We start from the raw sequence: 72,089 nt of genomic DNA, 5'->3' as shown, positions 1-72,089 counted from the left end.
CCACAATGCTTTATGCATATTGAGCCCCTAGTGGAGAGCGTCTCCGATCCATTCTTTCAATCATCCATTGCCTTTTGATTGTAAGTACCTAGCTGCAATTGTGTTTGATCCATAGTCTGTTTTTTATTTATTTGAGATCTTGATATAGATTATATATCACTTTCTTATTCAGAGTATTGGCTTTAATGTGAAATTGGGTTTATTCAGGTGGTAGTGAGGGGTTCTGTGTTCTTTGTGCTTTTCGTGAACAGATTGATATTTTAATAGCATCTTCAGGAGGGGCTCTTTCACCATTGAAGCTTGTCCCGAGATTTCTATGCATTAGATTTTGACTTTGTTCTTTTTAATTTTTATTTTTGAACTTATTAAAGGTGATTGATTTTGTTTGGTCTTTGTTAGACCAATTCATCTGATGCTATATGCTATTTCTTAACGAGTTTATTAATTAACACAATTGCAAGAAGTTATTTTATGCATGGTTGGTGTGCAGCCATGGAAGCAAAGGAAAATAGAAAAGGAAGCACAAGGAAGGAACTTGATGAAGAGGAGAAACGTTGACGAGAAATCCCCAAAATGGGGATTTTTTTTTTTTTTTGAGTTAACAGTAGAGTTAACTGGGGTTTAGATGAAAAACTAAAAATTGATGAAAGAATGATGTGTCAATTATAATAATCCTTAGATTAGACAAAGAGTCCAGATTTAATGAAATTGACGTAAATTCACAACCTCCTCACTTTAAGGAGCCGGATCCGCAACAATATACTATACGCAATCAGAATTAACACTGCCTGCAAGTAAATATAAGCTACAATATTATACAAAATCACTTCCTAAATTATAACATATGGATATATAACATATATCTGTGGGATTAGGTTGGATGTTAATTTCAAGAATATCTACACGAAAGACCTCCTCATAATATAGTTGTAATTCTATATTACAGACAATTATTAGACTCAAAAGCTCAAAATTATTTTTTGACACAATCTATCCACGCTTTCATCCTCAAAATTTAGCAACTAAAGCTCAAAGACATGATGCAAATTAACACCCCCTAAAGTCCTAAACCCCATAATATCGTCTTAGTACGTTCTGGGTCTCTGACTGCTGCATGAGGCACTTCTGTTTTTCTGTACATTAATTATATCCATTTGTACCAGCCGTTTTAATATGTGATGGAAAACAAAAGCTAAGTTAGTGTATATCTTTTAGCTACATGATCTGCAGCAGCCCTAGAGTGCATATTCGAAAGCAACAAGTTAGTACAGCAACTGTGCAGACGTGCCTGGTCTATAAGGATAATCATTTAGCTCAATCCCAAGCTAACTTTCTAGGCTCAGTAAGAACATGCACTTGTTGGACTTATCTTGATTTATCCACACTCAGAGCCGTACAGCAATGGCCTTGATTTTTATTTGGTAATCTCTCAAAAATCTAATGAAAGATTCATTCTTACCTATGTGGATGTTCTTCTCGCCTCCTAGCTTACTAGCTATAAGTCCAAATGTGACTAAATGTAGATATTATCGCCATCATTGCTATAGGGGCATGGCGCACAAAGCAAAAGGGTGCTTGACATTCTTGAATAGTATTCTAATATTCTCCACGTACTAATTTTGATTCCACTTGTATATCTTCTTCCGCAACGACCTTTTTCTCTGCATGATGATCACGACTTTACCGTTATGGTGATTCAATCATGATAGGTAGAAGTAGTAGAACTATAAACTTGAGGTTGTTAACTTTGCTTTCAAGTTTCAATTGAAGGGCTTGTCTTCAGCTATATGAGTTAGGTTTAAAGATCAGCCTCTAGTACATGAGATATTTGCGGCATTTTCTTAACGCAAGATCTCATTTTGAAATTAACAAAAGGATTTAGACCTTATTAAAGGCCCCTAATCATTTTTCCTAACAAGATATACTTGTAATCTTACTAGACTTTGTCATCTATAGAAGTGAGTCTCGATCATCTTTGTAAAGATGCTCAATAAATCCTGTAAATCCTGTAAGTAATTAATGATCTTACTCAAAACTCCTAAGGACATGATTAGTGATGGCACATGATATTCAGTCCAAACTTTTCAGTCTGGGCTAAATCCAATTGTTGTTTTAGAGCGGACAGTGTCAAGTGTACGTTTTGATCTAATTATGTTGTTAACTTTAATTAAGGGAACATAGTTACTTAGGCTTGTATGACCCCAGGCCAATTTATCTCTCAAGGAGATCAACATTGAATATCAGCAACCGCATATATTTGACATGAACCAACCTATTTAGGTCCTAGATATTTTATTTAATACATTCCATGGTGCATGTGTGGTTTTTGTTGTTGTAAGGAAAAGACTGACCTAAACGAGCAAAGCAAATTAATAAGAAGAAGAACTCTACCCAAAAAAAAAAAAAAAATTAAGAAGAAGAAGATGACTGATACCTAAATGGATCGTGTACGTGTGGAGAACAGAGGATGAGATCGATGGCTTCTACTCATACATCTTTCCGCGTTTTGATGTACCTACCTAGCTAGTTAAGTGCATACTGCCATGCTTAGTGGTGTTAACTCAGTGGTTAGAGCGCCCAATACTTAGAATCCAGGTTCTAAGTTCGAGTCACCATGGGGGTAGGAGTGAAATCTTTTGATCCTCTTTAAAAAAAAAAAAAAAAATTCATGCTGCCATGCTTATATATGCTAATACTAGATTTGCATCATTGTGACGATTTTGCCATTTCAAGATTGATAATAACTAACATGTTGAAGAATGTTGACATTTAGTGTGCCTTATCAAACTAACTAGAATTAGTTCTATGATTGTAATAGGAGAGAAGGTTCTAAAATTCCTAGTCCTATTCGGAATAGTTTTCCTTGTATTATAAGAATATGTACTTTGTAATTCCTATACATAGGGCTCCTATTATCAATAGTGGAACACACAATTCTCTCATCAATCTCTCGCAATTCTCATATTCTAAAAAACGTTATCAGCACGAGCCTTAGCCCTAGTCCTAAAAACCAAAAACCAAAAAACTCTCCACCACCGTCGAAGTCCTCCATGCTGCACGCCTCCTCCGCCTCACCTACCGTGCGCCTGCTGCCCCTGCAACCCCTAGTCGGAGCTCGCTACCCCTGCAACACCTCTTGGCCAAACCTGCAGCACATCTCAACCAAACCTGCAAGCCAACTCGGCCAACATCCAGACCGCACCGGCCACATCTCAGTCCTATCCCAGCACCTCTCGGCTAAGCTACCTAGCAGCCCCGAAACAAGTCTAGCACGCACCAAGCTTTCAAGCTTTCAAGCATTCAAGGTTTCAAACTCCAAATTTAACCAAGTAAGTATTTAAGATTAAAGTTCCTGCTTTCTGTCCTTAAATTCTTTTCTTTTTCTTGATTACTTGCAACCTCCCTTCTTCTACATCCCACATTTCTTATAACATGGGTTCGATTGTTCGAAAAGGAATCGTGGGGATTCACGCTAACCGAACTAAGAGCATTTGTAAGACTTCGGACTAAGAGCGTCCGTAAGCATCGAATTTGACCATATAAACATCATTGTTTCGGTCTAATCTAAAAATTCTTGGAAATCAATTTCTTGGTAGCATAGCTCGGAAATCTTATTTATATTAATTTTCATGGAAGTTTTAACTCTGAAACTAATCTATTTTCTCCTTCTCCTTTTTCAAGATGTCGAATGAGCCAAAACTTGACTTCCCCATATTGGACAACAGGATCCGAGTACCACAGCTGGGTAACCGATGTTGAAAACCATCTCATTTCAAAGGGAATTCTACCCATAATCCGAGAACCAAATCCGGAGCTCGTATTTGAGCGCACGACTATGAGACATGCTCAAGTTCTCAACTTGATGTGATGACACATGGATAAATCACTCTGTTTGGAGTATATGTCAATTAGAGATGCAAGAGAATTATGGGTAGCGCTAAAAGAGCGTTTTGGAAATATCCAAGATTCCCTCCTCCCTGACTTGAAAGTATAATGGAGCAATTTGCTTTTTGCCAACTTCAAGGCCGTTGCTGAATATAATTCAGAACCTCTTTGCCTCACATCCATGTTGAGATTTTTTGGACAACCTGTCACCAAGCAAGAGCTAATTGAGAAAACTCTCTCCACCTTCCCCGTCTCAGCGCTTTTGGTATCAAAGCAATATAGAGGTGAGTATAATGTTGGACGGATCACGAGGTTCAATCAGCTAATCAATGTGATGTCTGTAGCTGAAAAATATGACAACATCCTCGTAAAAAACTATAATTCAAGGCCCGTTGGAACTAAGAGCGTTGCCGAGGCGAATTATAATGCACCCAAAGGAGGGCGCAAAGAGCGGAACCCTAAAGTTAAGGGACAAAACAGACGTGTAGGTCCATACAACCGCCCTACAAAGGAAGGTAACTGTCAGAATGATGGACGGACACGTGGGAGAGGGGGCCGTGGCGCACCAGGACGTGTTGGTGCCGCCCAAGGCCGTGGTCATGGCCAAATCCCTCTAGGGGACTCCAACCAAGTGCAAACAGTGCACCTCAATTAAAGGGAGGCAATCACAATGACATGTGTCATCGATGTGGATCAAGTGAGCGTTGGTTCAAGCAATGGAATGCAAGCAATCAGTTAGCTGCACGATACAAGGCATATAGGGACCTGAGAGAGCAAGAAGTCTATCTTGTCGCAGAAGGAGATGATGGTGATGACAATGACGTCAATCTCATCATAGCGGACTTCAAATCTGACAAAGAAATGCATAAGGATGCCGCAGATTTTGATTAGTGTAGTCTTTTTTATTTCCAAGAATTATGTAATGGCAATTATGCCTTAATCAATAAAATGACATTTTGTGTTAACTCTTTCTCACTAGGCTCATCCAAAATTAATTGTGATGTCTAGGAAAGGTTTGAACTGAGAGAACGGTTTTAAAAGTGATCACAGCTCCACTAAAATCTCGCTTTACCTTACCTGGTCACAACAAAATTGGAGTTACTGAACGGATTGAGTGACTACAATTTATCTACCTTTGATTTTTATTTTGGATTAGATTTGGTCAATAAACTTTGATGTAATCATTGGCTATTTTATTAATAAAGTATCAATTTATTTTTGCATCTCTTGGACATATTTTAATTTTAAACTTTATTATTTTTCAGTATGTTTGCCGGAGAGCTAGAATACCTCGTGGATAGTGCAACTACACATACTATAATTTGAAATAGGCAACTCTTCTTATGGATGACGCCTACTCGTTTTTCTGTGACTATAATGGCTGGGTCATCAAAATTGATTCATGGTAGAGGACCAGCCCAGTTTATATTGCCAAATGGCACAATTATTAATGTCACCGAAGCTTTTTATGCTCCTAGGGCTGGAAGAAGCCTACTGAGTTTCAAAGATATAAAAGCCAATGGTTTTCAAGTGGAAATACATTATGAGAATGGACAATAGTTCCTTTGCATCACCTCTAATGACTACGGATAAAAACGAGTCTTAAAGAAGCTTATGTGTCATTCTAGTGGGTTGTATGCAATCACTATTCGAATTATTGAATCCAACCATGTCATCATAGATAACATATGAGATTCTGATACATATAGGCTTTGGCATGACCGTTTGGGACACCAAGGTCGTGATATGATAATCCGTATATTAAAGACTTCACACGGACATCCATTCTTCATAACGAAAGAAGTAAAACTTGAATTTTGGACCAAGGAGTAGCACCTGCGCCGCGCCTCACGGCTCCGTCCTCTTGCCAGTCAGGTCATCTAAGGCAGGCGCCGCGTACCCCTTGCGGCCCAAAAGTGGCTTTGACGCCACTAGTGCCTCCTTGACTCTTATTTCTACTTCTAAAGTCAATTGTGACTTCATGGCTCAACCAAAATCCTCATTGGTTGCTTATAATGCCCATCATTCGTTCTGCAAAGCCTGCTTTTTGGCAAAGTTAGGATCGAGACCATCCTATACAAATGACACTGAAGAAAACATACCATTCTTGCAAAAAATCCAAGGTGATATTTGTGAAACTATTCAACCACCTTGCGGACCATTTAAATATTTTATGGTGTTGGTTGATGCATCAACACGCTGGTCACATGTCATGCTATTATGCACAAGGAACGCTGCATTTGCTAAACCACTAGCACAAATTATTAAGTTACAGGTTCACCACCCTGATCATCCTATTAAGTCTATAAGACTTGACAATGCTGAGGAGTTTACATAAAAAACTTTTGATGATTATTGCATGTCCATTGGGATTGAAGTTGAATATCCAGTTCCTCATGTTCATATCTAAAATGGTCTCGCAGAAGCTGCCATTAAATGACTACAAATGGTTGCTAGAGCATTGGTTATCCACACAATCTCCCTATTTTTGCTTGAGGCTATGCAATATTGTATGCAGTTGTGCTTATTCGTCTGAGACCCACTATCACTCAACCCTTTTCTACGTCCCAGATGGTTACTGGGTATGAGCCTGATGTCTCACACTTACGCATATTTAGGTGTGCAGTGTATGTGTCAATTGCACCGCCACAGCGCACCAAAATGGGTCCTCAACGACGTCTAGGTATTTATGTTGGATATGACTCTCCAACTATTATCTGCTAATTAGAACCCTTGACAGGCAATATCTTTACCGTTAGATTTGTGGAGTGTCACTTTGATGAGACAGTCTTTCTGTCATTAAGGGGAGATAAAAACATGAATGTTCAACAGGAACAACATGAATTGTCGTGATCTGTCCCCACTTTGTCTCATCTTGATCCCCGAACCGCACAGTCTGAAATTGAATGCAGAGAATTCTTGATTTTTAGAACGTAGCAAAATCAATGTCTGATGAGTTTTCTGATATCGCTAAAGTGACGAGATCACACATACCTGCTGCAAACGTGCCTACAAGGATTGATATCCCCAAAAGTGGAGGATATGACGCCGTACCTAGGGGAGTGAGGCACGGCGCCGCCGTCCCTAGTGGAGATGGCGTTGTGGCTAAGGCCGACCTCCTTACAAGGAAACGAGGGAGGCCCAAAGAAAGAAAGCGAGTTTGGCACAAAATAATCCATTAATCATCGATGTAAATAATCCGTCTCATGAAGATATTCCGGATTATGGTTATGTCCAAGAGACATCATTGCGGGACGCTCCACTGTCAGAACCAATTCCAGAGAATAGAGAGATCTCCATGAATTACACTAGTGTATATGAGACGATGAATAGAAACTTTATTGCTATTGATGATACCTTTGCATATTCTGTTGCAAAAGGAATTATAGAGTATGATTATATCGAACCTCTCTCAGTTGAAGAATGTCAATGAAGAGCAGATTGGCCTAAATGGGAAGATGTGATTCAGGCTGAATTAGATTCACTAGCAAAGAGACTTGTATTTGGGCCTATAACGCAGACACCCCCAAATGTAAAGCCTGGCCATAAATGGGTCTTTGTTAAAATGAGAAAAATGAGGTTGTCAGATACAAAGCCTGCTGTTAATGTCTAAGATTCAGCGATAGCTAAATCTTGGTCAACGCTGGTCCGATGGGCGGACCGCTACTTGTGATGCTCTAGTGACTCCCGCTATCTGTCAAATGAAATACAACGGGCGTCAGATGGAGACCGCGGTTGGCAATCTTCTCTTCTCCGATGCCTAAGTTAGTCAATGTATTTGTGTTGACAACATAACGGTAGGTAAGTAGTAAATGCGTAATTAATGAGCAGAGAGGAGTGGACCTTTTATAGGTGGGGAAGAGACTTATCTCTTCCTTGTTTTCGATGTGGGACTGATATGGTTCAGTTCCCAGCTTCTGATGCTTCAGCGAGGCGATCATGCCGCGGCGCGTCAGAGGTGACCTGGGGGTGAGCCGGGGCTTAGGTGATAGCCTGCTTGGCTATGTTTTCGTAGGTCACACCGTTAGTGGTTGTTGGTACCGCTGGCGGTAGCATGAGCGTGGCTCATTATAGCTAATTATGCTTGGCAAATGCTCATGTAAGTACACCCGCCTTGTGGTGCAAGGTTTCTCACAATGCCCTGGAATCGACTACGAGGAGATTTATTCTCCTGTAATATACGTCATAACGTTCCTCTACCTTGTCAGTTTGGTAGTTTCCGAAAAACTTGACATACCACTTATGGATATGGTTACATCATATCTCTATGAGGATCTAGATTTAGAGATATACATGAAGATTCCAGATGGACTTCAATTACCAAATCAAGTGGCTCTAAACCACAGAGCGCATTTTCAATAAGATTAAAAGATTCATTATATGGATTGAAACAATTCGGACGGTTGTGATATAACCGTCTAAGTGACTATTTGATTGGGAAGGGATATATTAACAATAAAATATGCTCATGCGTGTTTATTAAAAGAACAAGTTCCAGATTTGCAATTGTAGCAGTTTATGTAGATGACATGAACCTAATTGGAACTCTGAATGAGTTAAAGAAAACTGCTAAGTATTTGAAATCCGAATTTGACATGAAAGAACTTGGGAAAACACGGTTTTGCCTTGGATTAGAACTCAAGCACCATGCTGATGGTATTTTGATCCATCAGTCTGCATATACTCAGAAAATTCTAAGGCGCTTTAATGAAGATAAAGCAAAGCTTGTAAGTACTCCCATGATTGGCCGTACTCTTGAGCCTGAAAAAGATCCAGTCCATCCAAAGGATGAGGATGAAGAGTTATTAGAGGCCGAAGTGCCTATTTAAGTGCAATAGGCGCATTATTGTACATAGTTCAATGCACAAGACCGGACATCTCATTCGCAGTGAGCTTGTTAGCTAAACATAGCTCTGCGCCAACATGCCGCCATTGGATTGGTAAAGACAATTTTTCATTATTTAAAAGGTACGATCGATATGGGCTTGTTTTATCCCTACAGAGAGAAAAGGAATGACAGAAGAATGAGATCGGACCTCATTAGCCAAAATGGTCCATCAAAATGACGGTGATGTTTTGATGGGTTTTGCTGATGCAGGGTACCTCTCTGACACCCACAAAGGTCGCTCCCAAACAAGTTATGTCTTTACCATGGAAAGCACTGCAATATCTTAGAGATCTACAAAACAGACCATTGTCGCTATGTCCTCGAATCATGCAGAGATTATTGCTCTACATGAAGCTGTGCGTGAATGCATATGGCTAAGGACTGTAATTAGACATATTCGAGGAACTTGTGGTTTGAAGTCTACCACAGATGAACCTACATGCATTTATGAGGATAATGCAGCTTGTATTGAACAACTGAAGTTAGATTTCATCAAGGGCGACAACACCAAGCATATATCGCCTAAATTCTTTTATAATTAGCAACAACAATCATTTCTAAAGATTGAAGTGAATCAAATTTGATCAGAGGATAATGTAGTGGACTTATTCACTAAGTTGTTACCTAAATCCACCTTCGAGAAACATGTGAAGAGCATCGGATTGAGAAAGTTATCCGAACTCTCATGATTGTAGCAATCAGGGGGAGATGTCGACATCAGGGGGAGGTATGATGTCTACATGTTAGATCTCGAAGAGAGAAGGACCCAATCTTTTTCTCCTCCTCGAGGTTGTTTTGTTCCACAGAGTTTTTATTACTCGAGCAAGGTTTTTAACGATGCAACGATTGAAGTGTCACTACCAAGTTTGAGCGGCACAACGAGGAGTGTTGAAGAATGTTGACATTTAGTGTGCCTTATCAAACTAAGATTAGTTCTATGATTGTAATAGCAGAGAAGGTTCTAGAATTTCTAGTCCTATTCGGAATAGTTTTCCTTGTATCATAAGAATATGTACTTTGTAATCCCTATGTATAGGGCTCCTATTATCAATAGTGGAACACACAATTCTCTCATCAATCTCTCTCAATTCTCATATTCTAAAACATAACATGCTTAATTTGTCTATATTATATCAAAATTATTTCCATTATGAATAATGGAAGCTTAGATAAACTCCAACAGCTTCTCTATATTTTAACTTTTCTCTATTTTAGGAAAAATAAGCCTCTTTTGCTCCAACAGATTCCCTATAACTATTCCCATTTTAGGGAAAGTGAGGAAAGAGAAAACCGAATTCCCTAAATTTACAACAATCTCTAAAATTTGAAAGAAGAATTATGGAGATTTTAGAAATTGTTGTAAAATAGGAAATTATAAAAGAAAAATATACTAAAACTTTGACTTTGACTTCCTTATATAGAAGCTGTTGAAGTTACTCTTAGGTAGCATCTTTAATTTGTTTGTTGGCCTACTAATACAATACCGACCGGAACTCGACTTGCAACCTCAATTAACCTCTACCGTCATGAGATGCTTTGAAATAGCATCGCATTTTGTTAGAAACATTTAATATAAGCCTTAGAAAGAATATACAGAAGACCAAATAGATGGTTGAATGACAAAAGGCATGGCGCAAAGTACACAGTGCAGAAAGCTTAATTAAGAGCTCGGAACAGCCTCCAGACTACAGCACAACTTATTTAAGGAATTCATCTCATTTTTTCGCAAGCACAATGTTTTAGATAGGTTAAGCACAATGCCTTACATAGGTTATCTTTCGACAAGATATTTATTTTTGCATCCGCAATTAAACTAATTCGAAAGGAATGAGTAAAATGGTAACGGAAGCATAGAGTTTAAACCACAGCTTAACTTCATTGAAGCCCTAGATCCATCTTGAACCATGTAACTCTATATTCTCTCCGTGATTTAATCTAATTAAGCATGCATGCAGTATTGAAGTTCCTTTCAAATCACCCAGATCGAATGGACCCCAGCTGAAGCACATCGTCTACCCTAAATCTTCGTTGTTTAATTGGGAGACTGAAGAAGTCTCATCAGAGGTCCAAACAAACCATAACTGTAGGTTGCCTGTGTTCTAGGTTACCCTACATATCGACGACTAGTTACTTCTCATCTCCTCACGAACTCTCTCGACTTGGACCACAGAGATTTCTACACGTGTCCCGACGGAAAGGGAACCAAGAACTCGAGAAGCTTCCACGTCGCAAATCGGAGGTGGACCGTACAGACTCCCACCGACGTGCCTGGGTCCACTGACAGGCTGGCCTCCGGGGTGATCCGAAGTATGCATGAACTGTAATGCACCGCCATCTCAGTGGGTCTATGTGTTCCACCTGAAAGGCGCCGGCAAATGTACAGTCGCCATCATTGAAGGGTTTTAGTTTAACGACTTAATTTGCTGAATAATTTGCTCCCTTTTTCACTTGAATTTCTATGACCGTCTGCAAGAGTCCAAATCGAAGGGCAAAGAAAAACTCCAAAACGTTGAAGATAATAATGAAAAGATAAATTTAAATTTACTCACTTGGTTTTATTTATTTATTTTTTTAAACTCTAGACGTTATATGGTCCCTATATAAACTGAAAATTTTTGGAAAAATTCTAAAAGAAAAATGATGCAACAAATTGGTAGTAAGTTACCAAATTATGTCATAGTCAGTAAAATTCTAAGAAAAACAAAACTGCAACAATTAACCATGTCATCACTTTTGGTCGACTCATGAAAAATTGAGCAATAGGTGACGTGACCACTAGAACATTTTGGTACTTTTACCTTGGTAAAAGTACATGAATATATAGATGTCCATCAATTTTTTTTATCTCTATTATTATAAAGGGAAGAACTAGGTTTATGGCTAGTTTGGGATTGCTGTGACTTTTAAAAAAAAACTGCTGCTGCTGTGTTGTGAGAATAATCAGCTGTGAATTAAAATAGTTTTGTGTTTGGTAAATAATATTTTTAAAAGTGCTGCCAGTACATAAAACAACTGCAGAATGTGTTTTGATCCACAGCAGCTTCTAAAAGCAACCTCCAGGCTGCTTCTAAAATCTGTTGCCAGTGACCTATAACTTTCAATTAAAGCTATTTTTTATTTATTTAGCAAACACAATAAAATCTAAAATTTTGAACAAAAACTGATTTTTTTTTTTAAAACGAAGCAATCCCAAACGGAGCCTTAGTGTCATAAAATTCATCAATAATGGAACTGCCTAAAATACCCATGATATAGACAAAAATTTAGCATATATGAAAGATATGTAAAAGAGTCACTATTGTCAAATACAAAATGAGATAAGGAATATAAAAAAATTAAAATGATAATGTATAACAAATAAAGAGAAGTATACGATGTGGCTTCTACCCACATTCTCACATAAACAGTTTAATTCAATTTCAGCTCCTCTCTATTGCAGTTTGTATAGAAAGAAAATAGTGGAGAAGAGAACTCAGATACTTTCCAATTGATTTCAATCTCTAACCACCGAATGAATTGATCCCAACCGTTTTAGAGTTGGAGATTTGGGATTCCAATTTTCTATGAAAACAAGATTAATACATGAAAGGTGACTATTTGTCAGCTAAGTGTTACCTTTTTCTTCTTGTTGAATGGTTTTATTTATGGTTTTATCTCTTTTCTTTTTTGGATGATAATGGTCGTTCTCTATTAGTAATTGGACAATGCAAATGCAAAATAAGTATCTAAATTTCCACGTAGTTCTTAATTTTTGTTGGCGATTTTCTCTATAACTGTTTGTAATATTGTTCTTGAGATGAAAATAATGTTGTTGTTCAAGTAAATCTCTATTTTGTGTCTGGCCTAAACTCTAGGTTACTTGACCTAGTAGTAATAGGGTTTAATAAGATAATCTCGGAGAATCTTAGAGATATCCATTCAATGTATAATTACCTTTCCTTGTACGATTTAAATTCTATGCATTGTAAATTTGTAATCCTCTATATAAAGAGGCCCATATTATCAATGAGAATACACAGTGATTTTCTCTCAAATTCCCATTTCTCTAAAACATGTTATCAGCATGAAGCCCTAACCTTGAAACCCTAATTTCGTAGCCTTTAAATCCCAACATCCACCACCCCACATATCGAAGCTCCAGCCTCAAGGAGCCTAGAATCGGCGGCGGAACCACTGGAACAGGCCAGAATCCACCTGAACCGGTCGTCGAAAAATCTGAACCGTCCCCTGCCCTGTGCCTACCCTCAGCATACCTGCCAACAGCTCTGCCGAGATTTGCCGACAGCCCCGCACAGGCCCCTGCTGACACCTGCCAAGCCCCTGCGCGCCTGCTGCCGATACCTGCCGAGCCCCTGTGCGCCCGCTGCCAACATCTGCCGAGACCCCTGCAGACACCTCTGCAGCACCTGCCGACAGCCCTTTCACGAGTCCTGCATAGCCTCCGCACAGCTCCTGCACAGCCCCTGCAGCAGCCTCGCACAGCCCAACCTAGCTCCGGCCACCTATTTCCGGCCAATTTTCCAGCGACTTTTTTCCGGCCATCCTCAAACAACTTTTCTTGTCAAGACTTCCGGCAACTTTTTAAGGTAAATTTTTCTAAAAGTTCCCTTTTTTGAAGTTTTTCATTCTTTTCTCTTCTTTTTCTCGGGGATTTGCAACCTCCCTTCTTTTACCCCTCTTTCTTCTTCATAGAGGAGATCAAAAGCCGAACTGTGGGGGTTCGTGCTCACTCCAAACTTAGAGCTTGTAAAGTCCTCCAAACTGAGAGTTTGTTGAGAAGAAAACAATCGACCACATACATCGTTGTTTCGATCTAATCCAAACCCCTCTTGGAATCGGATTTTTTGGAAGCGACTGCGCTCAGAAATCTCTAACTTCTTGGAAGCGACTACGCTCAGATATCCTTAATTTATTGGAAGCGACTACGCTCAGAAATTTTATAGTTTTTCGTGGTAGCCTTTTTCGCTCAGAAACTAACCCTAATCTTGTGTTGTTTTTCAGGATGAGCAACCTGAACAAGTTGAACTTTGTTCAACTGGAGACAACAGGTGCAGGATACCACAGATGGGTCTGGGATGTGGGCCAGCATCTTAAGGCTGATGGAATTCTGGAAACCATCCAAGAGCCAAGTCAGAACGTGCTCATTGTTGAGCAAGCTATTACTTTTGAAACGAATCAAGCTAAAGCCATAATCCTCATGAGAAGGCATATGAATGACGCGCTCCAAAGTGAATACCTCAATGAAGAAGACCCCAAAAAACTATGGGTGGAACTTGAGCAACGATTTGGCAATGTTCGTGACTCTCTGCTTCCTGACTTAGAAGTGAGATGGCATAGCCTCCGCTTTTCTGATTTTAAGTCCGTACTTGATTATAACTCAGAAGCTCTTCGTTTCAAATCTCTGATAGAGTTCTGTGGAAAGACCATTACTGATACGATGTTGATTGAGAAGACTCTCTCTACCTTCCCCTTCTCTGCACTGATCATTTCTAAGAATTATCAGATTGATGTGAATGCAGGATGTATCACAAGGTTTCATGAGCTTATTGGTGCGATGAACGTAGCTGAGAAGCACGACTATATCCTTGTGAAGAACTATAATGCTAGACCCGTGGAACCAAGTCTATTCTGGAGTCTAACAATAGTTGCGCCCCCAAGGGAGGATGCAAGGAGTGAAACCCTAAAAGTAGGGAGAATTCTGGACGTCTTGGTCCATATACTCGCCCTAAAGAGGAAGGAAACCGTCAAGAAAGGCGTGCATGGAACCGTGGTGGTCAACGTGTGAAGAGAGAGAGAGAGGTGGAGCCTTCGGCCATGGTGGTGATGCCACCAAGAGTAATGGTCGTCCAAACCGCGCCCCAAAGGCGCCTCGATCAAGGAAGCCTGACCATAATGATGTTTGTCTTCGATGTGGATCAACCAGACATTGGGCCAAAGCATGTAGAGTATCCCAGAATGTTGTAGACGCATACAAGGCGAATCGTGAAACAAGGGAGGCGTACTACATGGAGCAGGAGGATCAAGAAGACGATCAGGCTCTTAGGGTGGACGACTTCAAGGGCCAAGAAACTAGCGATTTTGATTAAGTCCTTTTTATTTTCCAAGAGATGTTGGCAATTGCCATATTATTTTGTTAGTAGATGCCAATGGTTTAGTCTTTCTTCAAAGTAGGCGTACTCAACGTGAATGTGATCTCTAGGAAGGTTTTAATATTAGTGGTACTTAAGTGAGCCTTACTCCACCGACATCTCTCTACTCACCTGGTCACATTTGCTTTGGAATTACCGAAAGAAGTTAGACGACTGCCATTGTTTTGCATTAGCTAGTTTATTGGATTAGATTTTCTTTGGTGTACCTACATGTGCCAGAACAAGCATAATTAGCTATAATGAGCCACGCTCATTGTACCGCCAGAGGTACCAACTCTCACCAAAGGATTGACCTGCGAAGGCACGACCAGGCGGGCTACAGCTCAAGCCCTGGATCGCCCCCAAATCACCGCTGACGTTCCGCCACGTGCCGCGTCAAGATAGCATCAGAAGCTCCAGACACTGGGAATCGAAGCACATCAGTCCCACATTGAAAACAAGAAGAAGATCAACCTTCTCCCCACCTATAAAGGTTCTTTCCTCTCTCCTCATTAATTACGCATTTTGCTACTCATTTATTTTTATGCTGTCTATCTGCATTGACTGACTTAGGCATCGGAGAAGTAAAGACCGCCCAACGCGGTCTCCCTCTGACGCCCTGTCTCTCGTGTTGCAGCAAGCGGAGGCCATCAAATCCTCGGAGTAGCGATCCGCCCACCAGACTCGGGTTAAACGAAGATCCGGCTACCGCCGGACTTGAGCATCAACATTGGCGCCGTCTGTGGGAATCCTTGAACAAAAGGTCATCCCGCCACAATCACCATGACTAACGGTAGCAGGGGAAACGCTAAAGAGCAGGCAGACCAGTCAGTCATTCCCCAACCCACCCGCCCGGCGGTAAACGTCAACCGCGCACTATTCAGCACCCCAGTAAACCCTGGCGGTGAGATAAACCCAAGTAGCAGCCGCCCACCAGGCCAAGACCTCACCTCTCTCTATGAGTTGGCACTGGCGGATCTTCATACGGCAAACAGAGAACGTGAACAAGAGCACAAAGAAAAGGCCGAGGCCCAAAAGCAGGTGGCCACGTTGGTATCACGTTTTGATGAACTAAGAAGAACGCTGGAGGCAACCGCCAACCTGGCACGAAGCAAACAGTCACGAAGCACCAGGCATAGCCGACCTAGTACCGGCGCATTGATACCAACACCAGTCGTGCATATGTAGGTCCCGCTGAACCCACCAGAACTATTGGGAAATGGGCCACCCCCCGTGCCCCAGTTAATGTTGAACAACAGGCAGAATCATCACTGCAGCCCCACCGCTTGAGACCAAGGGCAAGAACCGAGGGAAACCCTCCCACTCCCAGACGGGGATCAGTCCAGCGGAATGCCGACCAGGCCCAGCTGGCGATGCAACCGCTCAAATACTGGAAAGGATGCAGCAGTTGGAGCAAAGGTTAATCCGAGCGGAGTCTGGAACCCCAGCGCCAGTTTCAAATCCACTTTTTGCGTCCAGACCAAGACCATTCACTGCTGCAATTTTGCAGGCTGTCAGACCGGCGTACTCAAAGACTCCAAAAATGTCACATTACAGCGGTAAGACTGACCCCTTCGTTCATATGGACACCTTCAAGAAGGTCACCAACAACAAAGGACTCGATGACGCCACCTTGTGCCACTTGTTCAGCGAAACGCTAGACAATGAGGCAATGAATTGGTTCTTCGAGTGCCTGCCAGGATCCATTGACTCATTCCAGGCGTTATCACATGCTTTCCTCTCTCGATTGATCTTACTGTTCGCCGGGCACCACAACACGAGCCAACTGTTCAACGTTAAGCAGGGTATGGAGGAAACACTGAAGGCATTCGTCACAAGGTGGCGGGCGGCTGCATCTCAGTGCCTTGACCTTGATAAAACAATGGCGTCGGCTGCTTTTAAGCAGGGACTCCTCAAGGGGCCGTTCCTCTATCACCTCAACTACAATCATCCAAATGCGGTGTATGACCACCTCATGAGTAAGGCGGTCATTCATGCCCAAGCGGAATTCATCACATATGGAGAAACCCCACCGCCACCGGCAACGCTAGCAAAATCAGCGTAACCCTCCTCTAGTCAGCAGGGGACCGCTAACAAAACCAACACACCGCCAACTGACAAAAAGAGGGAGTGGCAGCAGGGCCAGTACCAGAACAAGCGGCAGAAGGACCAACACTACAAGGGAAACCGCCCATCCCATGGGGATAACCGCAACAAACCGACGGAGTCCTCTCAGCGGTACGCAGTATTTACTGTCCTCACAGCCTCCTATGAGGAAATATACAACCAATGCAAGGATCAGATCCCACCGCCGCCCCCGGGGAGATACCAGAAGACGGGAAAGCCAAGAAACACCAGCAGATAGTGCAAATACCATGAGGACAGCGGTCACAATACCAACAGCTGCAATGCACTCAAAATGGCCATTGAGACCTTGTACCGTGACGGCAAGATGGAGCAATTCAGGGTGCTCCAACCGCCACCCGTGATCGCCGACATTGAGCCCTTGGGCCGCATCAACACCATCGACGGGGGTGCCCCAATCACCAATATGTCTCACAGGGCAAGAAAGCGTTATGCGCGAGCTAATCACCCAAAGGAAGTCTGCAACATCCGCTACGAAAGATCCGCAAAACTCCCAAGGTCTGGTTGGGAACCTATTACCTTCTCAGAGGAGGAGGAACGCGGAGTGCATCTGCCACATGACGACCCATTCTTGATCGACGCCATTCTTGGCAAAATGTCAGTCGGAAGAATTCTGGTTGATAGCGGATCCGCTGTCAACGTCATATTCAGCAGTTGTTACAACGACCTCAAGCAAAATAGAAAACTGCTCCAAGATCATGAACCACTACTCAGCTTCTCCGGTGACGTCACGCAACCACTGGGTTCTGACTATATGCGACTAGTTATTGGCACTAGCCCATGTATGGCGGAGGTACATACGGAGTTCATAATTGTCGATTGTTTCAGCTCATATAACGCCATCATAGGTCGGCCAGCACTCAACAAACTCAAATGCATCATCGCCGGATATATGCTGCTCATGAAGTTCCGACACCCAACGGCACAGGCTGTGTCAGGGGAAGTCAACAGTTGGCACGCGAGTGTTATTCAACTACTATAGCACGATCAACCCGCCGCCATGAGATCCTAGCGGTAGGCAGTCAGGCACCGCCACCAAATATCTTTGAGGACCCCAGGGATGACGAAAAGAAGTACGTAAAGAAGGAGCCGGTCAACCCAGAAACATCATTAAAGGTTGTCAGCATCTCCGACGAGCACCCTGAGCGATAGTCCGCATAGGCGCTCAATTAGACCCAGAGCTGGCGGCGGAGCTCACTTAGTTCCTACGTGACAACGCTACGGTCTTTGCCTGGTCATATGCAGACATGCCAGGTATCTCCCCTGAAATCATCACACACAAGTTGAGCATCAAACCATCCTTCTACCCTATTAAGCAGAAGCGCAGAGCCTTCGACGAAGAGAAATACCGTGCTATAGGAGAAGAGGTTGCCAAGCTACAGGGCATTGGGTTCATCCGCCAGGTCATCTATCTCCAGTGGATTTCCAACCTGGTTATGGTCAAAAATGCTAGCGGCAGGTGGAGGATGTGCGTCGACTTTAAAAATCTTAACAAGGCATGCCCGAAAGACAGTTTCCCACCACCCCGCATTGATCAACTGGTCGATGCAACCGCTAGACACGAGCTCCTTAGCATGATGGATGCCTTTTCCGGTTATAATTAGATCAGGGTGCATCCCGACGACCAGGAGTGCACCACCTTCACCACCGACAAGGGCTTGTATTGCTACAATGTTATGCCTTTCGGTCTGAAGAACACAGGGGCAACTTATCAGTGACTGATGAACGCCATGTTCACGGAGCATCTGGGCAAGATAATCGAGGTCTACGTAGACGACATGTTGGTCAAGAGCGTAAAGGCCAGCGGACATGTGGCAAACCTCAAAATCATAATAACCATCCTCTTGGCCTATGGTATGCGCCTCAACCCAGAAAAATGCTTCTTTGGCGTCACCACCAGTAAATTTCTGGGTTATATTGTCAGTGAACGGGGCATCGAGGCTAACCCTGACAAGGTGCAGGCCATCCTCGACTTGAAAGACCCAGAGTGGAAGGTGCACGTCCAAAGCCTCCAGGGAAAACTAATCGCCCTGTCTCGATTCATCTCCGGGCTTACCGACAGGTGCGCCCCATTTTTCAAAGTCCTTAAAACAACCCACAAGAAAGTCATAGATTGGAACCCAGAGTGCCAGGCGGCGTTCCAAGGCCTGAAGGAATACCTGGCGGCAGTTCCACTCCTTTCCATTCTTGTGAAAGGAGAAACATTATACATTTACCTAGCGGTATCACAATCAGCGTTGAGTTGCACCATCGTCCGGCGGGAAGGCGAGGACGAGCTCCCGGTGCTCTATGCCGGCAGGGGCATGAACGGAGCAGAAACACGGTATCCTCCCTTGGAGCAGCTTGCTCTCGCACTCATCATAGCTGCCAGACGCCTCCGCCAGTACTTCTAAGCCCACACAATCCATGTGCTAACCAATCAACCACTGAGACAAGTAATGCAGAACCCTGAACATTCGGGGCGCCTCAGCAAGTGGACCATTGAGCTCAGCGAGTTTGACATCGATTACAAACCAAGAACCGCCATGAAGGGCCAGGCGGTGGCAAACTTCATTGCTGAGCTCACCAAGCGTCAGCCCGAATCCAAGATCGATGTACCGCCCGGAACGGAAATAGTGACCGCCGAGGAGCCGGCTCCCCAACAATCGGACTGGAACCTACACGTGGACGGCTCCGCTAGAGCCAAGGCCAGCGGCGCCGGAATCATCCTTACAGGACCAGGGGGACTTAGCGTCGAGTACGCATTGAAATTCAACTTCAAAGCCTCAAACAATATGGCGGAGTATGAAGCACTCATTGCCGGCCTACTCCTCGCCATCGATTCAGGGGCGGACAGTGTCAACATCTTCAGCGACTCTCAGTTGGTCGTTAACCAGGTCAACGACAGTTTTCCAGCGAAGGACCAGCAGTTAGCGGCATACTTGGGATACGTCAAGACAGTGCTCAATAAATTCAAGTTCCATACCATCACACAAATCCTCAGGGAAAAGAACGCCAAGGCTGATTCACTGGCGAGACTGGCAACTGCCCAGCCACATCAAAGTCCAACGGACACAAGAGTGGAGTGTCTCGACAGCCCAAGCATCACAAAAACCCTGGTAGAGATCTTCAACATTAAGACCAACCCCAGCTGGATGGACGAAATTATTAAGTACAAGCGCAACGGGACATTGCCAGAGGACAAGGTCAAAGCGCGACAGCTCCAGCGAAGAGCAACCCGCTACAACATCCAGAACGGAAAGCTTTACCGCCAGGGATTCACTCACCCCAACTTCCGCTGCCTAACCCCAGAGGAGGGAAAGGTCGTGCTGGCAACAATACATGGCGGAGAATGTGGAAACCATTCGGGCGCCAGATCCTTGGCTAATCGCACAATGCGAAAGGCTACTTTTGGCCTACGCTCGGTGATGACGCCCGGCGGATATCAAAATCTTGTCACAAATGCCAACAATATGCTGATCTTCCACATGCCCCGGCGGAACCACTGTCGGTTATCATCGGTCCCTGGATTCACTCAACGTGGGGTCTAGACCTGATGGGAAAATTCCAAACCGCCAAAGGTCAGTTCAAATACATCATTGTCACCATCGACTAAAACAGCAAGTGGATAGAGGCGGAGCCCCTGACGGCAATAACTACCGCCAAGGTAATTCACTTCCTCTGGAAGAACATCTACTGCCGCTATGGTGTCCCGCATACAATCATCACAGACAACGGCACACAGTTCAACAATAACGAACTCATCTCTTTCACCGCCAACCTAGGCACCAAGATGCGTTTCGCATCCGTCGCTCACCCCCAAACCAACGGCCAGGTCAAAGCGGCAAACAAGATAATCAAGAAGCTGTTACAGAAGAAGCTCGACAAGGACAAGGGTTTGTGGGCGGAAAAACTCCCAAAAGTTCTATGGGCCATCAGGACAACCCCAACTTCCGCCAATGGTGAAACCCCCTTTTGTATCATGTTCGGAACTGAGGCCGTCCTACCTATCGAGGTAACCCAACTAACCGCTAGGGTCGAAGGCTACTGCCTTGAGACCAACAGCGACGGCGTCAACCTTGACAGGGATCTCATAGAGGAAAAATGAGATGCAGCCCATTTGCGCAACCTTCAGAACAAGTAACGGGTCTCGCGTTTCTACAACGCCAGGGTCAGAGCCCGCAACCTTCAACTGGGGGACTGGGTAATGAAGGAAGTCATACCACCACCAACGAAACTCCGCCCAACTTGGGAAGGTCCATACAAAATTGTAGAGGGTCGTTAGCCCAGGCACCTTCTACTTAATGGACAAGGATGGAGTCACTACGACCCACCCTTGGAACACCGAGCACCTTCAGTATTACTACAAATAGTCATGCCGCTACCCAAGAGCATCTTGACTTAGCTAAATTTTTGTTTAATATTTAGCTAAGGGAAGCTACCCAACGGGTACTACCTCACTTTTGTAAACGCTGATCAGTCAGCTATCAATGAAACGAGGAATTATTCAAACCATTGTTACCAAGTTTAGCACTGCGGGCAACTGGCAACGCCAGCAATAGTCAGCAGACCATGTCCACTACATTGTGCACTTGGACCAATTTTAATTCCTTTAATGTTTCATAGGTTGGCAAAAGCAAAACTCTTGGTCAAAACTCTAGCGGTACATACATCATCACAAAAAAAAAAAAAAACAAGAGCCTAAATTCTGAAACTTCATATATCCAGGGGTGGGCTCCCCCACCCAAAAGTCAATTACATCAGATAAATACGCCTTAGCGGCTACAAAAATAGGTACTTTCATCTTCAGGGGTTAGCGGGGTTGGCTCCGCTACCTTCAGCATCTCCACCTGCGGCCTGCGGCGGATGTGAACGGCTTGTTTGGTCGGACCCTTGGGCTGTGGGACTGGGTGTCTCTATTGTGCCATCCGCCTGGGTGTGGGCCGCTAGGAACCCAGCACGGGATGCCTCAGACTGGGTAGGAGTCCGCTGAGAGTCGCCCTCAGGGAGTCCGCCACTCTCCCCACTACTCGAGTCGGCACCTTCAACCTGACCAGGGGCGGTAGCAGGGGCAGTACTTGTGGTCGGCGGAGCTTCCTTCGATGGCGGCATGACCGGCATCTACTCCTTCGCCCAATCAATGGCGCCTTTTTGCTGCAGCATTTCCACATTGGATAAGGCACCAGCCTTCGCCGCTTCGGTCAGCGCTTTCTTATACTCCGCCGACTGCTTGTATGACTCCACAGCGGCGGCCGCAGGGCGGATCCCCTCAACCTCCAGGCGAGCGACTTCACCCTCTAGCCGTTTAACCTCGGCCTGTCTAGCGGCAGACTCCCGCTGAAGGATTTCAATCTTCTTATCCTTAGCGGCCACCCGATCTTGCAGCAGGGACATATCTTGCTCCAATTTGGAGAATTGATCGTTCCGCTCCAGGTCCGGCTCAATAGCAACGGCCAACTTGCCGCGGGCATCCGATGCATCACAGTCGGCCTTGGTGAGGCGTCGCTCCACGTCCGCCAACCTGTCCCGGGCCTCCCCCAACTCCCTTTGAAGGCCTGCCACCTCCTCCCTTAGCTCCAGCTCAACCCGAGGCTGTTTCGACGCCGCCAGAAACATCTCGTGCAGCCCGACGGAGATGTGCCCAAATGCCGTGCTGAAGGGAGATTAGTTAACAGCGGTTGACCGAACAATTCCCTCCCGGCCGCCGAATCCCAGCCACTCGCAGAGGTGATAGAGAAACTCCCGCTCACCATCATTGAGGAACTCGGCGTAAGCGGCAAATGAGTCTAGCTCGCTCGGGACCGCCTCTCTTGCCACGTCCGCAGGAACCTCGGTCGGACCCTGCCTTGCCTTCTTCTGCGGGCGGGCCCCAGTAATCTCCACGGCATCCTCCTCTTCCCCACCGGAGTCAGGTTGGCGGCGTTTTCGCTGGAGCGCCCGCGTGCTTCCAAAGAGGGCAGGCCTCGAACCCCTCGTCGGCGGCTCCAACCCTGTGATAGTGACACCTTCCGCTGGGCGCGCTGTTTTCTTCTGCACCCCACGCCGTGTGGCCGGCGCTCTCTCTTTCTGCGGCACGGCCTCCCTTACCGCACCAGTCGCCGCCTGAACAGCAGGCAGCCCGTCACCGCCAAGATGGGAGTGGTGCGGCATGGATAGCACCACTGGAACCTCAGACGGGCTTAGCGCCAGCGTCTCCGGGTTCACCACCATCTTCTGAGCCGCCAGCCCAGAAGCGTACATGGATTCCAGGAAGTTGTCGATTTCAGCGCGGTCCATGGCTTTCGCAAAGGCGTCACAACTCGCCCTGTTTCCCGGTGGAGTCTCTACAAAAAAACAACAAACCGATCAGCATGAGACAATCTCACCAAGGGTGTGGTATAGCGGAGAATACTTACCAACGGCACGAGTCAGTTGTTGATCGACCAACAACTCCCAGCCTGTAAGAAGACGAAAGTCCAGCAAGTTGCGATTCCGCCAGCAACCTCTGATGCGTGCCACATGGCACTCTTCTTCACAAGTCAGGTTATACCGCAACCCCGCTGCACAAAAAGGTCATTGTCAGTACAGAGTACAAGGCTGTGTAAAAAAAAAAAAATTAAAAAAAAAAACCCCGCCAGTCATGTTCAACGAAGATGACAAACAACCTCGGATGGGCTGAAACTCCGACTTAATCCTAAACGTCGGCTCCCCCTCGTTCGACCCCGCTTGATACTCCCACCCAGTCGTGGCAACGCAGAAGGTACCCCGCCAGTAGGACATGGAATTTCTCAAGTTCTCGATCAACTTTGGCGCTCCCTGGCGGCGACTCAAGTTTACCTGCCCTCTGCAACCTTGGCGTTTCACGTACACCAGTTCATAGAAGTGCAACACCTCCGCCACAGTCGGTCCCTCGCAACCTGACAACTGCCATAGCGAGTTCAGCGCCAGCATCAACCGCCACATGTTGGGGCAGATTTTGCCCAAAAGCAACGCCAAACTTGTACACCAAAATTTGAAGGTTTGGCACCAGCGGGAAGGTCACTCCCTGGCGGAATATCGCCTCGTGCATGGCGGCATGGCCCGCTGGCAGGATCGAGGCCTTCTCCTCCACCTTCGGCCGACGCAGCTTCACCACGCCGGGCAACAGGAACATCCGCTTCAGCCGGTTGACGGCAACAGCAGTCATCCTACCTCCCGCCTCATCAATGAGGGTGCTGTCCTCGAACACCCACGCCGACTCAGTATCCTCTCCCGCTACATCTCCCCCCCCAGCGGAACCGTTGGCTGCACTATTGCTTTCTAAAAGCTCTTCATGCATATTGTGGGCAGCGGCAGCCTCCCCTGCCCTAGAACTCTCTGGACGCGGTGCACGACCCATAACTACGTCCCACGGTATGGTCTGTAGCTGCTCAACCTCTAGCGGTTCTGGCAGTGAGGATCCTGTAGGGGCAGACGGACGCAACGAGTCAATAAAATTTCTATCCGCCGCGCTGAACGACACTTCAGATCCGGAATCCTCACTGCTCGAAATCTCTATGACGTCGGCCATCCCAAAACCCTAAAACCCAAATCAGTTAGCTCACACAAGATCTAACCTATCCCTATATCAGTTAGTACCCAAGAACATCAAGAACAGTTACCCAGAAAATGCCAAAACAAGAACACACACACTCAACCCAGATTTGGCCACCTACCAAATCACTAAGCCTCAACTCTCTCACAAACATCATAACCTATACCCAAAATCCACTGTACACCCTCAGAACACATCGGGGAAAAACATATCACACAGAAAGACCCAAAACCCAAAAACTCGCCATGGCAGACATCCAATGAAACAGGGATAAGGGTTTGGGTACCAACCTTAAGGAGGTCTCCGGTGAGATAGTAGGCGCTTATCCTCGACACGGGGGGTCATCGTCTCTCCAGGTATGGTAACTCCACGAAATCGCCGCAGTTTTCTTCTCAAATCTCAGGTGACCAGAGCTTGAAGACGAAGAATAGAGTTCAAGGTTTTGAGCAAAATGTCAAGTCTCGCTAACTTCCCCGCCCCCTTTTATGTTAACGTCAAATAACTCTAGGCCGTCCACTGAAAAACGACATCAAATGTCAGCCGTACACGTGTCCCACGACTCCAGTTACTCTCCGGATTAACCGAGGCGTCACCTCGGTTACAAAATCCATCATTACTCAGCATTAATGGCAGGGAGACGGCTAGGTGGAGGAGACACGCCTCCGCACGCTAACCTTCTAGGGGTTCGCCACGTGTCAACCACCATCAGACGAAGCGTCTAATGGAAGCCTCCACTTTTGGGAAGAAAGCACCAATCGTCGGCAGTATCAGCTGAGCGAAACCCCGCTAGTGTCGAAGTCCCCGCTGAGCGAAACCCCGCTAGCGGAAGTTCCACCCATCAACTTGCAAGAGATACAGCCTCTGCTACACGCAACACTGCTGGCAGAGCCCCTTCTCTATCTTGCAAACCCCGTACTTTGTTGAGCCCAACACCGCTCAATAAAACACCGCCAAACACGTCTACGCGACGCTGTTTCCTGCTACAACTAGCACTCTGACAACGACTGCCACGCGGCGTTACGGTCAGGTCGTCCCTACGGGACACGGGGACTAGTTAACTGTCTACGATGACCCTGATCAGGTACGTTGACCCCCGTTACTTGGGTACTAAGATTGGGCTCGCTACCCAACACCCTCTGCTCAGTGCAGCTTCCCCTCAACAAATAATCTAACCGACCATCCGGATGTCCGTCTTGGCTAGGGAGTGGGGACTCCCTGGCGGGCCTAGCAGGGGCCCACCAGAAAGGGTATAAAGCGTTCGCTCAATAAATCCATGGTTGACAACACACTGACGCTAATTATGCTGTTGCAAGTCTAGCGGAAGTAACGCTTCACACCATCGATCAACTCCCCAACTAAGATTGCCCTCCTTGACTGGGGACTTAGGGGACTTGTACCTACATGTGCTAGAACAAACATAATTAGCTATAATGAGCCACACTCATTGTACCGCCAGAGGTACAACTCTCACCAAAGGATTGACCTGCGAAGTCACGACCAGGCGGGCTACCGCTCAAGCCCTGGATCGCCCCCAGATCACCGCTGACGCGCCGCCATGTACCGAGTCAAGATAGCATCAGAAGCTCCAAACACTGGGAATAGAAGCACATCAGTCCCACATCAAAAACAAGAAGAAGATCAACATTCTCCCCACCTATAAAGGTTCTCTCCTCTCTCCTAATTAATTACGCATTTTGCTACTCATTTTGTTATGCTGCCTATCTGCATTGACTGACTTAGGCATCGGAGAAGTGAAGTCCGCCCAACGCGGTCTCCCTCTGACGCCCTGTCTCTCGTGTTGTAGCAAGCGGAGGCCATCAAATCCTCGGAGTAGCGGTCAGCCCACCGGACCCGCGTTAAACGAAGAACCGGCTACCGCCGGACCTGAGCATCAACATTTGGTTAAGAAACAATGATGTAATTTCGTTTGGCTTATTAATAAAAGTTGAGTTCTTTTTTTCTGACTCCTTTTTAATTATGAGCATTTCTTTTAGGAATGGATTCTGGAGAGTTACTATGTCTTGCGGATAGTGTGACTACGCACACCATTCTACGCCATAGCCAATTATTCTTAGAGATGTTACCTACATATTCCTCTGTGACTACGATGGCTGGGCCATCAGGTTTAGTTCAAGGACATGGAATGACCCAATTCCTATTGCCAAATGGCACCTTGATTAAAGTTGCAGAAGCTCTCTACGCTCTTAAGGCAAATCGAACCTTATTGAGCTTTAAAGATATAAGAGCCAACGGATTTCATGCGGAAACGCATACTGAGAATGGAAAAGAGTTCCTTTGCATTATCTCTAATGATTGCGGACGGAAGCACATCTTAAAGAAGCTTATGTATCAATCTAGTGGACTTTATGTCACTACAATTCAAACTATTGAATCCAATAATGTGATAAAAGAAGATCTCTTGGATTCTGACACATACTGGATTTGGCATGACCGACTAGGACATCCTGGTCATGATATGATGATCCGTATACTAAAGACTTCACACGGACATCCATTCTTTACAGTGAGACGAAGCAAGAATCAAAAATTGATTCCCGAACTAAGTGTGACCGCCACCACCGCTGCCTCTGGCGCTGCCGCAGTCCTGAGCCGCCATAGGGTAGCCCAAGTCCCTTGTGACGACGCCATAAATGGCACCAACCATGGCCATGAAGGCATGGATGTTTCTCCCCATGGCCAAGACGCCATGGATGCCACTTTCCATGGTTCCAACACCATGATGGGTGATGTAGTCACATATTTTGCTTCTAATAGCGCTACAGACGCTTAGGCCTAACCAAAATCCTCATTAGTTGCTTCTAATGCTCCTTGCTCATTTTGCAAAGCCTGTTCCTTCTGGAAATTAGGACCGAGACCGTCCTACGCAAAGGATCCCAAAATACTCATTCCGTTCTTACAGAGAATCCAAGGAGATATCTGTGGACCAATTCAACCATCATGCGGACCTTTTAAATACTTTATGGTATTGGTTGATGCGTCGACACGCTGGTCACATGTCGCGCTGTTATCCACTCAAAATGTTGCTAATGCTAAACTCCTTGCCCAGATTATCCGTCTACGTGCTCCCTACCCTTGTGATGACCTGGATTTTCGTTATTTAATTTTGGTAATTAATAATGGACCAGTTAAACGAATTATGGTTATTGTGCTTTATTCGTAAGTCGTATGTGAAGTGGAATGATTTTCGTACGCATAATTATTTGAATTTCACAGTTTAGGGGTCGTGTGAAGTTTGACTTTTTATACTTTGGGATTTTCTGAAAACTTCCTTCATGAAAGTTGTAGAGTGTGTCGATACGAGTTCGTGAACATGTGGAATACATCAATCGGAGTTAGTATGAGAAAGTTATGGCTTCGGAAAAAGTTTCTGTTTTAGTATAAATAGGGAATTTCCGAAAATATCTTCATAATTTCATTTTCCTTTTCCGGAAAGCATTCCTTCTCTCTCTCTTCTCTCTCGGCTGCACCTTCAGTGTCGAAGATATCCGTCTGACCAGACCCGGACCCAGCCGAGCCAGCCCGATTTTTCCGGCAAGCTCCGGCTGTCTCTGGCGGTAAAAACCTCCAAATCAGTTCGGCTCCTTGCTCTGGTCGTTCCTCTGGCATCCTCTAGCTGAACGATCATGCATGTATAATTATGAGATTATATATCGATTTTTATTTGTGTTAAAAATCAGGGACGTGACAACCCTAACCATCCTATTAAGTCAATTCGACTTGATAATGCTGGGGAGTTTACATCGAAAACATTCGATGATTATTGCATGTCACTAGGGATTGATGTAGAGCATCCAGTTCCCCTTGTTCATATCCAAAATGGTCTCGCGGAAACCGCTATTAAACGACTACAAATGAGAGCACAAACATTGGTTATGCTTACCAGTCTCACTGTTTCCACTTGGGGATATGCAATATTGCATGCAGCGACGCTAATTCGTCTACGACCCATTGCCACTCAAAATCTTATTTTGAGTTACAACTAGTGACTAGGTACGAGCCTGATATCTCGCACTTACGCATTTTTGGGTGTGCCATTTATGTGCCTATTAAGCCGTCACAGCGTACTAAATGGGTCCACAGCGACGAATGGGCATCTATGTTGGTTATGAATCTCCAATCATCATCCGCTATATTGAACCCTTGACAGGCGATCTCTTTACCGCTAGATTTGTGGATTGTCACTTTGATGAGACATTCTTCCCATCGTTAGGGGGAGATAAGAACACAGATGTTCAACAGGAAAGATAGAAATTATCATGGTCTATCCCCACTATGTTTCATCTCGATCCCCGTACCGCACAGTCGGAACTTGAAGTGCGACGAATAATCGAGCTCCAGAATGTTGCAGACACTCTGCCTGTTGCATTTTCTGATGTTGCCTAAGTGACGAGATCACACATACCTGCTGCAAACGTGCCTGCAAGGATTGAGGTCCCAAATACTGGACGTAATGCCGCTCCTGAGATACCAGGAGATGGCGCCACTGTCAATATTGGCAATGATGTGGCATCTATGGCCGCAGGTCCCACGAGGAAGAGCGGTAGACCGATTGGTTCGAAGGATTCTCACCCTAGAAAGAGAGCGAATGAGGCACAAACAAATCATTTGATCATCAATACTCAAAATCCGTCTCATAAGAATGTTCCAGATTATGGTTATGTCTAAGAGACATCATTGGGGGATGCCTCAATGTCAGAACCTATCTCTGAGAACGTAGAGATCTCTGTAAATTACACTAGTGTACATAGGACGTGGGAAAGAAACTCCATCATCATTAATGATGTATTCGCGTATTTAGTAGCGCGTGAGATTATTGAGAGCGGTTTATTTTGATGACATGAACATAATTGGCACCCTTAGAGAGTTGAGGGAAACCGTTGAATACTTGAAATCCGAGTTTGAGATGAAAGATCTTGGGAGAACACAGTTTTGCCTTGGTTTGGAACTTGAGCACCTTAAAGATAGTATCCTGATTCATCAATCAGCTTATACCCAAAAGATGCTTAGTCATTTTAATACTGACAAGATTAAGTCTGCAAGCACCCCAATGGTCGTCCATAGTCTTGATCTAAAGAAAGATCCATTTCGTCCAAAAGATGACGATGAAGAAGTGCTAGAGGTAGAAGTGCTCTATCTAAGTGCAATAGGCGCATTATTGTACTTAGCGCAATGCACGAGACCTGACATCTCTTTCGTTGTGAACTTGTTAGCTAGATATAGCTCTGCGCCAACACGACGCCATTGGATTAGTGTTAAAGATATCTTTCGATACCTAAGTGGTACGATTGATATGGGCTTGTTCAATCCCTTCAGAGAGACGATGGATTCGGACCCATCAAATGCCATGGACGCCACACATGGTGGACTGCGTTCCTTTTCCCCATTCTAAAACGATATAAGTGTTTTGGAAGGTTGTGCTGATGCTAGGTACCTCTATGACCCGCACAAAGGTCGTTCCCAAACTGGTTATGTATTCACCATGGGAAAGACCGCGATATCTTGGAAATCTACAAAACAGACCTTAGTCGCTACTTTTTCGAATCATGCAGAGATTATTGCTCTTCACGAAGCGATTCTTGAGTGTATATGGCTTTGATCCATTATTGCGCATTTTCGAAGTAATTGTGGTCTGAAGTCTACCATAGATGAGCCAACGAGCATTTATGAGGATAATGTTGCTTGCATTGAACAAATGAAGCAAGGCTACATCAAAGGCGACAACACCAAGCACATATCACCAAAATTCTTCTACAGTCAGCAACAACAGAAGCTCCTCAAGATCAAAGTGAACCAGGTTCAATCTGAGGACAATTTGGCAGACTTATTCACTAAGTCATTACCCAAATCCACATTCAAGAAACATGTGGCGAGCATTGGCTTACGAAAGTTATCTGAACTCCCATGATTGTAGTCAGCAGGGGGAGACACAGACATCAGGAGGAGATGTCTACATGTTCATCTCGAAACGTGAAGGGTGTGTTGTACTCTTTTTCTCCTTTGACCGAAGTTATTTTTGTCCCACAGGGTTTTTCTTACTCGGCAAGGTTTTTGACGAGACAACGAGAGGAGCACCACGTTTGGGTGACACAAGGGGGAGTGTTCAAGTAAATCTCTATTTTGTGTGTAGCCCAAACTCTAGGTTACTTGACCTAGTGGTAATAGGGTTTAATCAAATAATCTCAGAGAATCTTAGAGATATCCATTCAATGTATGATTACCTTTCCTTGTACGATTCAGATTCTATGCATTGTAATCCTCTATATAAAGAGGCCCCTATTATCAATGAGAATACACAACAATTTTCTCTCAAATTCCTGTTTCTCTACAACATTTGTTATCTTTTTCAGATTTACCCTCTCTTTTTTTTTTTTTTTGGTATTCATAGGATCTTTGAGACTTTCATTAATTCGCATTCATATGTTTTGCACCTAAGATTCTAAGAGGTTATAATTTAAAGTTAAATATTCTAGAGGAATTTTTTCTAATTTTTATATGATTTACTTTGTTTTTGAGTCATATATATCTGGTGTTTCAAGAGATCTTCTTTTGTAAGCTGCCATTGAGGACAAACCAACTCTCCTCTTTAAAGTTACAACTTCTAAAAAGAGCAGAACCCATTCTTTAGGGTTTTGAGCAGAACGCGGCGCCATCGTTCCAGATCCGACGAGGTTCTCATCACGATGCAGTTTGTTAGGTGACGGTAGAGGCTCGAACCGGGTCTAACTGGTGACGGAGTAGACCTTGGAGGCTGAAAAGTTGGCTTGAGCATAGTGTGGCGCGGAATCTCCTTCCAATTGCCATCTGTTTTAGCACAGGCGGAGCTTTTTATCAGGGGTCGTGGACATCACGAGGTACCAGATCTCGTGTGAGAGTTGTAAAGGTCGAGGCGGTCGGGAGTCATCGTCTAGCCATCTGATCGACGTTTGAATTTCGCGAGGCCAAGGTGTAAGGGGCTTGACAGGCGCTTGTGGTTTTTGATTGGAGCTCTGATGTAGTGGCTGATATGCTGGCTGCCGGATGGCCTAACGGTAGGAAGGCAATCTGGCAACAGTGGCCTTGGGATTCTGCCCAAATGACTAGAGTTTGGGCTTAGGCCTTTGGGCTTGTGCTTAAGCTTGGGTTGTTGGGCTCAAATATGTGGGTTCATCTTTGTGGGCTTGGGCTCCACCTTGGGTTGATGGAGCAGGAAAGCCTTCCTGTTAGGCAAGATTTGAGTTGGGCTTGGGCCTACTAGCTCAGGTCGAGACAAGCTGGGCTCTAATGTATTAGAGTATTGAGCCTATGTGAGGTTGGATAAACTTCTACGAGTCTTTTATGACGTTTCTAGTTTTTTGCTTGTACCATAATTACGTGATTGGCAAGTGAGGGCTAGTTGAATGACTTCTTTCCCTAGGAGGTAATGTTTTTTCATTCTTGTATAGACTCGCTTAATTATGAGTGTCGCAGTGATTTTGATGGTTTGCTTTAGCTTAGGTAGGTTATTCTAGATTTTCTTGCCGGATTTCTTATGTAAATTCTAGTAGACTAGCTTAATAAATTCATTGCGTAAAAGCAGGACCATTCGCAGGTGCAAATTGGAAGGCTAGTATATTTAAAAAGACCAAGATCACTTAGTTTACTGATATATAGTAAGTACAGAAGATAAGCCTAGAACAAATCTAATAATGAATGAAGTGCAGTTTTATATCAATAAGGTAGTTTCTAATCAAATATAAGCATGTCTATGTGTACCACTTGCTAAAAAAATCAAAGGAAACACAACAATCTACAATTGCCTATTTTCATAAGTTACTGATGATGGACAATTTTGATAGTCTCAATAACACCTCATAGATGTGGTTAGAGCACCCGCTATCTATGTACGAAGTCATGGGTTCGAGTCACCATGGGGGCAGGTGTGAAACCCTTTGATCCTCTTTATAAAAAAAAATAATAAATAAAAAAATAACACCTCATAGATAACTATAAGAAAGACTACGTCATCTTCCTCACTGTGTCCTAACTAATTGACCCAAATAGGAAAGACTACTAGATTCATCACCACCGCTACCAAAGATATGAAAACCAAAGCTCGCGAAAACTCTACCTACAACCCTACAAGAGACACCTAGCAACCATATGACACGTCCACCACACATGACGGTCCAAAGACCAGTATACCAAATGAGAATGAATGAAGAAACTGAATGACCCAAATTTTTCTAAAGTGCATGGCGCACAATCTCTATGCTATAGTTAGATTTTGTTAGTTATGTGACACTTCATCAATGATTTCTATAAAATTATCTTAATTGGATGAAAAATGAGAAAAATATCATCCTGGCTCGCAATAATGGAACATTTTCTTAGAATTACTTTAGTTAATATCGGCAGAAATTGAAAAAGATTGAAATTTTATAAAATTAAAAAGGACTAAATACTGTTTAATCCTTGAGCTTTTGACCATAAAACACTTCAGTCTCTGACCTTCTAATTTCACACGTTTAGTCCATGTACTTCAAAATTTTAGACCAATAGGTCCTTGCAGTCTAAAAATGGCGGCGAAATGTCTATTATGCCATCAGAGAAATGAATAAATTTATTTTAAAAAAAGAACTGAGGGCATAATAGACATTTCGCCGCGACTTTTAGACAGCAATGACCTATTGGTCTGAAATTTTGAAGTACAGGGACTAAACATCTGAAATTAGAAGGTCAGGGACTGAAGTGTTTTATGGTCAAAAGCTCAAGGACTAAACAGTATTTAGTCCAATTAAAAAATTACATGATAAATTAACTGTTGGTATACAAATACCTCCTAGGCACAAGTATCGGAAGCACAAGACTCGTATCGTCAATATAGAAGTAAGTAAAGCTCCCAACTGGCGATCCCGATACCTCACGGGGCGATATCGGGATCCCGAGTGTCTAACACAGAAGGAAACGGAGCCAGACTCCCGTAAATCTGCTACAACAAGGGAATCTACAACAACCCAAAGAGGTAACTGTTTACTATCGCTTTCCATTATCATTATCTTGTATCGATACTGACTTAGGGATCAGAGAGTTGAAGGCCGGGACACCCGGTCTTCCCTCTGACCTTCCTTTATTTTACAGATAAGCGAGATCAATAGCGATAGTGACAGACCAGATCATCTCGTAGTTTAGCTGGATTGAACCTCTTCCGAGATAGCTGAAACATTAACAACCATGAAAAATTTAAGAAAAGAACTCCGCTATTCTGCTATTTCACCTATGATGATTTTAGAATGCTAAAGATAAAACAGTCTGATTTAAATACTATCTCTCTCTTTTTATTTTTTTATTTTTTTTATTAATAACTTGGGTGTCAATCCATTAAAGAAAATGTAGCTAACAGTACACAGTGAACCCCCCACGAAGGGGATGAACGGCTTGTATCACTCCTGAGGGAGCCCTAAAGCTACATCGTAAGGTTAACCTAACACTACTAGAGTTTTCACCGAACATTTGAAGATAGTGTCAATCCATTAAAGAAAATGTAGCTAACAGTACACAATGAACCCCCCACGAAGGGGATGAACGACTTGTATCACTCCTGAGGGAGCCCTAAAGCTACATCGTAAGGTTAACCTAACACTACAAGAGTTTTCACCGAACATTTCAAGATTTAGTCCTAATTTATTCTTAAACCCTGGGACCTCCCTATGCAGAGTGGGCTACTTCAGGGTTATCAACAACCTGAGTTGATATCATTAGGCTCTAGTTCTTTTTATTCTTCCTAGTACTCTTAGGAATCCTAGGCTTTGCATCTGTCACCAGCTTCAATGAAACTCTGACTATCAACATGCCTTCCCAGCTTTGTTTTCTTAGGTGGGGAGACCTCCAAGCCACAGGATTTTAAAGCAAGAGCTAAAGAAGGCTCAACATCTAATTGGACCGGAGCAAATGGTACCAACTGCTTTGAATGCTTAGAGTATGTGATCACTTCTTTCAGCGCCAATCTCTCGGAACCTGAAACTGGAGTAGAGGTCGTCAACATACGCTACTGGTTCCCAACCTTAGAAGGCAGCTGAGATGGTGCCCTAAATCACTCTACCTCAGAGCTAAATCTAAGGTAGAAGTACCTGAAATAGAGAACAACATAGTCGAGGGTTCAACGCAGGCGAAGGGGATATCAGATTAGCTCACAGAGCAGGAGTACTAACTAGGTAAGCACTTGCAAGAGAAATTACAAGTTGCTTTCCAGCCTCTAAAAGTATGGCACATACACCACTGCAGAGGCATGCACCTCCTCTGTTGCTGTTAAAAGAGGACCCAAGCAACCCAGACTCGAGTGCTCTAAGAGTCCATAGACCTGACATAAATCTCAAAATTTCTTGTACCTGAAACATAAAGTGGCTAAGACACCAAGAGAAAACTCTAAGAGAAATAAGGGATAAGCCTGTTTTTCCTTTGATGAGATCTTGTGATGAAGCTGAATGCAAACCCTAACTCCACACCTGATATCAACCTTATCCTATTACAACACATAGTCGAGGGTTGAACCAACCATCATGTCAGCCTCCTCCATGAGCATGGGTAGTGGGAGACTAAAAACCTCCATCCACACCGCAGTTAAAGTGATCTGAACCTCCCTAGCCTCAAATAAACCATTATAAGGAGCCATGGTCAGCAACTACTCCCCATGATACCAAGAAATACCCTACGTGATCTTATCACACTCAATCTAAACTGAGAATTTGAAAACAAATTGATTGCCCTGTTGCCGTATAGAGATCAATTTTTTTGACAGGATCTGCCTTGGATTTCACCCGGAAGTATAAAGTGGCACTGCGGGGCCGACCTTAGGAGAATTTCTACCAAAAATTTGGCAGAACTTTAGCTAAAAATGGACTACCTAAATCTACAGAGCAAAGTAATCACTTCTAATAACATAAATCCAACCTCAACTTCTAGGCTACCTATTCCTTATAATAACAACCATCTTCCAACTAGAAACTCAATACATCATGGCCTTAGATCTCAATCATCATATTATACAAACTCAATACTATAATTCAAGATAATCTTTTTTTAAACCGGAAATCAATAATACAAATTAACTATCTAGCACTTCAACATACCTCTCACCAAGTGACTACTAGGATCATTTCACCAAGCGGCTACTCACCAGGCGACCACTAGGATCAACTCACCCACAATACTCACTAGGCAGTAACAAACTGAACATATTGCAAATAACTACTACTAACTCACCCGTAACTCTCACCAACCAGTTACTATGGCTTTCTCTAGTAACATTCACCCGGCAGCCACTATGATCACCTCACCAGTAGCGCTCACTAGAATCAACTCACTCGTAGTACTTACTAGGCAGCAACTAACTGAAGATACTGTAAATTATTGCTACTAACTCACCCGTAGCTCTCACCAACCAGGTACTATGGCGTTTCTCCAGTAACATTCACCTGGAGGCCACTAGGATCACCTCACCAATAGCGCTCACCATGCGGTCACTAGAATCAATTCACTAGTAGTACCCACTAGGTAGCCACTAAAATAAAGATTGCTCCAAGGGGTGGATTACACAATACAACCACTATCCTTAACATAAACACCTACATTCTACAGATGACTAACTCATAAGAAATGGGCTATGACTAGAGAGTACTACCAATTAGTAGTCTAATGTCATCTGGAGGGCACTGCCGACCAAAATACTCTTCTCACTCTATCCGACTATCTGAATAACATATACGAAATGGCGATGACTAGAGGGTAATGCTGACTAGTCATTTCATGCCATTTGGAGGTTACTAATGACCAAATGACTCAACGAAGGGTACTGCCGACCGAAATACTAGAAAGCGATCACTAAAGGATACTATCGACTAACCATATCATGCCATCTGGATGATACTGCCGACTAGATGACACATCAGAGAGTACTGCCGACTGAAATGTTAGGAGGCGATGGCAAAAGGGTACTGCCGATTAATCATCTCATGTCATCTAGAGGGGACTGCCGACCAAATGATGCATCGGAGGGTTCTACCGACCGAATATATAATAATAGAAGGGTATTTCCACCAGAATATTACCTGAAAGGTACTGTCGACTAGGTAAGGCATGCATGCACTTGATAACATAATTAACCTCCTTAATAACATTCATCCATAAGTCTGAACTATTGACTACCCCAACTAATCTCTTATGTATCAAGGGGAGAAATATGATTATAATCCACATCACATGTTTAGTATTTCTCAAACCTTACTCAAAAACTCAAATTCAAAATATGTATCGAAAACCATAATTCATATGAAAATTAAATTCGCAACTTATGTCTGAATTCAATTTAATACTCGCCAAAAATATACTTATTTCTCAAATCATAAATAATGCTAAAATCTGACACTCCCATAGAAAATGAACTATAAACCATAAATTAGAATTCAAGACAAAACTCCACAACCCCTTTAAATAAATTCGTCGTAAAACCAGAAAATCCAACCTCACATTAGAAATGGCTCAAACTTCAACGGTGTCATTAATTGAGTAATTCAAACATCCTACGAAAAAATTACAACAATCTAACGGTCGGATCGTCATTAATTGAAATCCAAAATCCTCAAAATTTGAGAAATTCCGATCCCTAGCCAAATGTTCTCCAACGACCACGAAAATCATACCAACGTGTTCCTAATACAAAACTCTACCTAACAAGCTAACAAAGATAGCCAAAGGATGCAGCACTCACCATCGAGAGTGGCAATGCGTAATACCCACGCGCTAGTGTCACGACCCCCGATTCGGGTAGCACAACTATTTCAAAATGTTCTTTTGAATATCCCAAACATCTTTTCTAACTAACATGAAGTCAAATTTTGAATGTGTAGAACAGACACTACCTCGAAAGCTACAGGACCTAAAATCTTCAACCCTTATATTTTCTAATCTCCCGTCGAATTGATGTCAACGGCTTAGGGGGTTTGAACCAAGACATCTAGGGCTTCAAAGCCCATGCAGTGGCGCTGCTCGAAACTACCAGAGGAGGATGAAAAATTAGGGTTGAACCGTGCGGCGTTGCATTACGCTTTTTGCTTCGAATCTTCTTGTTCACTTCAAATCAACTTGATTAATTGCGAGAGATATCTAGAGCAGGGAGAGAGGGTTCGAATGGCACTGATGGCAAGGCCTATGGTGGCCAGTTGGAAGAGAAATCGTCAAGTTCAGATTCCGAGTTGGTCGGAGACCAAGTCTCATTTCCATATGTATACTTGCCTAAGAGAGATGGTGGGGTGCCCTAAACTGCTAGGGTTACCTCCTATATAATGTGGAATATCAATGTCTCCAAAAAACTCCAACATAAATTTTGACTTCCTTAGACCATAACTTATTCAAGTGAGCTCTGATTTAGAATGCTACATGTCTACAAACTCAGTTTAACGTCACGTACAACTTTTGTGAAAAAAGTTTCTTCATAAAGTGAACCGTTTAAAAAGTCAACTTTAAAACCCCCTAAATGATTTTACGAATGTGGAAAGGGATGAATGTTATTGTTTATGATACAATTGACTAGTAAACAGGTAACTCTGGATATGAGTGTAACAACATTTTCAGACCCCACAAAGATACAGAGTCCACATTAGAGCCTTGACATCAATTTTCTAAGGTCAATTGAAGAACATGACTGCAATTATTTTTTTTTAATTTATCTTTAGGAAACAACACCATTTGGTTTGCTTCATTTAAAATTCTCTTCTATTGTCGTTCGTTGGGGTAAGTGCGTCAATTGAACTAAAGCCTTTAATCTACAATCTACCATTTGCAAATGATTTTATGTATATATATATATATATTTCTTTTTTTCTTCATCCTCAGAGAACTCCATGATTTCTTTGGTTAATATTTAAATTATATGATATTCACGTTAGTTTATTAAAATGGGTTATTATCACAAATGGTACCTGAACTTATCTTCTATCTTATCGATGGTACCTGAACTTCAATTTTGATCACAATCAGTACTTGAACTTTTTGATTTCATTTCAAATGGTACCTATAAATAACTTCTGCTAATGTTCCGTTAAAAACTAACATGTGCAAAACACATGACCTATATTCAAAAATAGTTTGACTAAAATACCCATTAAAATAATTTTATTTACTAGATATTTTGATCAATTAATATGTTAATAAAAATAGAAGTTCAATTAAAAATAAAATTAAAAATGTATCTCTACCCTCTTATGAAAATAAAATTTAAAAACAAGATCTCAACAAATATTAATTTATTTTATAGATACAGACAAAACATTTAAAATAAAACTATAAAACTTTTTTTTTTTGAACAAACTATAAAACATTTAAAACCAAAATCTTATCAAAACTTTCATAATTCTTTTTTTTTTCTTGTCATTCATATATATTTTTAATTGAACTTGAAATTTTTTCCTTTTGATATTCTCATTTTTTATAGCCATATTGCCACAATATAAGTGAAAATAAGTGATATTAAAAAAAAAAGTAATTTTACAAATTTGTCTTTGAAAAATGAGTCACATGTTTGGCACATGTCAATTTTTAACAAAACATTAACGGAAGTTAGTAATAGGTACCATTTGAAATAAAATCAAGGTTTATTTCCCGTATACCCAGAAATCACATGTATTGTGCCTATTTGCACCAAGAAGTTTGTATTATACTATTATCTTAGGAAAAGACTTATAAGGGTAGTCCTATTTAGGGTAGTGCCTATTATATCCTATGATAACTTTTGGGTTCAAAATCTACTTTTTCTTAGAAAAACTTGTTCAAACTTCTAAGAAAAACAAAACTAGCCTTCAACATGCCCAAGTTTTTCACCTAACAGCTCCCTGCCTAACGGTTACTTTAACAGGCGGAATCACTGCTGTTTGTTTCTATCTTAAGTTGAGGCAAATTTCCCTAAGAAACTGAAAATCTAAACTTAAAGACAGTATAGGATTAAGGCTCAACATAGATAAAACAATAATATAATTATAGAAGTATTGAAGAAGTGGATGAGCAATCTGAAATTATTTATTCAAACATAATTACAAGCTAAGAATTCAGAGCCTCATTCTCAGGTAAATAGCTAAAAAGCTGTTTAGCTATCCATAAGAATGATTATAGATACTTACTTGAAATGAAAGCACACTACTTCACACTAGACAAGAAGGAAAGAGCACACTGCTACAATGACTTTCTTACTTCTTGAGAGAAGACTCTTCGATCTGCTCAATTTTCTGATGCCTTACAAACTGAACCTAATGCTCCTTTTATAGGGAGCGGAACTCAAACTAGAATTCAAAACATAAAAATGTCCAGCACAACTCTATTCTTTTCTGCTCCCGTGAGTACTCCTGATAATTGAGGTCGATTGACGAAAAGCATATTCTTTTAGGTGAAATGTTTTTCACCTTCTTCTTTTGAAAAGAAAAAGCATCTTTAGGGAAGAGGCCAAAGCTGCTTTCAGTGCTTTTTATACCTATTGCTTCACATGTTTTCATCTGTTTCAGAGTTGTGGCCAAGAACAAAAGAGTTGTTTTCTATCCTGGTTTTAGTTCCATTCTCTTCCATGTCAGTATCTTCATACATTTTGTAGTGGTTGTCGTTTTCAATTTTCTCGATCAATTGAAAACAGGCTAACGTGGAGTTTATCTCTTTTCTCTTAAGAGACAGAAAAGGGTCACTCCTAATAACTTCAGGATGATCATAGGCAGTAACAATAATTTTTTCTCCTGCTGCCAAGAATGTATTTTCTGTATCTTCTTCGATGATCTTCTTGATGTATTCTAGTGACATGGCTTTCAATCAGAGAATGCTAGAATTTGGTTGTCCATTGTATCCAACACATGCAGGGTGAAGATACTTTCCTTGAATGATTCTCACATAATGATATGGAGAAATATAATCAACCTCCCCATTGTTCTTCTGAATCCACTCTGGGGGAGTAGATCTAAACTTTAATATGAGGATGCAGTCATGTTTTCTGACGTTCTTGATTGTGTTGACTATGAGGGGTGGCAATCCCTTGAGATCATCATTTGTTTTAGTCCAGAGATTGTGGACAAAACCATTTTCAACAAGCCAAAACTTGTGTTCTTGAGGATGTTCACTCTGAACATTGACCACATATCTTCCAACATAAGATCCAGGGACAGTGAAGAGAGTTGGAGGCAGACATGAGTCAGAATTCTCACTTCCAATAAGATTATGAAAGTTGAACCATTCTGATTCTTTTAGCGCTATAACAGGGATTCTAGCACTCTCAGGATCTTCAAGATACTAGATTTTCTCATTTTGGACAGCACTCTGCTGTGTATTTTCATAAACTTCTTCAAACTGTGGTCTAGCATTTTCATGGAGTTCTTCAGCTAATGCAAACAGAGCTGGGATCATGAGTCCACTGTTTCTTTCTTGAAAGGCATATAAGAGGTTATCTAAAATTGCCTTCTGGTGGTATGCTAGCCTCCTGCCAGTTCTGAACACAAGATCAGCAAAGGTTTTTAGTTCATAATTAAAAACATTTATAACTCCAGTTAGACTTGATTTGCTTTTTGCCAAAGCAACAACCTTCAATGGTCTTGATGAGCCTTTACCATCTACTGTTTGAGATGGACTAGCCAATCCTTTACCTTGGGATTGATCAGTTATGGCTAGTCATTTAGGTCCTAGCAGAAATCTTTTGAGGATTTTTTCTTTGGATTCCTCAGCAGGTTTAGGTTCTTTCCCTATTCTTCTGTTTTAGGGTTGCGACATTCGTCATCATCTCTTCGGCTGAACATTGTCATTTCTCTAGTTAATGCGTCTGGAAGATAGTTCTTGTTTCCTGCAATTAATTCAACATTATAATCATATTGGTTAATAAATAATTGTCAATTTGCTAATCTTCCTCTATCAGCAGCTTTATCAAGTTTAAAATTTTTAAAATTCTTTACTTTAGCACAATCGGTGCGAACAGTAAAAGGTTTTCTAAGAAAGGCTGGAGAATTTGAAATTGTTTTCTTGACAGCCAAAATCTCTTTTTCTCCTGTCAGATAATTTTGTTCTGCATGGTTGAATTTACCACTACAAAATTTACAGATCTTTTCAACATTAGTTCCAAGAGTTTTTGCCAGAACAACACCGGACCAATAATTATCACTAGCATCTGTTTGGAGAATTATTTCATCATTCTCTTCTGGTTGTTGTAGAGGAGGGAGATTCTTGCAGAGGGTTTTTATCTGCTTCACAATTTTTTCATCATCTTCTGAGAAGTTCCATTTTCTTTTGGAACTTGTTTTAGGAGATAACATTGTTGTTAGTCCCGATATTTTAGGAATGAAATCCCTTTCATAGTTGATGACTCGTAAGAATCTTTCTAGACTCTTGGCATCAGGAATTTTATCTGGGAATTTCCAGATTTTCTCAATTATATGGGGTTGGAGTTTTATTACTCCATTCTTGATGTTTATTCCAAGGAAATCAACTTCATCTAGGATAAAGAAGATTTTCTTTTCTCCTAAGATGATTCCTTGCTGAACTATCAGCTTTACAACCTCATAGAGGTGTTTCATGTATTCTTCTCTGTTTTTGGAGAAGACTAAGATGTCATCAATGTAGACGACGTAGAATCCAGCAACATGTTTTAAGATGTTATCCATCTTTCTCTGGAATCCATCTTTCTCTGGAAGATTGAAGGGGCTTGTTTTAGGCCAAAGGGCATTACTAACCATTCATAATGACTTGTGGTGTTCCAAATGTAGTGAGACGAACACTATCTGGATGCATCTTGACTTGCCAAAAACCCGACTTTGCATCGAATTTTGAAATGACTTTAGCTCTTCTAAGCTGGTTGATCAGTACTAGTACTCGAGCAATTTGATAACCGTCTTTAACGGTCTTTTTATTGACATCTCTGTAGTCAATTACCATTCTAGTTTTTCCTATGATATTTTGTGCATGATTTCTCACGTAGAATGCTGGAGCATGATGATGGCTAGTAGATGGTTGAATTAATCTCTTGTTCAGGAGATCTTTAATGTCTTTTCTGAATTCTTTTTTATCTTCCTCTTTGTACTGAGGAATAGCTTTGACATGACATATGGCATTCAATCTTAATTCACAGACCACTGGGTCTTTTTCCCAAAATTTCTGAGGGTTGACATTTATGTTTTGTTCGAGTATTTTATTGATTTTCTCAAGAGTAGGAATTTTCTGAGACTCAAGCTTATTCTGAAAGTGCTTGAGGTTATGCTCATAGATGAAACTAGCTTCTTCATGTTCACTAGTTTCTTCTTCTTCTTCTTCAGAAGATTCTCCAACAACTAATTCTTCTTGTTGTTTTATTTGTAGCACAGGTTCAAATCTGGGCTTATGATCACCACTATTTCGTTGCAATCTCTGATATTGAGTAGTAAAGTTTGGACCTACTACACTTTTTGCTTGGGTCAATCTATCGGCCCAAAACATTCTGTCTCTTTTTCTGAAGCCCATTGCTTCTTCATCTTGAACAAATCTCTGTTGGAGAATGAAATCATTTCCCAACAAGAAATCTGACCCTTGGCCTTCAGATTGCCAAAGAGTATTGATGATAAATGTTCCTCCACCAATGGTGATATGAACATCTTTAGCTACCTTTTTCATGGTTAAATGGCTTCCATCAAACTGGACACCAGTAGCTATTTTTTTTATCATCTTCTTTCCAGAGTTCTTCTGGAATTGTAAATCTCTTTGCAACTGTGAATCCAGATCAATTATCTACAAAGGCATGTAGATGATATTTTATGTTATCTACTAGTAGAGATGATTTTCGATTGTTGAAGCTCATTTTCTTGAACTTGTTCCTGTGGTATGAATGGTTTACATTCTTCTGGAACGTTTTCTGGTGGTTCAACCAGTTCTATATTTTCATCGATCATCTTTTCTTCCTTTTCTGAGGAAGAGGATTCCATAATTTCTTGGAACAAAGTTTCTATTTTTTTCTCTTTTTGTTCAGAGAAATATTCTTCATATTCTTGTTCTACCAATTGACTGATAAGGCAATTTTTTGTTTTTCTTCTTGCTTCAGCTGTGAAGCATTATTTTTAGGTTCAAATCTTTTTCGACTCTTCAAAAAATATAGGAAGTCCACTCTTTTCATGACATAGACAGTAGTCACAAATAATATACCAGGGTTCACCTGATATGAGAACATAATTGCTTATGTTTTACTTTCTTCCCAGTTTTTGACTTTAAGAACATTTATCTGTCTAGATTCTAAGTATTCTACTTCAGAATCAAATGATTCTTCTTCTTCAGACCAGGCAGAGTAAACTGACCTGTCATCTTCTTCTTCATCAGAATAGGCTAATTCTGTCGCCAATTCATATTCGATGTTTCTACTATGGGCTCATACTCTTCAAATAGAGCTTTAGTAGATCTTTTACCCTTTTCTAGGCATTCATTGGCATAGTGCCCTTCAGCTTTACATAACCAACATCTACAAGCTTTCTTGCCTAGTTGTTTATTCTGATGGTTGGTTGTTTGATGATTCTTCTTTTTCTTGAAGAATTTCTTTTTTGGATCTTCATCCTGTTGTTTTTTGAAGTTGGAACTTTTCTTAAATTTCCAATCATTTTTCTTATTACTCTTTCTGAACCGCTTTGAGTAATATCTTTCTCTATTCTTGTGGACCTTGGATTCATGACATCCCCAGTTGGTAGGCATATCCAGTATTCCATAACAGAAGTTTTCAACTCCTTTGAGTTGTTTCTTGGCCATTTTGGCTCTAAGATTTTCTTTACATTGCTCTTTTAGCAATTGCCTAATTCTATCGGCAATTCCTCCAATTGAAAATCTTTCAATTGGTTTTTCAGCTATGCTTTCTCTCATAGTTGTTCTCCATGGTTCAGGGAGTTTCATGTGTAACAGGTTTACTAGATCAATGTTTTCTAGTTCACCTATTGTACAGTAGTATTCTTGAAACTCATTCAAGTATTCTTCAAAATATCTCATGTCACAAATTTTGAGAGCATAGATATTTGATTTGGCCGTTTCTTTAGTCTTTTCACTTAGATTTGAGAGATCTCCATAGAATTGATCATACAGGGGTACTGCAAAATCATACGGAGATTTTGAATTTTTTATTTCTTCCAACCAGTCTCTTCCTCTGGCAGTCTCTTTAAAAGACAAATAGTATTTTTTGGCTGCTCCAGTGAGAGTAGTTTCATAGTACACCTGCAGATCTAGTGCTTCAAATTTTCCAAGGGTGAGAGCAGAAGCCATCATGAGGCTATCCACCCATTGGTCAATAGCTTTTCTTTTATCTAGAGCTTTGTCTAGATTTTGCCATATACCATAATTTGTTATTGGCACCCTAGGCATATTGTCTTCTGGGACAAATCTTTGAGAATTTCTTTCTTCTTTTCTGCCTGTAGGAGCTTTCTGCACAGGGAGTTTCAGTTTTCCCTTTTCTCAAATGCTGAAAGTTTTGGAATTGGAGTTTTCTCCATCTTCCATTTCTATATCTTGATAAGGAAGGATTTTTCTTACGTTTCTTGTTTTGAAAATTTTCATTCCTTTGATTAGTTGTTCTAATCGTTCAGTATTTTCACAGGATTCTGCTTCATTATAGAGTTCATAGAGTTTATTTGCTCTAAGCATATTTATTGGTCTATTCAGATCAGGTTCTAATTCTTCTTCAGTAATAGGATTTGTTGGTTCTTCAACAGTGAATTTGGTACCACTAACACTAGCTTCTCTAGTGCTGTAGCATCTTCTGAGATGATTTTTGTTTATCCTGACATTTTCAGGGCGTACGTCACTTTTTCTGTGATCATCAAATTTTAGACTAATATCTCCAGTCTTTCAACTTTCATACATTGTCGCTTTGGCACTTTCTGGTGGCCTTTTTGGACTAGATAATTTCCATTCAATAGGAAAAGTTACTTCATTCCAAGTAACCTTGTGAATTTATTGTGAATGGTTCTTCTGACTTGTGAGGAATCCAGTAGTAAGACCTAAGATATTCGATATCCATGTCTTAGGTTCTACTGTGGTACTCATCAGTTTATAGTTTATACTGTATACTATTGCAAGTTCTTGCATATCTTCTTTCATTGATATACCATCTGTCTTGACTCTCAGTCTTAGACAGTGTGCTGCATCTTTCAAGCTGGTTGAGAAGATTGGGAAACAGTTGAAATATGCCACTTGATTGCATAAAAATGCTTCAAGTGTTCCCAGTAGACTAGCTTGAAAATATATTAGTTTATTGTCTTGTAAGACACATAGAACTGAATAGTTTATGCCTTCTCGGGCCAGGAGTTTTATGCCAAGTTGGACTACTCCAATATGCATAAATTGATAATTTTTTGCATTTGCTCTGGCAATTTCTTGAGGAGTGATCATCAAGAGATCTATTGCTCCCGTTGTAGAAGGGGTTGTAAATTCTAATAATTTGAAATAATGGCTGTCCATCAATTCAAACTTTCCTCTTTTATAGATTTGTTTGAAATCTAATTTTGGAATTGCGGAGTTTTTTTACCTCTTATTCAATTTCATTGTATTCAAATTCTTCTGCATTCAGGAGTTGTACTCCTTTCTTTTTCCCAAAGATGCTCATCATCCTAACATCTCTAGCTACCAAGTGTTTTGGTTTTTCATACCTGATACTAGTTAGACTAGTACAAGGTTCTAGAAAAATCATGTTTAGAGTAGGATTCTTCTCTGGTTTTTCTAATCGTTTGAATCCATTAGCTTTCTTTGATTTTACTGGAGGCTTTTTCTTATCCTTCAGTATATTTTTCATAGAATTTAGCATTTCTTGCTATTCCTTGATTTTTCTGCCAATACTTGTTAGTTGTTCTTCTTCCCTTTTAGGAAGTTCTTTGATATAATCTATTTTGGTCTCCAATTTTTCTAATTGGGAGATTATATCTGATACTTTTTCAAGATGATCTTGACATCTAGATACTTCTTGTATAAGGTTCTGATATTTCTCATCAGAAGATTTTAGTAGAGAATTCAGGTTCTCTAATATTAATTCAGACATTGTCCCCATTGGGGATTCCCCTTTTGAGCCCCATTTTTTTTTTTGCAGGCTCTGATACCAGTGATATGCGGATCTAACCAATGCTCAAATAATCAAGAGGTTTTTGTTCCTCTTTAAGAATAAATTGCAATTCTTCAATATTTTTCTCAATTCTATAAATATGTTTCTGTACTAGGAATAGTCTATCCCACTAATCTGGAGTTCTTCTACTAAGTCTAGCCCTGTAGTCTTTTGCCTTTCTCAGCTTTTCTTGTTCTTTTGTTAATTCTTTACCGAATCTTTGACAATTTGCAAGTAAATCTAGTCTAGACAAAATAGGTTCTAGATGTGCGATTATGGATATTAAAAATTTAACTGTTTACCTTTAAATATGGAGGATGAAGTCTAACTGTAATTATAGTCTAAACAAATAAATTCAAGATGGGCCCAACACGTTTCATCAAAAGTAAAAAAAATTATTCATAGTAATAATAAACATGCAAAAATCGGAGAAAGAGAGGAATGAGGGGTACTAATGGTATAAAAGTAGATAAGATGGGTAGATGAGAAGAAAAAGAGAAAAGGTTTGTGTGAAAGGGAATAAAAATAAGTTGGTGGGGTGTATGAGAAGTATATTGGTGAATTTTGGTTGTATGAGCATTTCCCCTAAAATAAAAAAGTTTGGGTACTAGTTGAGTTCAGGTACTGGTTGTGATTAAAATTGAAGTTTAGGTACCATTAATAAGATAGAAAATAAGTTCATGTACCATTTGTGATAATTACCCTATTAGAATCTTAACTACAGATTTTCAGATTTTATTGATTTTTAACTATTATAAACATTATTTTCATTGGTCCACAACTTTTAACATATTGTTTTCGATTGTTAGACCAAAATTGTTTAAATTTGGTCAAACAAGGAATAGTTTTTTGTTCCATGTCATATTGTCATGGAGTAGTGATATTTTCGAAGTACTCTATCAATGTGTTACTAAAAAAGAAAATGCGTTAGTACTCTATTAGCGTGTTATTAAAAAAAAAGTGTTGATCGTTTTTTTTAGTATTCTCATACAGTGAGATAATTTTCTTCTGTGTTCATTTTGCCTAATCTAAAAGGCACATTCTGCATCCGCCACCGGATGCTGTGAGACGGGCTGGGACTTCATCAACCATGCATGGTGGCTTAGCTTGATGACAACGGTGCTCAGAAGGAAGAAAAACCCTATTTTCTCTTCCCAATTTTTTACATATCAAGATCTTTAGGGAAAATGGTCCGTACGGTACCTGAGTTTTTCCTCCTTATAACTTTTGGTACCTGAACTTCAAAAAATATCACTACGGTACCTGAGGTTCTTTGCCCGACCGAGGATTGGTATATATGGTCGTTATCTCCGTTACGGAACTTACCAACTGTCAATTTTTGAAGGGTATTTTCGTCCCTTCATGTCTAAATCTTTTTTTTTTTTCTTACTAAATATCTTTTTCCTTTCTCTACAATAATAATAATAAAAAAAAAAAATCGTTCTCTTCTTCTTCCTTTAGGACCTTCACCGAAACCAAACTTGGGTTAAAATGATTTGATGAAACTTGTGATGCAGAACCCAATTTGGGGTTCTCTGGTCTGGGCAGGGCGATGAGTGGAGGCCGAGAAAGTGTGTCGTGTATCTAGGAGGGCCTTCCCAACATGCCACTCCTTTTGTTCGTCTAGTTGTTCCATCGGAGAGGAGATCGGAGGTGCCATCAAGGGGTCAGTGTCAAGCCGTCAAGGAACAACTTTCATAGCTTCGTGGCAATTCTGTTGAGAAGTGGTTGAAGGTTCATGGGATTTGACCAGTTCACCGGTTTATGATGTCGGCCGATGAGGAAGAGCCGGAGAAGAAAAAGGAGAATGGGATTTCTGTAGGCATATGTGAGGATTAAGATCAAACTGGTGATTCAGATGATTCAACTCTAAGCAAAGCAGCAACTCACGATGATCATATGATAAGAGTTAGAACAAAAATTCCAAAACTTTTAGATTTGATTTTCTGGAAATTTTATGAAATTGGAACGGGGATTACTTTTGTTTCTGTGTATTGATTTAATCGAAATGTGGTGGTGTGTTTTGGTTTCTGGGTTTTGATTGATTTTAGTTCTGGGTTGTTTTTGTTTCTCAAATTGCATCTTGGATCTTTGATCTAGAAAGAGGAAGAAAGAAGAACAGAGAGAGAGAGAGAACTAAGGTGAACTGTTTGATCTGCATCTTGGATTTTAGCCTCCGGTGAACTGTTTCTTTTCCTCATGGGGGTTGATTCTGTCAATGAGCTAGTTCTCCGATTTGGCTCTGGAATGTATGTTCTTTACGACCTTGACGCCATTTTTGTCTTGCTCGATTTTCTCCGGCGTCGGAATCTTCGACGCCATTGAGAACAGGGCGGCGTTGAAAGTGGCGACCTGAATAGGCCTGGACTTCTCAGTTTCCGACTCGCCCAGCTGGCCGTTCGGGTGAACCGTCACCGACGACGACCCGTTGGAAGTGGGTTCGTGCTCGAATTGGGACTTGGAGTTCGTTTTCCAGAATCGTTTGATGACGACTTTGTTCCGGGACTGGCAGTGGGACTGCCACAGGAGACGGGAGCAGAGGCGGCGGAGGTTTCTAAGCATTGCAGGCGAAATAGGTCTTGGATTGTGGGTTAGTTAGGGGAGGAGAAAAGATGGAGTCTTTTACAGAGATGAAGAAGAAGAAGACACAAAAGTCTCTGGGTGTGAGGAGTTGGGTTTGGCATGAATTTGATGGAGGATTAGTTAATAAAAAAAATTAAAAAAAAAAAAAACCAGAGGAACTAAGGAAGAAGAACCGAGGAAAAAACGTTCACAAAAAAAAAATCTAAGGAAAAAACAAAGTAAAAAAAGAATAAAGGGTAAACTTGTCATTTTATGATCAAAATTGCCAGCTGGCAAGTTCCGTAACGGAGATAACGACCATATGTACCAATTCTCAATCGAATAAGGAACCTGAGGTAACATAGTGATATTTTTTGAAGTTCAGGTACCAAAAGTTATAAGGAGGAAAAGTTCAGGTACCGTACAGACTATTTTCCCAAATCTTTAAATACTATCTCTTAAGGCCAAAAAACAGAAAAAGATCTCTCTTTCAAAAGTTTAATTTGGACTTTTTTGGGGTCAAGAAAGTTTAATCTGGAATTAGCTATAACTATCCAAATTCAACACTACCAAATCATAGAAATATGATGTAGACACGCTTTATCAGATTTGTTACTGATTGAGAGGGTACTTCCCCTATTCCCGGAGGTGACATGTTCTTATCCTTTGAGCTAGCTTCCCCCCTCGAAAGCTAAAACAGTACACTACGAGCTTAATTCTGAACCACAATCAACACATCGAAACATTCAAATCACGAGCAATTTCTAGTATTTACCATGAGTTCACTGTGTCAATCAAATACAAATATGCAATCTCTTTCCAAACATTTAGCAAATTTAATTCCTCCTAACCACAGTTCAAATTTTGTCTCTTACTGGAGGGCAACTCCCTTTTCCCCTATATATACCCCACCTCTTCTCTTCTCATAATTTCCATCATTTCCAGTTCTACACCATAAGGACACCTTCAATTCAAAAAGACCATTATAGAATTAACAGAGAGAGAGAGATAGGTGCTACATTTTTATGGAGAAAAGTGCTTCTACTTTGATTTTCATATGTATATTTCTCTCAACTCTGTTCTTATTCCGCTGCATAAAGAAACAAAAGAGAAAATCTATGCATAAAGCTAAGCTTCCCCCAGGATCAATGGGATGGCCTTGCATAGGAGAGACTCTACAAATGTACTCTATGGACCCAAACAAATTCTTTGCCACAAAGCAGAAAAGGTTTCTAATCAATTAGCAACCTCTGAATCCAAAATTCATGTTTCTATCGCATATTGCATGGATTTGATCCAACTTGTTCTGGTTTACTTGTTCATCAGGTATGGAGAGATATTCAAAACCCACATACTTGGCTGTCCTTGTGTCATGTTGGCAAGCCCTGAGGCCACAAAGTTTGTGCTGGTGACTCATGCTCACCTCTTCAAGCCCACATACCCGAAAAGCAAGGAGAAGCTGATTGGCCCTTCTGCTTTGTTCTTTCACCAGGGAGATTACCACAGCAGCCTTAGGAAACTCATTCAGAGCTCTCTGTCTCCAAACCCCAACACTATGCAGAAACTGGTTCCTGACATTGAAACCTTAGCCATTTCTGCCTTGGAATCATGGGCTGCAGCCGGAACTGTCATCAACACCTATCATGAAATGAAGAAGGTACATGAAATTTGGACCACCATATTTGATTAATTACACGAGTTTACCTAGTCTTTTGCACCAACACGTATGCTAATGTCGTTTGGCTTATGTGTTTGCTCTTGGCTTATCTTGGCTGTGCCACTCATGGTTCTGATGTATCTGTCCTTTCATTGTCGTCTGCAGTTCGTGTTTGATGTCGGTTTTCTTGCCATTTTTGGCCGGCTGGATGATAGTTATAGAGAGAAGCTCAAGGAGAGCTACCACATCGTAGACGCGGGTTACAATTCGTTTCCAACAAATATACCAGGCACTGCATATCAGAAAGCTCTCTTGGTAAGCTACATCAACTCTATCCTTATATGTATGTAGTATACGTGTAAAGGGATTTTTATCTGACAGTAACTTCTGTTTCGTCATCTTTCTTGTTAATCATCAAAGGCGAGGAAAAGGCTTAGTCAGATTCTGAGGCAGATAATTTGTGAGAGGAAGGAAAAGAAAATACTGCAGAAAGATCTCTTGGGTGATCTGCTGAATTTTCAAAATGAAAAGGGGCAAAACTTAACTGAGGATCAAATTTCCGATAACATCATTGGAGTACTGTTTGCTGCCCAAGACACTACAGCCAGTGTTTTAACATGGATTCTCAAGTACCTCCATGACAACCAAAACATTCTTGAAGCTGTGAAGGTAAGAATCCCACTAGAAGTTCAAAGCTTTCATGCAAATTATGCATGTGAAAGACTAGCATATATATTCTATATACTAAGCTGTTCTATATTGCAGGCCGAGCAGAAGGCAATATATGATGCAAATGATGGGTATAAGAGGCCATTGACTTGGGCACAAATCAGAAATATGCCACTTACACATAGAGTAAGCACAACTCAAAGAACAACTATTCATGTGGTTAAAATCTAAAACAGCTAAACATTTATATTGACAGCTGAACATCTACAACTTTTCAGGTTATATTAGAGAGCTTGAGGATGGCAAGTATTATTTCTTTCGCATTTAGGGAAGCTGTGGTTGATGTAGAATACAAAGGTGAGTGCTCAAACTCAATTTCTGTGTCTTCTAGGGAGCATTCAAAAGGGTTTATTCCAATATGTTTGATCAATATTTATCAAAAAAAAAAAAAAAATTATGCAGGATATCTCATACCAAAGGGTTGGAAGGTGATGCCGTTGTTTAGGAACATACATCACAATCCTGAATTATTCCCTGGTCCTCAAAATTTTGATCCATCTAGGTTTGAGGTTGGTACTGCATTTCATAGAAACAGTGTATTTGTTTGAAGCAGAGACAATCATATCAGCTGCCTTCTTTTTTTTTTGGGTCAGGATCTCATGTTATATTCCTAATATTTTGTTTTTCTGGTTGTGGGTGATATAGGCTGCTCCAAAGGCTTATACTTTCATACCATTTGGGAAAGGAGTACATGCTTGTCCTGGAAATGAGCTAGCCAAACTGGAGATGCTCATTTTGATCCATCATCTTGTGACTAATTTCAGGTACAATACCAGAAACAAACATCACTTAATCACTATGTCCATCACAACTTCTAACACAAGACTGAATTCTTTTTTATCAAAAAAGGTGACCACGAAAAAGAAAAATTAGAAGGGGCTCAGTTGTTCATTTTTCTTTTTATGGTTTGTGTTTACAGGTGGGAAGTAGTGGGATCACAAAAAGGGATTCAGTATGGCCCATTTCCAGTTCCTCAGCATGGACTACCAGCCAGATTTGTGAAAGAACAAGTTAATCCCTAACAAGATTTCTGGACCACTAGTTACATATGCCTTCCCCACCTTATTCATTTCCCCCTTCTAGATGCTAGAAGTACCCATTCTTCAGCCCTATTGTTTTTTAGATGGGGTTTTCGTTCTCTCTAGAATTATCCCTACTAAATAATGATCTAGCCCTTGTAATTTTTAAGGAGAATTTTAGGATTATCCCAGGTAATGATTGAGGAGTTAAAGTTTTCAAATCACTCTAATGTAAGCTTAGTGATATAATTCTTCCTATTACTGTAAGCTATTAAAATTTTCAGTATTTAAAATAAAATATGTTGGAGTTGACACCTTTTAAAGTATATAAGTGATATCATTCACTATCATCCATACTATCATAAAGGAAAAGAAAGGTCTGCTCACCTAAGGGACATTTTTTAAGAGACTGTGAGGGACAATCCATCTCAACCATATGTATTAAATATAAGGGGAAATGATCATTTACCCGATTTTAGGCTAAAAATTGCTCACTTGCTCCACCAACTGTTTTTTAATCCCATTTACCCAAAACACTCTAAGGGATTATTTCCTCTTTACCCAATTAATTCTTTTTTATTTTTTTTGAGACTTTTTTGCCCTCTCCTTCTTTTTCACTTAGAGGGAGAAGTCATCCTCCACCTTGCCGGCCTCCGGTGACCAGTGGCAGGAATCCGACGACCGGTGATCTGAATCCGGCGAAGGGTGACCGGAATCCGACGACCGGTGACCGGAATCCGGCGACGGGTCACTAATAATATCCAGTAACCATATTATTGCCCCCCAGTAATCATATTATTGCCCCCCAATAATCATATTATTGCCTCCCAAAAATCATATTATTGCCGTCCAGTGAATTGTATGAACTCCCAAAACCAAAATGAATACACTACAGGCACAATTGATCAATTTATAATCATATTATTGGCTCCCAATAATCATATTATTGCCCCCCAATACAAAGTCCAATGTCTCTACTGCCTCCCAATAGACCACCAAAAATGCACCTCTTTATAGGATTCACAGATAATTTGACTTTAATACACATTAAAACAACATGTAACTTATCAAAACACCACACTATAGTGATCCATGTCCCTCGTATCAAAGTCTACTGGGGGCCAATAACGTGTCTACTGCCCCCCAATAATTATATTACTCCCCTCCAATAAACATAATTCCGATCAATACAAGTCAAGTTTACATATCCAATTAACCCAAATAGATAATCACAACGTCTGAAATTGCAAGAAGCTGATTAAGGCTTTGCTCGGTGATTTTACGTTCACCGAGATTCGTCCTGAGAGCACCTTAGAGTATAACCGTGAACCAGCATTTCTTCAAGCTTAAACCTTTCAAACCTCACAAGTTGAACCCACTCAGAGCTTCCGGTGAAGATAATGAGAGCATTGAAGAACCCAAGAAGCCCGGTCGCTGTGGCCGGAAAAAGACCCCACCAAAGAAAACCCAGCGCTCCAAAAAAGCCAAGATTGAAAAATGGCCTGATAGAACTAGACCCCGAATCTGAAGATTCGGAGCACAAAGATTACGACGACGGCATCGATTTCCTGTACGACTACCCGCCCTTGGTTTGCTGCTTTAGGGCAGCCTAGAAAAAGTTTGTCCCGACGGTTCGGGTCTCTGACAACCCGATGGACCTGGACATGTACAACCAGGGGAGATGCTCCAGTGGCACTGGAAGATCGACGATCTGATTCGTCGGAAGCCTGGGTCGCCGGAGGCCTGGGTTGAGCATCAGTGAGAGAGAGAGAGTGAGAGAGAAGTCGTTGCGGTCTGGGTCGCCGGATTCGTCGAGCGCGACGGAGTTCAGTGAGAGAGAGAGAGAGAGAGAGAGAGAGAGAGAGAGAGAGAGAGAGAGAGAGAGAGAGAGAGAGAGAGAGAGAGAGAGAGAGATTAAAATGAGGGTAATTATGTCAGTAGAAGTTAGATTGGGTAAATGGGGTCAAAAAAGAGAGATTAAAATGAGGGTAATTATGTCAGTAGAAGTTAGATTGGGTAAATGGGGTCAAAAAACTCTTAGTGGAGCAAGTGGACAATTTTTTGGTTAAAATTGGGTAAGTGGTCACGGCCCCTAAATATAAAAGCAAAAATTATAACAATTTAAAACTGTGCATTTATTTTCAGACGTCAGTTCACTTGTCACTCACAGTCCCTTAAAAACTGTCCATTAGATGAGCAAGCCTGCAGGAAAAGGTTTGTTAATAAGCACAAACATTAATATTAAGATTACTCTTATTATTTTTAAGGACAGCAAATAATCTATAATTAAATGGGGACAAGATGATTAATTGTAGGCTACCTCAACATTTGCTCAAAAGGTTTCAGTCTATTATGTTCTCTAGTGAGGCCAACTTTGTTGCAGAGGCACTTGCTTCTTTGGATCACACTGCTTCCCATGATCTTCACTGGCATTTTAGCTCAGCCTTTGACTTTGGTAGCTTGGGTAGGGGTTGTTGAAGAGGGTTCATCTAGTAACTTTCCTACCATGACAAAAGAAAGAAAATTTACTTTTCATTTCCAGCTTTTACTATTTTCCGTACGCCAACTTTGCCCAACATTGCTTGCGATAATCTTTCTGGACTATACATGTCTAGTATGTACTTACGTATGTATTCCCATTAATAAGAAAGTTCTTAACCCGTGGTTTATACTAGTTGAGCTGTTGAGGAATGGGGAGATTAGCGGAACCATGAATTGTTCCCTTGATGGGAACTTGCATATTGCTTCACAAGATGGTCATTAGCTGTGGCCACAAAAGTGCCACATGTAGCAAATTTCTTGGCCAATTGAATACCAGAGATGCCGTTGATTGGCAGAAAGATTGAGAGTGATTGGTTAATGTATAGGATCAAGGTAGTGTCCCAGCGGACCACTTCGACTACCTAATTGCTTACAAGTTCTGAAGCCATTGTGTGTTTGACGGTAGCCCAAGTTTGATATTTGTTTAGAGGATAAAACAATAACTGGCCTAGCCCTACAGTAGGGCATCCCAACAGGGAATGACCAAGAAGCATAAATGTCTGGAGGGTCTAACCAATTTATGCGCTTCAAGGCTTCAACTTCACCGACCCCATCTGTGCATGCTTCCAATTCTGTCATACAGGGTCAAACTAACACCAATTGCGTGACTGGCATAGTGTATTCAGCAAAGCCTATCAAATTCACTAGTACAGAAAACTTGTGGTTTCGTTCATTATGCCAGGCACCAGAAGGACAACTGATCGAAAGGCGTAAAAGATGTGTTTGATGGCTCTGGTATCAGTCATGCAAACCTACAAGCATTTTCTGTACTACTAGCTAAGCATTAATTTATAAACAATATGTCGGTAGCACAATGCACGTAAAAGGGAAAGCAAAGCAAGAACAGGCATTCTAATTAAAATCAACCCCCCACCAGAAATTTGTAAGGTTGACACGACTACTGGAATGTGCTTGTCTATTACAAAGCTTAAGTACCAGTGGTGGAACAGGGAAAATGACAATAGATCATCACATCATTTTCCCACATCAGAAACGACGTAATCGTCTCACCGTCGCTACAAATAACACCACAATTGTACCAGATATTCACATGGCACCATCCACATCATTCATGAATAGAGCATTATCAAGAAAATGTAGCTGCTATAGGATGAACACTGAACAGTAGTTAAAGAACAACCTTATTGCCTTCAATTTATAATAAAAAGAAATGAGACAACGATATAACTTACGGGATCAATTAAGATTTCACTGTGCATTGCATACCACTTGCATGGTCCTACAAGATACTTCCATGCCAGCAATAATGATGAGGAATTTTATTCTAGTAATCTGTAGTTCTGTACATTGAATCAATGCCGTTTTCATTAGTCATAATATACGACCATCAAGACATATTATCATAGCAATTAGTGATAATGATGATGATTATTTTTGACACATATCATATGATGAAGACAATTCAAACAATTTATGTGTTAATCGGACACTTAAGAAGGCAAAAGTCACGCAATTCAGTTACGTGATCCATTAAAGGAATCATGAACATTCTAGATTCAGATCATCTGCACATAGCCTGTTTCAATGTGTCATTATTATCAAGTATTGTTAGAAATATCGTCTTTCTGTAAATAGAACTCAATTTCAGTCAGATGAAACGGTGTTCAGAAACAACCTTACTACATAGAGGGATCATGAAGCTTGTAGCGCACTGACACCTCAATAATGACTAGAAAGTAGATATTCCAGAATTGGACTTGGCTTGTAATTAAGCATTTGACGCGTATTCTCCTAGTCATAAAGAGATTGAGTCCATTCTCTACCAATCTCAGACCTCAACTCAAAAGAGGCATGAATATATAAAGTATGAATTTCGGGAAAAAAAAAGTGAGATTTCATTAGGGAACATAAAGCTTCAGTCCCTGAATAAACACAATACACTCTGGTAATAAAAGTGGAATCTGCAGAGCCAGGGTTGTCAATGATCCCCAACTAATGACCATGCACCCAATCTTACTATGTCCTAGATGAAATTTACTATTAGTTTTACTTTTTCAGGTAGAAACAAGAACGTGAAGACAGCATGCATGAAAATATTTTGATCCCTATCTTATTATCACATTGACGATCAGCATGTCTTTAAGACGTAAAATTTCAGGTAAAAACACACAATTCAACACAGAATGCATGGAATATATATGTTTCTTAACAAAAAGTATTTAGATAAGAAGTATTTTTGACCTAAAACAAATTGCTAATCTTTAACTTACTAAAAATTGCATTCTGTATATAGCAGGTTCTTCCGAGTAAAATCTATAGCATGCCAGACAAAACCTTGACACCAGTCTATGCTTCATCTGTAAATATTTTGTGGTCTATGTTTCTCTATAATTAGAATTACTCAGGAAAATCTTGAAATGGAATCTACTTTATAGGATGTTGAAACCTTCAAAATGGCTAAGTAAAAAATTTGGTCTTCTCCTACATGTTCATAAAACATAAGAAAATAAAGAAACTTCTCCGAGCCAATAATCTCTTTACTGTTGCAATCTGATGTTAGTTTTTTCCTCCCATCAGCTTGAGGGGGGATGTTAAGGGTAGAAAGGGTAAATTACCTCAAGTCAAGTCAATGTAGGATATATAGGTGTAACCAAAAACAAACTGTAAGAGCTTGCATCAAAGTTCTGTAATAATGAGGCTTGTTTTTAGAATCAATAGACGACACCTAACCTGTTTGATTCGTATGAAGGACTATCTTTTCACTTTTTCTTAACACAGACTTCATAACAGATGGCAAACTAAATGAACAAACACTTGCTTCCATAGCTAAAGATAGTAACAAGCTGAAATTGCACTGCATGATGGTACAATTGGTAGTAGTAGTGGGAAAATATCTAACCTGGTTAGTTGATATGCCTTCTGTTTTGCGGTTGTACCCTCTAAATAATATTTCTTTCTTTAGCCTTTCAAGTAAGAAAGCGTCATTGACATCATTCTTTAGCCTTTCAAGTAAGAAAGTGTCATTGACATAAGAAAGTGTCATTGACATCATTCTTTTGGGTTCCTAAATACTTAACCAAACTGACTAATTTAGTAGTATGAGATTTAGATACAGCGCTCTCAAGAAAATGTCATAAGATATGACCAATGGCCATGTTCACAGCAGCCTTCTAAAGAGTTAAGCCGAAAGAAAGCCAGGCAAAAATCTCATTTTTCAGGGAAGGAACCAAACAAAAGAAGATAATGTGTGCAAACAGATATAAATGCATTTGGAAAAATAAATTAAGCTACACAAGATTTGGCATGAACTAAACAGGTCTGGTGTTTTATACTTTTATTTGATAGAAGAATGATCCTTGAGCTGAATATAAGGTTTGATCATCTGTCTTGTCAAGGAAAACACGTACACCTAGGTCATGCCCACTCAATGATGATGCTAAACATGGACCGTCTAAAAGCAAAATAGCTAGATGCAATTTCTTTTGAGGACTATGGCAGTTGGATGAAGAATCTGCTGGTCTTGACAATATAAGATCACCTAGATCAACAACGAGGACCATTATTAGGCTCTCGTTTGAAAACTTGAAAGTCTTTGCTCTGAGGTGGAGTGGTACAAGTATAACTTCCTATAATGACATACCAACTACCAAGTAATTAATGAATCCACATCTCTCACATCTTAGATAGCTCTTTCTAGGATAAATCCTAAACAACTCCTTTGATGTAGAATCATGTACGTTGCCCACATATATCAGACCATCCCCAAGGCTAGCACTAATATTGAAAGGAATCGACCTATGATGAAGCACTATCAAACTTTCAGGCTTTCAGCACTATACATAGAAGGAGTCTTTGGCATCTAATTGGTGTTAAACTTGAATGCCAAATGACCACAAAGAAGAAGCTTTTGCTGCTATTGTGGCATGTATGGCAGATGCGAGGGGAGCATGACTGTAGCACTTCATATTGGATCTTGACAAAAGGATAGCAGTTTGATGGTATGAGTAGAATGACCAGGGTTTCATAAAACCCTTAGGACGCTTTGTGAACCATGATCAACCCCCCTCAGTTGATCAAAGACGATCAAACCTATTCATATTGAAAGTGTTATTTTGAATTGTAAATTTTCTGGTCTGTTGGACTTTAAACAATAATCTTGGACGGAAAAGTAATGAGAACCAAGCATAAGCCATGGAAATTTGAAGAAAAAACAACAATGTTTGCTAGCAATCGTGATATCAATTCTTGCAACTAATTACCAAATGCATAATCCTAATACTAAATGCTACACTTATTCTAGAATGAATACTGTTTCAGTTTGCAGAGGCAATGATCAGATTGCAGCCAGTAAATCTCAAGTGGGTAATAACAACTTTCTTGATAGGTAGGTAGCAGGTAAACATAAGCCAAACTTTCTAACACCAACATGATCTATACCAAACCTCAACGTAAATAGGAATGCAACAATGATTCAAGTGATATGGCCTGCATATATACATATATATGGTGTTTCTCTCTGCATGTTTTCTATACGAAACACTAGTTTTATTAACAATGTCGGCATGTGTGATTGTATATAAATGAGTGCATGTGTGTATTGCCACAAATGAGTTCTGGGAAAACTAAGAAAACCACTGCACACAAATCTTTTTTGTTAATTTAATGTTGGGAAACAAAGAATAGTAAAGGACCAAACCAAAGCAATCAAATTACACATTTATTCTCTATTCGAAAAAAAAAAAAAAACAAATTTATTCTTCCACAGGCATTGCAGTCAATAAAAAAAGTCAGAAGCAAAACAAGAACGAATCAACACAATGCATCCTTACATTGTCTGGAATCCAGGTATCATCAACCAACTCTCTGAACTGCTCAAAGCAGTCGAAACCCAATCAGTGAAAAACTTGGGTGAGGCCGGAAACTGATTAATCTCGTCGGCCATCGCAGAGTAGAGAACCTAGAGAGAGAGAGAGAGCATTTGAGTTTTGAAGGGGGGGTGGAGCAGAGATAAATGTTAAAATGGAGGAGGTAAAAAGTTAAGAATTACTAAGAATGAATCTACAGCTGAATATAAATACACAATATTTACTTTATTTTAGCTCTTAACTTTAATACATGTAAATGAGATGCATTTGTCCTTTATAGCCACTTAAAATTATGTTTTAGGAGAGCAAGACTGTAGGAATATGTAACGAAAATGTCAATATTATTGAGGGCAATCCAAAATTTTTCATTGCATAATAAGCATAACCTCTAAAATATAACACTACGTTACATTAGGAACCTTGAAAGATGAAGTCTAAAATAGTAAACAGAAAACGAACAACCCAACCAATTCAAGTGTACCCGATTCTCGCAATCTACTATCTTTCGGTCATTGATAAAACACATTTCTCATAATTTTTTGGATTAATTCAGTTTACCCCCCTGAGGTTTGGGGGTAATTTTATGTTAGTCCTTGTCCTTTCAATTTAATCAGTTTACCCCCCAAACTTGTCAATTCTCCTCAACCGTGTCCATTTCATCCAATTTGGACATTAAGTCTGACTTTTGAGTGCTAAAATGGTCATTTCAAGACCAAAAAAAAAGGAATTTTTTTTCTCTTTTTAATATTTTTTTCTTCTGTTTTTTCATCTTTTATTTTTTTATATAAATTTTGTCTTCAACTTATACACCACAAGTTATAATAGGTCTATAAGAATAAAAAGATACTCTAGGTGGTTGAAAGCCGCTCGCTAATCTACGATATTTGTGATATATCTCCGATAAAATGAAGAATTTTAGGAGATATCCCCAATAAAGTAAAGAATTTTAGGAGATATCTCCAAGAAAGTGAAGAAATATATGTAAAAAATGATTTTACACTTTATCTATAAATATCTGTAAAAAATGATTTTACACAGATATTTCTTCATGCTTTTACACTTTATCTGTAAAAAATAATTTTACACTTTATCTATAAATATTTGTAAAAAATGATTTTACACAGATATTTCTTCATGATTTTACACTTTATCTGTAAATATCTGTAAAAAATAATTTTACACAGACATTTCTTCACTTTATTGGGGATATATCCTAAAATTCTTCTCTTTATCGTAGATATATCATAAATATCGTAGATCAACGAGAGACTTTCAACCACCTAGAGTATCTTTTTGTTTTTATAAACCTATTATAACTTGTGGTGTATAGGTTGAAGACAAAATTTATCTAAAAAAAAAAAGATGGAAAAAAAAAATTAAATGAAATAAAAATTTTTCTTTTTTTTTCTGTTTTGAACTGACCATTTTAGCCTTCAAAAGTCAGACTTAACGGTCCAAATTGGACGGAATAGTAGAAATTGGACACGGCTGACTCAAATTGGAAAGCTTGGGGGGTAAACTGATTAAATTGAAAGGACAGGGACTAACATGAAATTACCCCCAAACCTTAGGGGGGTAAACTGAATTTAATCCTAATTTTTTTTATGACAGAAACCAAAGCATAAAACACAACTACAAACAAAACCTCTAGCTATTTCCCTCTCCCTACCCAGTTGATCCAACTAAAACGCTTGTGACACAGACAAGGAAAGGCAATTATGCCAAACTGCAGAAAATCAATCTTGAAGATAAAAATTTGCAAGTTTATCAGCTACAAAATTAGTTTCATGAAAGATATCCTAAATCTAATGAAAGAGAAAGAATAAGCAAACTTCCAAATATCTTCAACCAAGGACTTGATTCTTCAAGGAACAACAGCTTTGCGTTAGACACAATCAATGAGAAGTTTAGAGTCACCTTCCACCCAAATGTTATGATAATTATAGAACTGATCAAGATGTAGGGCATCTCTCAGAGTAGTTGCTTCAACAACAAGAAATGAAGAAGGGTCAAGTCTTTTAGCAGTAGCAAAAACAGGTTGACCTTCGCAATTTCTAAAAACAAAATCAATAGAAGCTGTATCCTACTTAACATAACCATCAAAGTTAATCTTTATCCGATCATGATTTGAAGGATTCCATTTTATCTTAAAATACTTAGAAACCTTAGAATGAAATATTTTTGGATTAGCCTTACAATAGTTAGCTCCCAAAGTACGTAGCAACCCCAAAAAATGATTGAGAAGGGGAAGAGCTAACTGTTGAAAGACAACCTGATTTCTTGTATGCCAAATAGACCAAGAGATAACTAGGACTTGAGCAATAGAATCTATAGTAAAATTTGGATTGTGGAATAGAGATTCTAACCAAGACAGAAAAGAACCATTCCACAATAAAGGAGAAGGCAAGGAATTAGACAAACGCCAAACCAAATGAGCAAACTCATAGTGTATAAAACTATAAATAAATGGTCAAGGCCAGTAAGGCAAAAAGGACAAGTAGACCGAGGTTATGTTATGGTTATACAGAGAGAGATTGTTACGTCCCGAACCTAGAATTAACGATTTACTCATTATTTGGACGATAATTGTTGGATACTTTCAATTTTGAATCTTTATTGATATTTTAGTGGCCCTAAAAGTTGACTTTTTGTTCGGGTCAAAATTTGAGAAAATGTTCTTCATGAAAGTTGTAGGGGACGTTAAACCGAGCGCGTGCATATGTGGTACGTAAAAATTGGGCTTAGTATGTGAGAGTTATGGCTAAAAATGTAGAATTTACTGTTCATGGTAAGTTATATATATATGAAAATTACTGTTGGTAGATTTCCATCTACCTAGCCGGGTAACTCTCTCTTCTCTCTCTCCACGACCCTTCCTCCCTTTCGGCCCGATTCTTTCCCCTTTGATTTCTTCCTCCTCCGGCCGTCCCAGGATGTAATCCGGCCACCCCCAAGCTCGGTTTCTTCCCCTTGTCACGTCTGTGGAGGTATATTACGGTGATTTGGCCGGAGAAGCTCGATTTGGAGCGGAGGAAGCTACGGTGGCAGTTAGCCATTTTTGCTGATTTCCGGCGATTCCGACCACCTCCGGTCACCATTTTGCCGTCGAAGGCTCGGTTTTCCACGGAGATCATTTCGCCCCTAGCCTCGAATCAAGATTTGAAGTGTAGAGGCAGAATTGAAAATCTAGGGTTCTCGATTTTCTGGGTTAATTTCGCCGGTTGAATTCGACCATTTACAGGTATAATTTGGGAATGTTGTAGTTGAGAAGTTTAATCAGTGTGTTGAGTAGTTGCTGTATATGAAATTTGGTAGCCGGTGGTGGAGGTTGGTACCGGCGCGTGGGTGCCACGCGCCGCCACTGTAGGTGGCGCGTGAGACTGTGTTTTGGCCGGAATTTGACTTCTGTTGTTGATATAATTAGTCAATTATACTTTTAGTTCCATGATTGCAGTTTTGGGATAAAATTGGAGAAGAGTGATTATGGATTTTGATGTTGATCAATGATGAAATTGTTAAGTGAATTATGAGAAATCCATCTATCGGATTTCCTTGATTCGGCCCTAAAGCCCATACCTTAAGGGAATAATACTAGTGAAGAAGATTGGGAGATTTTGGGCAAATAAAGATGATGTTAGGGTTTGGTTTTAATTATCGTAATTTAGTTTTCCATCCAGTAATTAAGGTTTACGGACGTTATATTGTACAGGACGTGAGGAGGATTCCCTCGAGGAGGGTTCGGATCGACGGCAGGCTTAGCCGTACACTGTGAGTGGACTTTCGTTTTCAAATAAGTGATGCATGCATTTATTTATTAAAGCATGATTTATTTATTTAACATATTATTTTCCGAGCATATAAGTTTGATTGCAAATTATCCCGTGGTTTTGCTTTTGATAATGATTGTCATGAAATAAATATTGATTTATACCACTTGTAAGTTTCGGTTACCAAGTTGCTATGCTCGGATTCGAATTCATAATTGATGTTGATTGTCGATGAATTGTTTTCGAGGTGATTTTCGGATTTATACTATTTATATTATATTATATTTATATTCGTCGATTTGAGACTTTATTGGCAAATTGAGTTTTGTTGGAGTAAACCTCCATGTTTACTTATCGACCTACGATTTTGGCATTGGGAATGCTTTATTGATAATCTATTTATCCTTTTAGCGTGTGGGACACGCTGTTGGTTTATATGACTTTTTACTAGAATTTCCGGATATGGTTGGGAATCGCACCCGCGTTTTCTTTATTCGTGGGACATAGGGAAGCCTTAAGGATTTATTGGATTTTAATAGTTTTTACCCACCATACCTGGGTCGTCATATTTATTGCTAGCTAGCCTATTAGTACTCCTCCCTACTTACTGTGTGTTTGTGGGTGAGTAAGAGCAGAGCATGGGATGCTCCAGAGTGTGGGACACTCCGACCCGAGCCTGGGAGGCTCCCTTCTTTTGTATGGTGAAATTTCTTCCCCATATTTTATCATTACTTGACTAGCGGGGCTAGTCCGATTTCTTTTAACCAGCGGGGCCGGTATGTTTTTCACGAGTTTTGGATATAAAGAATTACGTTTTATAAATATTGCAGGCATCGAGATTTTATAATGTAAATTTGTGGGAAAGTATAAACTTTTATTCCTTTATACTTATTTATTTTGGTCCACTCACGCTAACGTTTTTATGTACTTTCCCCCTGGGCCCTTTGGTTTCAATTGCCCAGATCGCAGCGTTGCTGACCGGCTTAGGAGTGGAGGCTAGCACCACCTTTGCCATCTATCCTTAGTAGGTTATTTGTTAACCTACTCTATGTATTATATTTCGAGTGTGTTCTTTATATTGCTCTGATGACTTAAAAAAGGTGGATTTATACATTTGTATAATTATGTGTGTATGGGAGTTGTATAATATTGGAGGAAGTCGAGAGATTTAATTTGCTGAGTTGTAATTTATATAAATGGTTATGTTTGTGTAGTACGATGTTTATACTTGGAAAGTTGCGGATTGTTGCTTGGAAGCAGGGTGGCTTCAAGCATAGAAATTACTATACTTAGAAGTGTTTTCAGCAGGTTTAGGGTTGTCCACTTTTAGGGGAAGTTCTGTCGAATTTTTCCGAAAAGTGGGCCCCGCAGGTCCATCTTGGAGTTAGGAGGGTAATTCCGAGGTGGGTCCTGACAGAGATTGTCTCTTGTCTTCAACTTATTTCGCAAAAGGGTCTAAGCAAAAATCTTAAATTCTGGAGGGTATATTTAAATTCCAAATTTTATTCAAAAATTTAGATTTAGAATGAGCACGAGCTGCTTGAGAAATTAACCAAGAAGCAGTTTTAATAGGGAACTTACCAGAACTTGAAGGACCCTAAATGAACTCATTTGACATAGGATTAAAAGGAATAGGAACAGCTAAAATTTGAAGAACTATATCAACAGGAAGAACTAAAAGTAAAGCTTTCTTATTCCATTAGCAATTCTGGATAAAAGAAGAGACCTTAAAATTCAAATCTGAACGATGTCTATCTTGTTAAGGAATCAATAAGTAAAGAGGAAAAGGTAAAACCCAATTAAAAGTCCAAGAAAGAATTCCCTCACACTCACTATTACCTACAATTCATCTTATACCTTCCATAACTAAAGGTCTAGCATCTAAGATACATTTAGCTAAAGAATTTGAAGCCTTGTTATTCACTGTGAACAAGTGAGAGTTTCTCAAGTATTTGAAAATAACTAGTTTACCCACCAATTTTGAGGATCAGTAAGAATTTTCCAAACAAGCTTAGCTAAAGCAGCTCTGTTAAACCAATTAGCAGGTCTAATCCTAAACCTTCCATAACTTTGGGGAGGCAAGCTTGATCCCAAGCTACAAGAGGGGATTTGATACCCTGAAAAAAAAATCCTGAATTGATTATAAGTGCAGAAGTAACTTCTTTTTAACATTTAAAACAAGATAAAACACTGTTTTAAACTTTACTAGAATGTTCCTTCAATGCATAAGCATTAAGTAGTGAAACTTTGACTTTCAAACTAGCTACAGTGAACTTGAAATTTTGGGGCAGCCCGGCCCAAAGAAAACGTTAGCCTAAAACTGTAAAATTTCCCTATCATGATTTTGATTCCCTATTTTCCACGACACTTCTAGTCCAAGCCCACCTTATTAAATTGTTTTATAAATAAATAAAAATGGGACCAGATTATTAAATTGTTTTATTAATTGACAGCTGAAATTATCAAAACGTGAGATACCGAAATTTAAAATGAGCAATAATTCAGGTAACAGACCAATTTTCCTAAAAATAATGAAATTAAGAAAGTTTTTCTTTATTATTATTATTTTATATATATATATATATTATTTATTTAAGGATTGGCATGAAATTTTGGTAGTGGGCCGATTCGTCATAACAGGCCGTTAATGCTTGATTGGGCCCGGTCGGCTCGGTCCGGTTGCAAAACTCAAAACATGGTGCTCCCGATATTTCCCGCCAACTCACGTCTCTGTTTTCAGGAAGTGCTGCAACTGCACTCGTTTCCTTGAAGCAGCCATTGATGACAATCAGCTTCTCCTTTTTTAACGCAAAGAAAACAGATGCTACCGAAGAAGAGGAGGGCAATCAATCCAAAAGCTACCGATGAAGAGGAAGACAATTAACGCAAGAACTCCGAACACGATGCTAATCCTATCCACATGCAGATTCCCCGAATGAGAAATTCGCCGAATTCAGGTGGACATACGCCGCAATTCCGAATTGACTGGGAAATACGCCGAATGAGCATGTTGGATATTATAAGCCAATTTTTTTAATGAATAATATAGATGGCTAAGCCGGCATAGAGTTTCTTCTTTATGAGTTCATACAAGCTGGGAGAAGATTCAGGTTTACAAGAGTTGGGTTTGAGTTTTTGGGATCTGAGATGATGTAGCAGGACCTATCACCTAGTGGCTGCTACAGCAAAAGCTATATATCTATAGGCTTCAAGGGAAATTCACCCCTAGAACTTTGTCTTAAATTTCAATTCGCGCTCTCAGGTTTACTAAAATCAGTTGTATCAGAGCCCCTATAGAACTGTTCTCAATCGAAAATTACCGTCTTCCCTTGAGCTATTGTAATCATAATGCGACAATTAACAGAATCAAATAGTATTGCTGGAACTCTTTTCTGCGAAAGTGATGTCTCTGTTTTAAGCCACAAATCCCAAATCAAAATTAGTACATTACAAACACAATCCAGCAGAGTAAGATTGAGAAGTTGTCAAAATTATTACAACAAAAGCCTTCAATCGCAGAATAAGATGTCCAGATTCTGTTTACTGTACCAAGAGTACGTGGCAGTGTAGAAATTGAACAGGTACCTCAGTGGTGTGGTTCTGGGCTTCATATCCTGTAATCCGCTTATTCCTGATGATCAGGTGATTCAGGTCCTTCAATGTCTGATAGGCACGACCAAGTGCTGCAATTGCATTACTGTCCATCAAGCGGGGATTCAAATCAACCAGGTTCTGTTTCAATTCTCCAAAGTCTCGAACAAGATGTGCAACTGCACGTTAGTAGAGTTTTTTCAGCGACTTGTAATACTTACTCACGAAGCATAAAAGACAGATGCTCCAGAAGAAGAGTGCAATCCATCCGAAAGTCGAAAAAAGGACGAGAAACTCTATAATCACGGACAGACTTCCAAGAAAGAGGGAAATATTGTTCATCAAATCTACGAACTCTGTATTATTGCGAGCAGCTAGGATTCCCATCACAACTAAGGAGACGATGTAAAGGCATGTCTCAATAATGAAGAGGCCCATCATCACAGTGCCGTAGGCGGTCGCATTTGTAGACACATCTGGAAACTTGAGTTGGAGGTGGCCGCCTAAGACTCCGATGAGAGAAAACATGAATCCGTGCAATGCCAGCAATATCATCATAGAAAAGGTTTAGAGCTTGTCCTCAAAGTCAGAAAGCGGGGTCATTTGCTCCTTCAAACCCTTCCTCTTACGGATGTCTTGAACCAGCTGAGATGCCTGGGAACCAGCCTCCAACGGATCAGAAGACATCATCTCCCAATGATCAAACACACACTGGGGGAAAGCCTGTCCTGAAGTGGAAGCCCTCAACTGACCAGAGAACCCGAAAGATTCAACAACAGGCAGGTATGCGTTGATGTTGTACAGTGGGGTACCAGGCCTCTGAATTTCTTCGAAAACATGTCCACGCTTCTGATTGAGAACACTGTAGATACCTCCAAGAGCACCCTCAGGGGCTTGAATTTCAACAAGATATACGGGTTCAAGGAGCCTTGGCTTGGCTGTAAGCTGAGAAGCATAGATAACCCTCCTGGCGGTTGGAATGACCTGACCACCTCCTCTGTGAATAGCATCAGCATGAAGAACAACATCACAGACTTCAAAGCAAATACCCCTCATGTTTTCTTCAGCCAATGCACCTTCCTTTGAAGCCCACTGGAACCCAGCAACAACAGTCCTTGATTTCATTAAGGTACTGAACTCCCTTACACATGTCAACCACCATATTAGGACCAGTTGTCTCAGGGCCAAAACACCAGATTTTCTTAGCAAGATCCTTGTCCCAACCAAATTCCTCAGCCAAGATCTTGGAACGAATTTTAGGATCATCCCTTGGACCAATACGGCCATCATCAATGGCCTCTGCAAGACCTTCTTCCAATGGGCGTGCTTCCATGTACAGACGGTTATGCTTGTTGGGGGATTTGCTCATCACTGTACGGACAGACTTCTCAAGGACAGTCTCACGGAAGGACACAACAGGGTCAGATTTTACAATTTCAGCTCCACCCATAAAATCATCCTGAAGATCCTTCAAACAGATCTCAAGGTGGAGTTCACCAGCACCGGCAATAATGTGCTCTCCAGACTCCTCAATAGAACAGACAACCATAGGATCAGACTTTGCCAGACGTTTGAGACCTTCAACAAGCTTGGGAAGATCTGAAGCAACCTTGCACTGAACAGCAACACGCACAACAGGTGAGACAGAGAACTTCATAGGATCCTTATTAGTATGTGCCGAGGCTGCCTATAAGATTATTTGATGAAAGTTTAAAAAGACACTAATGAATTGAACTTCGACTACAGAAAATTGAAAACGATGGAATTAAAGATTAATTTGTACTGACTTCCCGAGTCTTGCATTGGCATTCTGGTGGCTGGCACTCTCCATATCTATGCTGTTGGTTATATATGGTGATGAGAAGGTTAATTAAATTGGAAGCACATCACTATTTCTTAGTTGAATTGAAGATTATAATCATTATATAAGAAATACTAAGCAGTTAAGGCGCAAAATTCTTTCCTAATCATCCTTGACAAAAAGATAAAAAAAAATGATGTTGGAAGCTCATGTTGCCTGCAGTGAACTCCTGCAGGGCAAGGGAGGCACAAAGCTGGGTAGAAGTGGAAATAAAATACCAAGAGATTTGCTGCAGTCCCAAACCAAATCAAACCCACCGGTTTGCTCCCTTTTTGGTTTTAAGAGAACACTATGCGGTAAAACTTATATTGTGTTTGAGAATACTCAATTCTAACTTTAGAATTTACTCATTTACAAAGTATAAACTATGCGTTTAAAAAATGTTGTGAGCTAGCTTGATAAGGGTCATTGATCTCATATGGCATTATGGTAGATGACTAGATCCTAGCGTACAAGTGAGGTCACTCTGTCATATGACCAAATGAACATTCCATTTTGAACATATTTCCTTCAACCTTGATGTTCAATCCGCTTACAACTTATATGATAGTCTGAGCTAATCATCTATGGTAGTAATTTTGGAATGTGAAGACTTTTATAAGCTGCACTGGAAATGAGGAACTTAATTTTGCCACACTTGCCAAGAACATATCTCTGAGTTTCATAACGTACAAAAAGTTTACTCAGATCAATTTCGGGCAATCCAAAAGTGAATAGAATGAGGGGACAACGATAGATGAGTACTATGACTACTATCTACTTAATATCATCAATGAAGAGCAAATAGACATGTCAGTTAATTAAGAGAACTACTTTTTGTAGTATTTGTTCATAACAGAGGAATGTACAGAGTGACCGAGAAATGTGTGGCAATAGTATCCTTTTGTGATGAGAGAGAGAGAGAGAGTCTAAATGTGCTTTCATAAAATTCTTAGACTTTTTTTCTTTTTGTCTTTATTTTTCTTTTGTCTTTTTTGGTTGGTTTGGGGGTTTGGGAAATTTTGACTGAGTCTACACCAACTGAACCATCACAACCCTGTAACTATGAGTTACTAAAAATCACATCCCTAAACATTGTTGTGGGATTGAAGCAAGTGGGGGCATTCAAGATCTAAATACAGCAGCTAGCCTCAGTATGGTTTGGGGAATTTTGACAGTCTACAGTAACTGAACCATCACAACCCTGTAACGATGAGTTTCTAAGAATCACATCCCTAAACATTGTTGTGAGATTGAAGCAAGTGGGGCTACTCAAGATCTAATTAAATACAGCAGCCTGAGTAATCAGTATGGGTTGGGGAATTTTAACACAGCCCACAGCAAGTTTGATTCATGACTTGCTTATCAAGGAAGAGAGAACTATAAGGGATAAATAGGTTACTAAGGAGATTCCAAGAATAACAACGATGATGATGCGTGAAAACAAAAACTAGCAGTACAGGAGCAGAGATAAAACAAATATAAACAATGGAAGACAGAAAGAATATTAGATGTTTATAGATACACTAACATGTGCTCATGCTGAGAGGTATCAGAAGTGATTTCCGGCATTACTACTTCCAATTACAGCTTTTTCCAGAGCTCTCTCTTGCTGTATTCCTCTGCTTGGGTTTAATGGAAGAAAAAGGAGTAAGAAAAATGTTTGCTCCAAGGATTTGCACCATAGGGGGAGAAAGAGATGTCAAGGATTAGGGTTTAGGGCATTGCCTTAAGATTACAAATCAACTTTTAAGTTACTTTTTAAGTTCAGGCATTGGGTATGTTCGTCGTTGCATTGGGCACGTTCCTGGCTGCATTGGAAGACGAACCCATACTGGAACTAAAAATCTATGTAGCGACAGTTTCGTTGAATCCCTGTAATGTGTTTGGTTGCTTTGAGTACCTAAGAACCTTCTCCAAAATATTGTTTTCTTTTTGCCTAGGGCCCTAGTGTCCCTAGTGTCCCTACCATCCCCCGAAAACTGATTTCTCATTAATAAGGTACTGCAGAATTGCTTTTGATGCGAATAAGGTATTGCAACAGCTCTATAGCACACTCTTCGTTTCAACAAATTCTCCTACAAAATTTATTTATTAATCATGCAAGTCTACTCAAGAGAGGTCTGAGGTTCCCTGCTTATTCTTAAGAAACTGGACAACTATTATATGTATGTGCATTTATTTCTCTGAATTAGGGAAGAATATGTACAGAACACTATATAGGCATCTGTTTCTCTGTGCATGATCAGAATTAATTTTTTTTTCTGTTTTTTTAAGGTTCTCTTTTTCATTTTCTTCAGAGCATGACTTATCTCAATTTAATTATCCGAACATCTTTTTCTAAAAAAAATGCAAAAACAACAAAACAAAAAGCAAGAAATTTGAACCACCATAAGCCTTCCTTCCAAGTTGGCGAACGACATGCCCTAATGCGTCTCCTTTTCTTCTTCCACCCCAATTTTGGAATTTTGATTTTTTTTTTATCAAGATGAAATCAGGGTTAAAATGATTAAAATCCACTTTATTGATTTATGCTTTTCTTTTCTTTTCTTTTCTCTTTTTTTTAACGCTGGTCACATCCTCACAACAAAGGATTGAAAGATCTAAACCTTCCTCTTCGGAGCATAATTAGACATGGCACCAAAACACATAAAGATTGGTGTAGTCATCCAACTCTTCATGGTGGCTGGCGGCGCGCTCAACTCTCCTAACTGTTGCACCACAATATTTTCATCAACATAATTTAATTTTTTTTTACATGAGACAGAAATCACAAAATGGTACCCAACTTTCAAAAGTGATAAAAATGTCAAGACTTTCAAAAATGACCAATTTAGTGCCTCCCTCTATTTTCCATTAGTTGTTTGTTAAAAATAAAAATGCATAAGACTTTTCACTT

General features: G+C 40.5%; 1 protein-coding gene, 1 long non-coding RNA gene and 1 pseudogene across 2 annotated transcripts; 1 reads left to right on the top strand and 2 right to left on the bottom strand.

The window, feature by feature from the left end:
• Positions 1–50,158: 50,158 nt before the first annotated feature.
• Positions 50,159–52,951, top strand: LOC112174832 (abscisic acid 8'-hydroxylase 4). Its single transcript, XM_024312649.2, has 9 exons — positions 50,159–50,448; positions 50,547–50,877; positions 51,043–51,192; positions 51,298–51,546; positions 51,643–51,732; positions 51,825–51,903; positions 52,009–52,115; positions 52,252–52,370; positions 52,526–52,951. Exons 1-9 carry the CDS (start codon positions 50,246–50,248, stop codon positions 52,626–52,628), a joined length of 1,431 nt encoding a protein of 476 aa, XP_024168417.1. The 5' UTR covers positions 50,159–50,245; the 3' UTR covers positions 52,629–52,951.
• Positions 52,952–55,678: 2,727 nt separating this feature from the next.
• On the bottom strand, positions 55,679–60,135 carry LOC112168939. Its single transcript, XR_005801202.1, has 3 exons — positions 59,957–60,135; positions 56,360–56,467; positions 55,679–56,267 (listed from the first exon to the last, which is right to left on the bottom strand). It is a non-coding gene; the product is annotated as an uncharacterized LOC112168939 (long non-coding RNA).
• A 7,760-nt stretch (positions 60,136–67,895) lies between these two features.
• On the bottom strand, positions 67,896–69,007 carry LOC112172212 (annotated as a pseudogene).
• Positions 69,008–72,089: the final 3,082 nt, after the last annotated feature.

The sequence above is a fragment of the Rosa chinensis genome, chromosome 6 (genome assembly GCF_002994745.2).
Source record: "Rosa chinensis cultivar Old Blush chromosome 6, RchiOBHm-V2, whole genome shotgun sequence".
NCBI lineage: Eukaryota > Viridiplantae > Streptophyta > Magnoliopsida > Rosales > Rosaceae > Rosa > Rosa chinensis.
Note: the sequence above shows the minus strand (reverse complement) of the source record. Positions and strands in the feature narration are given on the sequence as shown.

What these genes read in the sequence shown, in the direction of transcription:
- LOC112174832 (XM_024312649.2), top strand. Translation starts at nt 50,246, where the DNA reads ATGGAGAAAAGTGCTTCTACTTTGATTTTCATATGTATATTTCTCTCA. An exon ending in CATATCAGAAAGCTCTCTTG is followed by an intron (nt 51,193 to 51,297) that starts GTAAGCTACATC and finishes TAATCATCAAAG; the next exon opens with GCGAGGAAAAGGCTTAGTCA. An exon ending in ATATGCCACTTACACATAGA is followed by an intron (nt 51,733 to 51,824) that starts GTAAGCACAACT and finishes ACAACTTTTCAG; the next exon opens with GTTATATTAGAGAGCTTGAG.